Below are 72,089 nucleotides of genomic sequence, written 5' to 3'. Positions count from 1 at the left end.
CGGCCGGCGAGGAGGCCCCGAGGTAAGGGCTGCGGCGGTGGGGCGAGGCGAGCGGCAATGAGGCCCCGAGATTGGCAGGGTCGTCGGGTGTAGATTCCTGAACATTTTATGGATTCCGGACGACCCTGCTACCGATCGGGGATTCTGGAACATTCCGGGTTCCAGAACTTTGGATTCTTGACACTGCACCTGTAGAAATCATAAGAACATAAGAATTAGGAGCAGTAGTAGACCATTCGGCCTCCTGGGTCTGCTCCGCCATTCAATAAGACCATGGCTGATCTTCTACCTCAACTCTACTTTCCTGCACTATCCCCATATCCCTTATTTCCCTTAATATTCAAAAATCTATCGCTCTCGGTCTTGAATATACTGAACAACTGAGCATCCACAGCCCTCTGGAGTAGAGAATTCCAATGATTTACTACCCTTTGAGTGAAGAAATTTCTCCTCATCTCAGTCCTAAATGGTCGACCCCTTATTCTGGGACTGTGGTCCCTGGTTCTAGACTCCTCAGCCAGAGGAAACATCCTCCCTGCATCTACCCTGTCAAGCCCTGTAAGAATTTTGTATGTTTAAATGATATCACCTCTCATTCTTCCAAACTAGAGAGTATAGGCCTAGTCTACTTAATGTCTCCTCATAGGACAATCCTCCCATCCCAGGAATCAGTTTGGTGAACCTTCGTTGCACTCCCTTTATGCAAATATATCCTTCTTTACTTAAGGAGACCAAAACTATTATCAATACTCCAGGTGTGGTCTCACCATGGCCTTATATAATTGCAGTAAAACATCTTTACATTACACTCACATCCTCTTGTAATAAAGGGCAACATACCATTTGCTTTCTTAATTGCTTGCTGTACCTGCATGTTAACTTTCAGTGATTCATGTACAAGAACCCCCCAGATCCCTCTGAACACCAACATTTCCCAATCTCGCACAATTTAAAAAATACACTGTTTTTTTTATTTTTCCTACCAAAGTGGATAACTGCCCATTTCTCAACATTACATAGGTTGGACCTCTCTGGTCCGGCATCCTCGGGACCTTACCAGTGCTGGAACAGAGAATTTTCCGAACCATGCGAGGTCACACTTACCGGTACCTGTCGATAACGCCTGGGCTCCTGTATGTGTGTGTGCTGGCAGCCTGTGGGCGGCTCCCTCAGCCAATTGCCGAACACACTCACTGACTGAAAGCTGCTCCAGCCAATCACCTTACGCACTCACTGAATGACAGCCACTCCGGCCAATCGCCGAACACACTCACTGACTGACAGCCGCTCTAGCCAACCAGAACCTTTTTTTATAAAGCCGCCTCTCCCTCAGGCCCAACTAATGCTGAACCACGAATGTTTCCGGACCAGAGAGTCCCGGACCAGAGAGGTCCAACCTGTATTCTATGTGCCATGTTCTTGCCCACTCACTTAGCCTGTCTGTATATATATATATATATATATATATGCATTTAAGGGGAAGCTAGAAATGTACATGAGGGAGAAAGGAATATAAGGATATGCTGAAAGGAGGTTTGTGTGGAGCATAAACACCAGCATAGACCAGCTGGGCTTGAATGGCCTGTTTCTGTGCTGTACATTCTATATCATTCTATGTAAGAGAGTTTGAGGAATCTTCTTTACACAGAGCTGTTGCAGTATGGAATGCTTTGCCACAGTGAGTAACTGCATCTTTTAAGAGAAGAGTCGCTAAATGTTTGAAGTAGGGGAAGATACAGGATTAAGGGATGAGATTGAGACAGGGGATTAGTTTAAGAACTGGCATTGAAACAATGGATCATACGGTTTCCATCTATTCTGAAAACTTTTAGCGGTTCATAGTTTTTATAAAATAGATTTATTTTTGTAAAATAGAGTGTCAACCGTGGCTCAGTGGGTAACACTCTCGCTTCCTAGTCAGAAGGTTGTGGGTTCAAGTTCCACTCCAGGGACTTGAGCACATAAATCTAGGCTGACATTCCAGTACAGTGCACTATTGGAGGTATCGTCTTTCGGGTGAGACGTTAAACCAAGTGGATGTAAAAGCTCATCACCGCACAATGGTATGAGCTGCTGCTATTGTGACTTGTGAACAGATATTCCAGCTGTCTCATCTTGACTGCTACTGCATTAAACCAGATAGGAAAATATGACTTGTTAGTACCAAATATATGGGATAATTTTCCAAAGTTGTTCATCGGTAGAGCAGATGGAAAGTCACGTACGTCAAGAATGATTTTCTGACCATGAATTTAAATAGAAAGAGAAAGAACTTGTATTGTATTATGGCCTGAGGACAATCCAAATGCTTCACAATCAATACTCTTGTATTCATTGTTGTAAACCAGGGGAAAAAGGCAGCCAATTTGTACACAGCAAGGTCCCACAAACAGCAATGACCACATAATCTGTTTTTTAATGATGTTAGTTGAGCGATAAATGTTGTCCAGGATACTGGGAAAACTCCTCAACTCTCCTTTGAACAGGGGATCTTTTACGTCCATCTGAGAGGGCAAAATTGGGCTTCAGTTTAACATCTCACCTGAAAGAAGGCACCTCCGACAGTACAGCACACCCTTAACATTGCACTGAAGTGTCAACCTATTTTATGTCCTCAAGTCATTGGAATGTGGCTTGAACCCACAACCTCCTAATTCAGAGGTGAGAGTGCTACCATTGCGCCAAGGCTGACCATAAAATCATGCCCAGAATAACTGAATTTCAGACATATACTTCTGGCAGATGAGTCTTCCCACCAACGTGTTGTCAGAAAATTGCCTCGATATTGTAAGTATAGCACTTACCAGTATTGTCTGAGCAACATTTTGTCAATCTATAATATTTTTATGATGCCAAATATATTAGTTTTCGCTTAAAGTTAACTAGCAGACATGGAATAAGGGAGGCCTTGGTGATATGAAGTATCAACTGTTTATTAATGGAAGTTCCTATAGCTTTTAGACAATTGGGCTAGAATTTCCAGTGCTTCCCTCCCAGCTTCTCGGTTGTATTGGCCGTTTTGGGCAAGAACCGGGTCGGCGAAAAATTCCCCAGCTGAGTTCCACCGGCGGTTTTGACGGACAGCTGGGGAGCGGACCGCTGGCATACACCGTCCACAGATTGTCCATGACGCGATTTTTGGTTCAGCGGTGACCTGTAGGTAAGTTGAAAAAAATGCCCACGAGAATCAGCTGAGCTGGACGGTAGATAAGTAGCTCTGCAAAAAAAGGTAAGTAATTGTTTTTTTACTAATTATTTTAAAATTCTCTTGTAATGATTAAAGTGAAAATGGTCCTGAGAATGTTTTTATATATTTTTTGTGTTTTTTATCTCCTAGGCCCAATCTGCAGCCTTGGTGTAAATTTTTAGAAATTTAAGTAATTATCACCCTTTTTTTTAAGAACTGCCCAATAGGCCCAAGGTTCCATTTTTCGACGAGAATCGGGGTGCAACACCCATTTTTTTTGCTGGGCGGATTTTTTTCTTTTTTGGGGGAAATTTTTCGCCGGCGATAATTTTGGGAATCTTAGCGGTATTTTGGGTAGCAATCGGGTGCTGCCAGATTATTTGGAAATTCTAGCCCTATGGAAAAACTGCAGCAGTGGCTCAGCCTTTAGCAAGGTTGGTTCTCGTACAATGCACCCACCACTAGGCTTAGCTAAATAGACATTTGGAATAAAAACAGAAAATGCTGGAAATACTGAGCAGGTCAGGCAGCATCTGTGGAGAGAAAAACAAAGTTAACTTTTCAGGTTGATGACATTTCATCAGAACTGAAAAAAAAATAGAGATGTAACAGATTTTAAGTAAGTGCAGAGGCAGGGAAAGGGGGAGGGGAGGAAAGAACAAAAGGGAAGGTCTGTGATAGGGTGGAAGGCAGGAGAGATTCAATGACAAAAAGCATGATGGTGCGAGGCAAAAGGGGATGGTAATGGGACAATTAAAGAGCCAGAGACTGTTGCTGAGGAAGGAGATGTGGCTGTGAAAGCAAGCTTTGGATGCCTCAGCCTCCTACATCAAAGGGGAGGCATTTCAATAAGGTACCTTTGATTGACAGCTTTGCGATCCAATACAAGTAGAGAATGGGGTCCATGTACTCATAAACAGATTCAAAGAATCATAGAATCATACAGCACAGAAAGAGGCCATTCGGCCCATCATGCCTTTGCTGGCTCATTGAAAGAGCTATACAATTAGATCTACTCCCCTGCTCATTCCCCGTAGACCTGCAAATGTTTCTTTTTCAATATATATCCAATTCCGTTTTGAAAGTTACTATTGAATCTGTTTCTACCACCCTTTCAGGCATTTGGGATCATAACAACTCGATGTATGTAGAAATTTCTCCTTATCTCGCCTCTGGTTCTTTTGCCAATTAACTTAAATCTCTGTCCTCTGGTTACTGACCTTCCTGCCAGTGGAAACAGTTTCTCTCTATTTGCTCGACCAAAACACTTCAGAATTTTGAACACATCCATTAAATCTTCCCTTGATCAATTCACCTTCAATGATTTCAGCTGCTTGCTAGAGAAATCTAAACTGCACAATCACTGAAAGATGTCAAGGAGCAATGTTACCTCGAATTATTTTTTCCCTGTGCGGGCCCTTTAAATTTGCTGTGCGGCCATGCACGTGCGGTATCTCTTCCAGTGGCAGCACTGGTGAGCGGTCTGCGCTGGACCTTGTGATTGACGCATGGCTGCGTGCCTTTAGGGGAAATATAGGCAAGCTGTAAAAACAGAGGTCAGTTGTGCATTGACAGCAAGATGGACCACACTGGGTCCATTGAGATCATTGCCTCAGTGACCAAATACCTCTGTCCTGAAAGATGTCGAGCATCCTCGGAATTCACATTCTCGGAATTTCTGCTGTAATCATCATCATCATCATAGGCAGCCCCTCGGAATCGAGGAAGATTCCACTCTTAAAATGAGTTCTTAGGTGGCTGAACAGTCCAATACGAGAACCACAGACTCTGTCACAGGTGGAATAGATAGTCGTTGAGGGAAGGGGTGGGTGGGACTGGTTTGCCACACGCTCTTTCCGCTGCCTGCGCCTGGTTTCTGCATGGCTCTCGGCAATGAGACTCGAGGTGCTCAGCGCCCTCCAGGATGCACTTCCTCCACTTAGGGTGGCCTTTGGCCAGGGACTCCCAGGTGTCAGTGGGGATGTTGCACTTTATCAGGGAGGCTTTGAGGGTGTCCTTGTAACGTTTCCTCTGCCCACCTTTGGCTCGTTTGCCGTGAAAGAGTTCCGAGTAGAGCGCTTGCTTTGGGAGTCTCGTGTCTGGCATGCGGGCAATGTGATCTGCCCAGCGGAGCTGATCAAGTGTGGTCAGCGCTTCAATGCTGGGGATGTTGGCCTGGTCGAGGATGCTAATGTTGGTGCGTCTGTCCTCCCAGGGGATTTCTGGGATCTTGCGGAGACATCGTTGGTGGTATTTCTCCAGCGACTTGAGGTGTCTACTGTACATGGTCCATGTCTCTGAGCCATACAGGAGGGTGGGTATTACTACAGCCCTATAGATCATGAGCTTGGTGGCAGTTTTGAGGGCCTGGTCTTCAAACACTCTTTTCCTCAGGCGGCCAAAAGCTGCACTGGCGCACTGGAGGGGGTGTCGGATCTCGTCATCAATGTCTGCTCTTGTTGATAAGAGGCTCCCGAGGTATGGGAAATGATCCACATTGTCCAGGGCTGCGCCATGGATCTTGATGACTGGGGGGGGCAGTGCTGTGCGGCGAGGACAGGCTGGTGGAGGACCTTTGTCTTACCAATGTTTAGCGTAAGGCCCATGCTTTTGTACGCCTCGGTAAATACGTCGACTATGTCCTGGAGTTCAGCCTCTGTGTGTGTGCAGACGCAGGCGTTGTCTACGTACTGTAGCTCGACGACAGAGGTTGGGGTGGTCTTGGATTTGGCCTGGAGATGGCGAAGGTTGAACAGGTTCCCACTGGTTCTGTAGTTTAGTTCCACTACAGCGGGGAGCTTGTCGACTATGAGGTGGAGCATGGCAGCGAGGAAGATTGAGAAAAGGATTGGGGCGATGACGCAGCCCTGTTTGACCCCGGTCCGGATGTGGATTGGGTCTGTAATGGATCCGTTGGTAAGGATCACGGCCTGCATGTCATCGTGGAGCAGGCGAAGGATGGTGATGAACTTTTGAGGGCATCCGAAACGGAGGAGGATGCTCCATGGACCCTGGCGGTTGACAGCGTCAAAGGCTTTGTAAGGTCGAAAAAGGCCATGTATAAGGGCTGGCGCTGTTCACTGCATTTTTCCTGCAGCTGTCGTGCTGCAAAAATCATGTCTGTTTTGCCCCGTAGGGGATGAAATCCACACTGTGACTCCGGGAGGAGCTCCTCGGCCACAGGGAGAAGACAGTTGAGGAGGACTCTAGCGACGAGTTTCCCAGCGGCTGATAACAGGGAGATTCCTCTGTAGTTGCCGCAGTCGGACTTTTCCCCTTTTTAAACATGGTCACGATCACTGCATCTCTGAGGTCTCCCGGCATGCTCTCCTCCCTCCAGATGAGAGAGATGAGGTCATGTATTTGCGTCAACAGTGTCTCTCCGCCATACTTCAGTGCCTCAGCAGGGATTCCATCCGCTCCCATAGTCTTGTTGTTCTTAAACTGTCTTATGGCTTTTTCTACCTCATGCAGTGTTGGGGTTTTGCCGAGGTGGTGGCGGGTAGCATGCTGTGGGATGAAGTCGAGAACACTTGGGTCAAAGGCAGAGTCTCGATTGAGGAGATCTTCGAAGTGTTCCTTCCAGCAGGCCCTGAATGCCTTGGTGTCCTTGATGAGTGTTTCTCCGTTCTTGGCCAGCAATGGGGTGGGGCCTTGGATGTTTGGACCGTAGGTGGCCTTGACTGCGATGAAGAATCCTTGCACATCATGACTGTTGGCCAGCTGCTGTATCTCCTGTGCTTTCTCCATCTACCACCTGTTTGTTAGGTCCCGGGTTTTTTGTTAGACCTCAGCCTTGAGCCGTCTGAAATGCTACTTTGCTGCTCCCGAGTGCTGTAATACCCTACCAATGGAAAGCTGTCTGCTGAGAGTTAAATCATTCATATTAATTCCTGAAGTGACATTTGCCAGCAAATCCATAGCCGTGCGACACACCTTGTCACTACAATTTCTTCTAAAATAGTCCACGCTTGTAAAAATAATTTGCAGAAAAAAATTTGTGGATAATTGCCAGTTGCGGGTTCTCAATCAGACTTAACAAATACATTTCAGCAGTAATTTACAATCAGTATTTTCAAGTGGTATTGATCTGCAGCTACTAAAATCATTGAACCACATAAGCATCTGTCCACAGCTCTAATGATGAATATTGGAACCAGTTTAAGAGGTAATTGTTTGGTGCTAGTTTAAATATAGTCCTGGCTGGGGGTTTTGAGACTGGTTCAAATATCAGCTATCTCTAACCATTCTCTGCCAGCAAGGATTGATCTATTGGGGCAGAAATTCCGGCCTCCCCGGATCCGTACTGAGTGTCTACGGACCCGGGAATGCATCGCAAAAGGCAGTTTTCGATGCACAATACGCATGCGCTGAAAACCGGCTTTTCCGAGCTGTCAAGCTGGAGCTTGACAGATCTTCCGTATCTCGGGAGCGAGGACATTTGCAAGGGCAAGATTGCGGGATTTATCCATATCTTGCTCAGCAAATGTCCTCAAAACTCTTCCGCCTGATAAAAACAGGAGCATAGCCTACTTTTACAGGCGTAAGAGTTTTAAAATACACAAAAACATTTTCAAATAAAATTATAAAAACACTCCCCACTACGGTAAGTTTATTTTACAACATTATTAAAAAAACTATTTTTGAAATCGGCAAAATATAGATATTTTAATTACATAAATAACTTTAATTTAAATTAATAAAAATATGTTGTGTATTGTTTCTATTTTTTATTATTGTTTTTTTGTTTTTTGGGGGCTGTTTCTCATTCATAATAATGGGAACTCCAACTTACGGAGTTCCCATTATTATGAATGAGAACATATTATACCTGATTGGCTGCCCAGAGCCATGTGACTCCAGCTCCAGCTCTGTGCATGTCCTGATGTGCACGCGCTCTGACCGGGAACTCGCGTGGGTGCAGCAGGATAAGCTAAGTGCGCATTTTTAAAAAGTTTTTACCCGACCGCCTGCAGCAAGCAGCCGACTGAGATTTCTGGGCCAATATATTCCTCTCTAAGATTTTGTTAAGTCAATTTACCTCTTTCAGCCCCACGTACAGCACCGCCCCGTCCCACCCCTGACCTCTCCATTTCTGCAACTCGCCTCCTGTGAATTCTTCCCTACCTTCACCCACCATTGGCGGCCGGGCCTTCAGCTGTTTAAATTCCACGCTCTTGAACCCCTTCATCTCTCCATTTCTCTCTCCTCCTTTAAGATCCTCCTTAAAACCCACCTCTTTTACTAAGCTTTTGGTCACCCCGCCTGATATCTTCTTCTTTGACTCGGGCTCTGTTTTTGTCTGATTACACCACTGTGAAGTGCATTTTGACATTTACTCCAAAAGTGCAAGTTCATTAATGGTGCTATAAAAATGCAAGTTGTTGTTTTCTAAAAAGAACATATAAATGCGGAAATAAAACCCTTAAACAACAGTAAAGCTACATTTCATTTCGTATAACTACTCATAAAAAAAATTCTAAATGTGTATTATTAAAATGTCCTCAGGTTCTCAAAGCACTCGCTAAGTGCTTAATGGAAGTAATTATCTGTGATTATTTATGCTATGAATCTATTGTACTGAAGCCCTACCTGCCTTTCTCATCTTCAAAGATGCTTGTCGTAATTGCAATAAATGTATGTTCTGCTATCTCTGCATTAATGCTGTTGAGTTGCTATTTCACATTTTTACAGCTAAAACAGTCAGATCCAATCTAAGCAAATGCATTTTTTTAAATACTTGAACCTATGGGCTCAATTTTCCCCAGTTATCTGCACCGGTTTTTAGTTTTTTTTGGAGTAAATTAAAATATCCAAGTTTCCCCAAAGTTTCTGTGCCAGCGTAACTCAGTTAGTTACGATATTTTTGGGTTAGTATTTTCTTGCGACATAACCTGATGTCGGCGGCAGTTTTTCAGATTTAAGTTTGGCTAACTTACATTTTTCTGAGGACGGCGAATGTGACCACTCCCAAAAAACCTGGGCACTTAAGAAAAACCAGCGCACATTAAAAAAATTGGCGCAGAAAAACGCCATTGTTTTTAGACGAAGTTTTGGGGGGAGTCAAGAAGATTAAAAATATGCATTATGAAGCTTAGTTGTTTCAAAGTCAAAAGGGAGAAAATGGAAGTCTAATGCAATTCTTTAATTTTTGATTTTTTTCGAAGTACCACGCCACCATCGAACGTCTCCTCACCGGGCTCGAGGGTCGGAGTGTCGGCCGGCAGAATCATTCCCTTGCCCGCACACTGGGGCTCGGGGCTCGACTTCAAAAGAAGCCCCGGGGTGGGGGGAGTGGGGGGGGGGGGCGGGGAGCGGGGGGGTGGTGGGGTAGGGTGGAAGCCGAACTGAAGGGGTGGGAGCCTTATACATACAGTAGTTTCAAAGGAAGCTGGGGGAGCGGGGTGGGGTGGGGGGGCGGTGGGGAAGTGGGGGGTGTGACAGTGGATGGTGGTGGACGCTGAGCCCCTGTGTGTGAGCGAGGGAGTGATTCTGCCGGCCGACTCTCGAGCCCGGTGAGTAGACATTCGGTCGGTGGTGGGCGGGCTGGTACTTTGAAAAAAAGCTAAAATTCATGAATTGCATTAGACTTTGTTGCCCCAAATGTCTTCATTGAATGCCTAGCTTCCCGTTCTAAGCAAGCCTATTGTGCATGCGCAGACTAGGGTGTGGTCCAGACTAGGACGTCGACCTTGGGGAGAGAGAGAAAGGAAAGAAGGTCCTGAACCCCAGGAGTGCGCTGTCGAGCTCTCCTTCCCCTCCTCACCCTGGGTGTGGCTTGCTGCATCCCACTGGGACCCACAGCCTCAGACGGTGAGGCCCTGGGTGTGCCTCACTGCATCCCACTAGGACCCGCAGCCTCGGATGGTGAGGCCCTGGGTGTGCCTCACTGCATCCCACTAGGACCCGCAGCCTCGGATGGTGGGGCCCTGGTTGTGCCTTGCTGCACCCCACTGGAATCCTGGGCCTCGGACAGTGGGAAACCATGGAATGTCCCAGCAATCATACCACTCAGGAAAGGGGCTGTCACCTCAATGGGTGGCACCTGCACCGCCTCCAGAGTGAGTACAAGAGTGGGGGCTTCATCCTCCCCCTGCCTCTCCCCCTCCCCCTCACCCCATGGTCTTGGTCTGGAAGGTGGGATTGGAAGATGTTCTCCTCTTCAGGCTCGTCCGGGTCTGAATCTTCTTCTGCATCGGCTTCAGCCTCGTCAGGGTTGGCCTGAAGTTCTGCAAAATATAACAGAACAGACAAATGGCTAGCAGCAGAGGAGGGGGCAGGGTGGCATGAGTAGACTCACACAGTGCAGGCAGGAGGTTCATTTGAAGGACCACGATGAATGATAGCACATTGCATCAACCGAAGCGTAGCTGATGGAGACATCCCCATGAACCGAAGCATGGCTAGCCTGCGCAGTACTTAATATTTAACAAAGCCAGACTGTGGAATTTGCAGGACTTACCCTCTCCCTCGAGTGTGGGCCCATCTTGTGCAGTGGCGGGACCCATCAAAGCAGCGACCCTGTCTTCCAAGTGCAGATTTGCTGGGCCTCCTCCTATTCGAGTTCTTTCCCCTTTGTTGTGTGCCACCTTCCTCTAAAAAGGTGAAAATCTAACTGTTTAGAGTGGGTGTCTGGGTGGGACATACAGATGGTCACATTTACAATTGCAATTCCAGTGAATAAATGATCATATTACTTACACTAAGTACTTGACCAAGGTCCTACCACTTCTTTTTGCACTGGCCTCCAGACCTCGGGGTGGTCACCACTGCACAGTAATCTTCTGCAAATTGGTTCCAGCGTTTCGTCATTTGTTTTGGTGAGACCTTTATGTGACCTCTGCTGGTCCAGCTCATGCCATCTGGTCTCAATTACATTAACTAAAGCCTCCACATCATCCTGTGAGAAATTCTTGGTCCTTGAGCCGCGACGCATTTTGCAACTCCGGTTTTTGCGCTGAGAATTAAAGTTCTCACACACAATTGGTTCTTTAAAAATGGCTGAATGCAGATTGGGAGCTGTACTGGGCATACGCGCCCATAGCAGTCACATAAAAAATATAATCTTTTTTCGTGCATGCGCAGAAGGGGAGGCATCGTTTTTTTTGGCGCCGACATTAGGCCCCTGAAGCTAAAGGACAGGCTGCACAGTGCCAATTTCAAAAATTAGAATGGGGAAACTTGCAAGTTATTTTTTTGGAATAACCGGGGCCTAAAGAAAGAGGTGTAACTCTTGTAATACGCCAAAAAACAGCATTGGGGAAAATTGAGTCAAAAGAGAGGGATAGAAAGATGGGATTATGAGAAAGATAATAGAGACAATTATTCTCATTTTACATTTTTTGAAAATCTCCAACAATAATCAAATTTTGAAAGAATGAGACTGCACATTTGTAAAATTAAATTTTCTGTGCAGAGAGGTTGTTTGGCAGTATTTAAAACTTATCATGCCATTAAAAATTCACTTACACTTGAATAGACAAGCCCTAACTTTTTCTGGTGTGTTTAGTGGGTAATTAGTGGGTAATTACTGCCCACTGCATTCATATATGTGAATGTCTCTTGGCGAGATACCGGTGTAGTGAAGCTTGTGGAGGAGCAGGGTAAATCAAACAACAACTTCCTGATTTCGGCGCTTCACTGTGCAAGTGTGGACGCCGGAGGTTGTTGTCTGATTTACTCCTCAATAATGGTGAGCGATGGTAACCACACCGTTATTCCTACCACAAAATCTGGGTCAATATATATACATATACACACATACACAGCCATATGTCTGTAAGCCCATCTCACTAAAGCCAGATCTGAATCATGTTATCAGGCAAAGGAGCCAAGTACAGGCCAAGATACCTGGGAAAATCAGCAGGCTATTAATCTCAAGTAGCTCCTTTGTGGCATATTCAAGGCAGCTGTAGCTATAATACTGAGACAAAGGGAGGCTGCCTATCATCTTGGCTTGGAAATGATACACGAGCCCAGAAGGAAGAACAGTGCAGCACTGGACAGGACATGTAACATTAAACAAATCCATTGCATTACATTATTAATAAAAATACAATAAAACTTCAAACTACAACCAATCTATTAACTGATCTATCACACAATAATATTGTAATGTTAAAATTACTAGCTGGGGAGGGAAGAAAACCAAAATACAACAACCGGTTGTATTTATGAAAGTGCCTTTAATGTAGAAAAGCATCCCAAGATGCTTCACAGGAAAATGGACATGAAGAATTCCGGAAGGGTGACTGAAAATGTGGTAAAAGAGGTGGGTTTTAAGGAGGGTCTTAAAAGACGAGAGGGTGATGAAGAGGCAGAGAGATTTAGGGAGGGAATTCCAAACAGTGGAAACCAGGCAGCTGAAGGCAGCTGAATGGTGGGTCGAAGGGAGGGGGAAGGCAGAAGAGGCCAGAGTCAGAAGAATGGAGAGTTGCAAGAAGTTATGGAGATTGGGTGGGATTGGGGAGCAAGACCATAGAGGGATTTAAAGACAAGGGTAAGAATTTTTAATTGGCAATGTTGGGGCACAAGGAGCCAATATAGGTCACTGAATGCAGGGGTGATGGGCAAGTAGAGTTCGATGTGCGCTATGATAAGAGAAACAGAATTTTGAATGAGCTGAAGTTTATGGAAGGTGGAGGCAGGTCATAGGAGCATTGAAGTAATTGAGCCTAGAAGTGAAAAAGACATGAATAAGGGTTTCAGCGGCAAATGGGCTGAGGTAGGGCAGGGGTAGGTCATGTTACAGAGATGGAATTAGCTGTGGCCTTTGTTTTGCAGAGGATATTAGAAATTTAGCTTGGGATTGAACAGGAGGCAAAGTGGTTTATGTTATGTTCATACTAAAGTGGTGTAACTGAGTACTGTAGACATGAGTAAGTGTGACCTTAGTTTCTCTATTCCAACTCCAGAGTGCCGGTACAACATGGGAGACCTGCTTATATACAGTGCTCCCAAGGGATGCTGGGATGCCTTGGGACTCCAACAGGTATGCCCTCTGGTGGTGGTATAGTACTGATTACATAGGGTTACATACATAACAGGTTAGGTAGTGCATTGCAGAACATGGGTCCTAGGCAGCTGAAGTCTTGCCACTAATGGTGAGGTGAAGGGAGGAGGTGCACAAGTGGTCATGGTTAGAGGAACACAATATTTTGGGGGGCTTGTATGGCTGGAGTCTGTTGCAAATTTGGTGATTTGTTTGTGGAACACTTCCGTTCAGTCCACAAGTGTGACCCTGAGCTTCCGGTCGCCTATGATTTTAATTCTTCGCCCCACTCCCACTTTGACCTTTCTGTCCTTTCTCTCATACACTGGTCTCATGAAGCTTAACAGAAACTTGAGGAACAGCATCTCATCTTTTGATTGGGCACTTTACAGCCTTCCAGACTCAACATTGAGTTCAACAATTTCAGATCATAACCACTGCTCCCATTTTTTCGGACAGCAGCACTTGGTAATGATTCTGTTAAAGCCATTTACACCTCCTCTAGACCCATCTTTTGTTTCTTTACTCATCCCATTACCATCTCCTTCTGCCTGGCACCATAATCCCTTTTGTCATTTAATTTCTTCTGCCTTCCATCCTACACAGACCTTCCCTTTTGTCCTTTCCTCCCCTCCCCCTTTCCTTGCCTCTGTACTTGCTTAAAACCTGTTAAATCTCTAACTTTTTCCAGCTCTGATGAAAGGTCATCGACCTGAAATGTTCACTCTGTTTCTCTCTCCAGAGGTGCTGCCTGACCTGCTGAGTATTTCCAGCATTTTCTGTTTTATCTATCTATCTATCTATCTATCTATCTCTCTCTCTCTCTCTCTCTCTCTCTCTCTCTCTCTCTCTCTCTCTATCTATCTATCTATCTATCTATCTATCTATCTAACTATATCTATCTATCCGTTTATCTCTCTCTATATATCTGCCAATCTATCTATCTATCTAATACATTAAAGATCTTGCATATACTGTGAACTTTCAGCAGCACTTTTCTGTCACCCTTTCAGTCACTCAATCATAGTCCAATTTATTATAATTAAGGCTATTTTCTCTTACCACCATGATTGGGTATTATATTAACATAACTTACTTGACCAGGGTGATTCTTACAATTAGGATAGTGTGCACTTGGCTTTCTTTCTTACGGATGCGAAGAAATCTTAAATTACTGTGTGTTTATGCTCCTTTTTTCTCTAAGTACACACTATTACCACAATGTCTTCAATAATTTAATTGTCCTGTCAATCAAGCAAATCCAGGATTATCATCGGAAACCTGGCCTGTAAGTGAAGTCACCATTCATTTCAACAAATGCAGACAAATGACGTGTTCTAGTCTTATAGGAACACATGCGCGGACTTGTTCTGAGCAACACTAGAGAATTCATTAAAATATGTATTATATATTAAACCACTGCATTGCATGTCCATTTTCCCATCATATTATGTTATAGATGCAAAGCGAGCTTAACAAAAAAGAGAAAGCCAGTCATTTAATGCTGGGTGCTTCTGAAGTGAAGTTTGAAATTAGCAGGCATTTTCTAACTTCCACAGTGCCATCATCAAACAACAATTAAACTCTAATACAAAAGCAAAATACTGCGGGTGCTGGAATCTGAAATAAAAACAGAAAACGCTGGCGATCTCAGCGGGTCAGGCAGCATCTGTGGAAAGAAAAACAAAGTTAAGGTTTCAGGTCGATGACCCTTGGTCAGAACAATTAAACTCTGATTGAACTGAAGCTGCCTTTTATTTTACAATTATTAGACTCTGTGGCCTTAAAGGCTCACAGCCTCGTCATAGCAGAGGAATAATACATTTCACATTACACAGCATCCTTAAAGAACACCATGAGAGTTCCATCCTATATATATATATATATGTCTTGCATCAAGTCCTGTGTCCATCACACACCAGATGTCACAAAATGTCGCACTTTATTACAGATGCCCAACAATCATTGATTGTTATCATTGATCTGTAGCCTCGAGGCACAAGAAACTTCCAATCCGCAAATATTCTTCACTCAAGAAAGTGTGATGAATCTCACACTGTTCTTACTTAACAGCAATTAGACTTTGTGGTCACAGAGGGACACAGCTGTACCATAGTAGCAGAATGATACAGTTCACCCGACATGGGCTCAAAGTCGGCAGAGTGAACATGTCACCAGCCCGATGCTAGCGTCAGGAGAGCAGAAGCATTTTCGGATTCGGGCCTCTGTTGAATGCTGCTAGCAAGCTAGCGGGTGCCCCACTGCGGGTCGCTAGTTGGGGGGAGTGTGGGAAATCGGCCAGTACCCATGCTCAGCTGGCTGGCAGGTTCGGCTTGTGGGGAAGGGGGGTTGGATCCAAACCCAGATGGGGTCGAGCATGGGCTGACAGTGGCCCACAGTATTTTTGTGGAGCCATGAGGAACACTCCCACACATCCTGGCCCCACAAAAATTTGACCAAAGGACAGCTGGTTAGGCCACGCAACGCTGGGTACAAATGGGCGGAAGCTGTGCATGGTCCGCTCAATTTTAATCTGCAAATTGGAAATGGGATCCTACTGTCAGCGTAGAATCCTGAGTTGCATATTTATGCAGCCCCTCCCCCCCACCAGAAACAGTCAGGTATGCCACCCATTTAAAGACCCCCTCTATTAAAAAGCTGTATGGGACAAAGCTTTTACGTGGACTTATTAATCTATTTATTGGGCCAAAAATTGCGGTTCGCCAGGTCAGCACGAAGTGCACCCGCACCCGGCGAAGCCTCGCAAAAAACGGTTCTTGGGCCGCGATGTGCATGTGGCGAGAACCGGCTTTTCCAATCTGTCAAGATTTCTTCTGACAGAACCTACACATCCCCGGGAGAGGGACATCCACGCGGCAGAGATTGGGCTATTTGCCCAACTCATGCCCAGCGAATGTCCTTCAAACTTTTACGCCTGGTAAAAGCAGGTATATCGTCTACTTTTACCAGCTTAACACAAAAAAAACCGGGAAACTCTTGTAATACACCAAAAAACGGCATTGGGGAAAATTGAGCCCTTAGTCTCTAAATCACCTATCACTTTCCATCACAAATATGTTTCTCGTGTCATGTAAATCAAATCATTCTCTGTTGGAGAAATGTTTTAGCTGCAAAAGTTCTGGAAAGATCATTTAATAGGGAATCATCCCATTTTTGGAGTGTGTGGGTAATCTTTATCTTGTAAAGGTGATTCATGAAGCTTCCCTTTCGGGGATTGATTAATCTCTGCATTGAGAATGAGTTTGGGAAGATTAAGGACACGTTTTGGCAGTGATGTACAGTAATGGCTACCTATTCAAACTATAGCAATTGTGGATTGCTTTATTTAACAGAATATAGATTGTTATCCGATACACCGGCATTCATAGTGGCCAATTCCTCACTGACTACCTATCACAAACTGAGATTTTCTATTTTTCACAGCAGAATTGATCCCTTCTCCACTTAAGATTGGCATGGATGTATTCCTGGAGCTTTCATCACTTGACATCCCATCTTTAACCATCCCACCCAGCCAAACAGCAATTTCTTCCCATCTCCGATATTTGGTTTACAAATAAATAAAAGTGTTGAAAGAAAATGAAAAAAAAACACAATTTTTTTCATGCCCTATGATTATTCTCCCGGGCAGCAGTGTCCTGGAGATAAATCTTTAATTCCTGGAGACTCCTGGAATTCTGGGGGGTTGGCAGCCCTATCTCCACGGTGAGTTATAAGTAACTCTAACAAAGAATGGCCCATGATTACTTGTTCCGTTATTTACTGTATTTCTCTGTTTAATCTAGATTTTTAAAACACCGCATTCAATATGGGGATTATGTTTTCTTTTACAGTCCAACATATGCAGGGCACATTAAGGGCATTTACAGCACTGCAGTCACCCATTGGGTATGCAGTAGCTCCAGGAACACAGATGACCCTATGACTGAGGCTCTGAAGACAGTGGGGGCAAAATTGGTCCTCGTTTCATCTGTTTTTCGGACGCGGAACAGATCTAAGTGCTACCAATTTTTAGCACAGATTGCACACCTGAAGCACGTCGGTTGCCATATTAGTTTGGGCGTCCCAGGCACCTGTCTAAATTCACTCAGAGCCAATCCATGTATTATAGTGAGGATCCTTATGCTGATTGGGGACCCATTTCTGATTTGTCAGTTCTTAAGCCTGTCCAGTGAATCATGGTGTGATACAGTTGTGAAGCAGCCTTCCCAAGCACGAGTTAAAGGACTTCTGACCTCCAATAAGGTAAGTCTCTGGTTATTCATTTCCGGCCACGAGGATGCTTGTTGGAACAGTTTTGGTTGTAATAGAAGTGCTTCAAAATTTCTTTCATATACTTATTGGAGGTGCAGCAGGTTTTCTGTCTTTACAATTCTGCACAGTTGCTGCTGTCACGGTTGTTCGCCGTAGTGTGCCAGTGAGGCTTGAGGATGAGGAGCAACAGCACCAGCACTGCAGGGAGAGCCCACACACTCTGCAATTGCTGCAAGATGAGGGAGAAGGAGAAAGGCTGCAGTAGGCCCTACACCACACGGGTCTTCAGGAACCAACCGTCATACCTCACACTCACTGAGCAGTAAGTAGTGCATCTGTCCCCACCGCTTCAGAATGGAAGCAATTACAGAGCTGTGTCACCTGCTGCAGCACCAAATGGGCCTGGACAGCATTGCCTGTGGCTTTCCAGATCACCGTGGCCCTGACTGCCTGCACCAGAGGGTTGTTCCAGGTTCATGACATCAAACATTCCATGACATCAGTGACATAACCCAGAATCCTGTGGACTGCTACATCAGGGATGTCACCAAGGCTTTCTACTCCAGTAGGAAACACTTCATCTCCTTCTCCATGGAGCAAGCGAGGCAGGACAAAAGAGCTAGGGGCTTCATGAGGATTGCATTCTTCCCAAGAGTGCAAGGACTAATTAACTGCACTCACACTCTGTGACCACCCCAGAAAAAAACTCTCCCTGAAGTCGCTTTCAACTGCACTTTCAACCTCCAAACTGCTTAGCCTTTGGCTTTCCATTTTCCACGATACTTCTGCAGCCACTGAATTTCTCAGCTACTCTCGTATCTGCACCTTTGATGCAAAACTTTACCATGTCCTATCCTGTTTATTCCCCCGATATGAATCCTATCTTCGCTCCCTCCTCATCCTTCTCTTTCACACGGCCGGCCACAGTACCCTTCTCCCATGCCTCTCCTCCATTGTCTAGTTCAATGGGACTGCCATTGCTTGGTTCCACGCTTACATATTTGAACATGACCGGAGCATTCTTGGCAATGGCTTCTCTTTCCGCTCCCCTAGCATTACCCCTGGAGTCTATTAAGGATCTATCGGCTGAAAATTCGGGCAATAACATCTGCGAGGCGGGACTTCCTGCGCCAGGCACAGAAATCCCACCCCGTGAGCTATATTGGGCTTACTGCCCCCGAGAGGAAATGGGAGCACAAAATCTCACGTTCCACTTCCTCTCGGGGGCGGGACCGGGACGCAAATGGATGCGATTGTTCCAGCGCTAATAGGAGGGACATGTAGCGCTGGCAGGAAGACAGGGCCCTCCCCTTCCATTAAAGGGGAGGGCCAAGCTGCCAACTCTGCAGGAGGGAGAACGGGTCATCCATCGCTAGACCACCAGGGAGTGGGATGCCATGGCAGCGGCCTGGCACACAAGCGATGTGCTGGGCTACAAGATCTTTGCACAGGCCCCGCGATCTGCAGTGAAGGAGTTGGCCATTTAAAAATGTTTCACTGGTGCACCTCCCCTTTAATTTTTGCCCCGTGAGCAGCCTACAGACCGGTACGCGCCCTGCGAAGCTGTCACGGGCATCACCTGCAGCAGCTTCATGGGATGCTGCCGAATTTTCATTCTGGGGTGAAAATGGGTCGCTGCGCACAGTGATAACGTTGTCATCGCCGACACAGCAGCCCAGGGTGCTACCGGTTAGCGCCGCTGCTAAGGTCCCGTGGAATTTCGCTGGAGTCGGTAGAGGTGTTGCGCCCAGGCGAAAAGTCATTTGACCCCATTAGTGCCCCCGGGGGTGCTATCAGGAGGTGCAAACGACACAACTTTTTCCCCCCCATATTCCTTTTCATCTACATGCTTGCTCTTGGTCTAGTCATCCACATGTATGCTGACACCACCCAGCTCTACCTCTCCACCTCCTCCCTCAACCCCTCCACTTCCTCAGACTACTTGCCCGACATCCAGTCTTGGAGGACCCGCAATTTCCTCCAGTTAAACATTGGCAGAACCAACTCCATTTTCTGGCTCTCATGTGCAAATCACACGCAGTTTCCAAGCCGCAAGCAAATGCGGGTGCCAAACGGCATTGGGCCAGAAGAGGCCCACGTAAGTATTTCATTTTTGAGAGGTGCCTTGGGGTGCAGGACGCTTGGTCAATGAGGATTCTGGTGACTCAGCCAATCACTAATTTTTGCCCTGTGGATGTGTGATACGCTGAAGTGTGCCATTTGCAGGTGTGAAAAGAACCACTTGCATTCATATAGGACCTGTAAAACGTCCCAATTTGCTTCACAGGCGTGTGAGCAGACAGAAATTGACGCCGATCGATAAGTGACACACCAGTGCTAGGAAACATTGGCTTACCGCTTCCAATGTTGAGAAGAGCTTAAGATACAACTGAGTATAGAAAAAATAGATGATAACTACTGAAGTGGTTATTAAAAAATAATGCTTGAATAATCTGAAAGTGACGCACTAGATGGAAGGCACTTCAGCGGGAGCTGGGGCAGGGATTTCAGTTCCTGATCAATCTTTGCAATAACGTCATTGCATATCTTTAACCATTTTCACATGATTTATGTTCTTTGAGCTGTCTAATACTAAACACAGCCAGAAAAAACTGGAAAACATTACACCCAATGTTCTGAACAATAAATACTGCCTGTTTACTGTGTTATAAGTAGTTATTTATTATTCACATTTAATTATTATGAAAAGATACAGTCAGGCATAAAGCATCTGTAACAAACTGAAATTGAAAAGGTTACCTCTTCCCAGCCTGACTCCCCTGTTACTGAAGCTCGTTGCTTGATTAAATGCGGCGTTATTAGTGTAAATTAACTGTGAATAATAAATAACAAAGTAACACCAATCTTGCAATATTTCCAGGATTCATATTGATGTGAAGGGTTGCCTATCAGGTCAGTTTCTCCTGATGATCTGGAAGGCGGTGGGACTGGACGGGTTTGAGGCGCACAACAGAAGCTTTAAAGTGTGTCTGTATGGATGAGAACAGGATCAAACTTGGCAGAGGTGTGGTCAATAGCCTGTTGGCAGTCACTGTCAAAGCTCACACGTGAACAAGGGCACCTGTGGAATCAGGTAGCAGTTAGAAATCAACGGGGTAGAAATTGGTCTTCGTTTTAAGATGATTTTTCTTCTCCAACTTCTTTTCCTGGCACCTGGGGTCAGCGTGATAACTGGATGGGTAACAAATTTGTGTTTCTGGGCTCTTGCCTCAGAAGGTTGTTGGTTCAAGCCCCACTCCAGAGGTATGGGGGCCGAAATTCACTAGCGCATGAAAGCTGGTGCATCTATGAGATTTTTTCTGTTTTTACCGCAGGGATCCATGATGCGGCCGGATGATCGATTTTCAGGACTTTGACATTTTTTCAAAGTCCCAGCGGAAGTTGGTCTTTGTGGGGGTGGGAGATAGACAGGAAGGCAGGCTGAGAGCCTGAAGTTGGGTTGGGACTGGGACTCCGCCACTGTCGATCAGCGGTGGAGTAGTGGTGACGGCATAGCGTGTGTGCGTCACCATGCTCTCTCTCCTCTGTTAAAGGGAAGAGAATTGGGCATTTTAAATCTTTGGCCACTGGGCCACCAGCGAGGGTTTCAGCCGGGCCAGCGGCCTTGCACCCAGGAGGGGCTGCCAGGCTGCCCGTTGGTGGTCCGGCCGAACCCATGGGCACTATCTTGCCGGCCGATCGGGAAGTCGGCTGGCAAAAATAAATACATGGTGGCTGCGGCAGTGGGCCCTCCCCTTGAAGGGCCGCTGCGCTGCTGGGCTGCATACAGTGAGGAGAAGGTGCACTGACAGAAAAAGCTGTTGGGGGCACTGCGCGGCAGGGTTATGATTTTTCGACCTGAATTTCGGTCGGTGCATTTTTGAGGTAAGGGAAAGCTTGCGGCAGTCATCAGCATCATGATGGAATCGGGCCCAGACCGAAAAATCCCCGGCCTGAATCGGGTCGGGTCGGTCAGTTGACCACAAAGTGGCGGCCACGGGATTCCGATGCATGGCCGCTGCAAACGTGCAGTAACAGGTCTTTCTGAGACCCTAAATTTTGGCCCCATGAGCACAAAACCTGACAAGTCAGTGCAGTACTGAGGGAATGCTGCACTGTTGGATGTGGTGTCTTTTGCATGAGATATTAAACTGATGACCCATCTTTCTTCTTGGGTGGATGTAAACATTTCCCTTTGAAGAAGAGTAGGGGTGTTCTCCCGGTATTGTGGCCAACATTATCCCTCAACTAACACTAAAACAGATTATCTGGTCATGTATCTCATTGCTGTTTGTCAGACCGTGCTGTATGCAATTTGGTTGCTGCAGTTCCCTATATTACAACACTGACTACACTTCAAAAGTACTTCATTAGATCTGAAGCTCTTTAGGATATCCTGAGGACATGAAAGGTGCAGATATCAATTCAAGTTTGTCCGTTCTTTCCTTGAATGTAACTCTGCATTTTTTAATTACAATTTGAGTATGCTGTGGAGTTAAAGCATAAACATTGGGATAGATTTGATTAATTAATGGTTTTGGTGCCAAGCCTTGTGCAGCAAGAGTGCATATCGGAAACTTGGAGGCTGTCATTAGCATGCCACGCACTACTTTACATCCATTAAAATTAAAATGAACATTTTGCTGACCTTGGTGCCCAAATTCTCAAAACACACTCTCATTGCCCAAAGCTCTGTGCCTGGAGTGCCAGTTCGTAAAACCTGTCTCATAAAGCTCAGCATAAGTTAACATTAAATTCAAAATAAAGAAATTTGGACACATTCATACATGAAGGAAGCTTTTCCATCAGTGACACAAGCTAACATCTTTACTGGGTCTAGGCTTCAAGCCAATAATGAGAAGGAGAGGGGCACAAGTGACACAATGGACGTGAACCCATATTCCGTTACTTAAGAACATAAGAACATAATAAATCGGAGCTGGAGTAGACCATTTGGCCCTTTGAGCCTGATCTGCCATTCAACAAGATCTTGGCTGATCTTATACCTCAACTCCACCTTCCCACACTTTCCCCTAATTCCTTAATTCTCTGAGTTCCCAAAAATTTATCGACCTCTGTCTTGTTACTTGCTGGTAACTTTTCTCGTTGTGTCATTTAACATAAATATTAAGTAATACACACTTGGATTAACAAACTTTTGTGACCTTACTATCAACTAAATGGCTCATTGACAGCTGGGGATGCATTAAAGGCTCATTGTTACAGGTGTGTTGCGATTAGCTGCTAATTTTTTGTTCCTACTTCCAAAACCTTATTTTCATGAAGTGCACAATTTAAGATCAATCATTCCCATGATTTTATTTGCTGATCAAATGACAACTGCCATTTGTCCTATTTTATTTGAACAGAGGGAAACATGCAGCCTCTGCAGGAAGCAGCAGGACCTCAGAGTCTGCTACAGTTTCAGGCAGCTATTTTAACTTCTCTTTTCAATACGTGAAAACACAAATCCAGTGGGAGTCTTATCCAGCTCTTTGTATTGGTGCCAGCAACAATTTTCTGAGAAAATTCTGCTCACCCTATGCACAGCACCGAACAGAACAAGAAACAGAAGGAGGCTCTTAGGAATGAATGGCCAGAACAAATCTTTTCATATGAATTTAATCACTTTGTGAGCTGAAAAAATCATGAAGAATGTGTAGTGTGGATGTATTGTTTTTTATAAATGTCCTTTGTTAAAAATGAATAGTAATAGCAATGGACGTTTCATGTTGTAGATTCTATTTCTGCTGGAAAATGATTCTGCAGAAAAATTTTAATAGTTCCGATTTTTTTTAACATTGACGTGCATTTCCATGGAGATGGAGCATCACTCCTTAGTGATGTGGTTAGACTTCTGTGGTTGCTATGATACAACGCATGGGACTAGAGATTTGTTTGTGCCGGCCGGCAAACTGCAGACACCTGTTGGGTGTCCCCAGGCAACTCATCGGGGGCGATCAGGAGGGGGATGATTGGGAGGGAGGCGATTGGGAGGGGGGAGATCTTGAAGCAATGCGACCGGGAATGGCAACGATCTGCAGGACTGCAGGTGAGCTGGGAGAAGCACTCGTGTATCTCTTGGCTCCACATTCAAATAAGTATATTTGTAAAACTTATCCTTTTTGTGGTGGTCTGCAGTAGTACCTTTAAGGACCACTGGTTAGGCCACATATAGATCTGTAATTCCTGAATGCAAGCAGCCCTTATTTGCATCTGAAAAGGGGCTAATGCTTGATTCAGGCGTGGGTTTTGGACCCCTATTATTTTTCCTATACCAATATGGCGGGCAGCGCACTTCTCATAATCATCGCGTGCTTGTTTCCCACCATAATAGAGGCTTAGGCGCTTGTTTAGCGCCTGAAAAACAGGCAAGGTACCATCAAATTTCTAGCCTTGGTCCAGTTAGCCTTGGGATCGGAGGTGCTACTCACTGGGTTTTGATCCTAGCTTCTAGTTCTAATCACATCTTCAGGACTTCACAAACAATGATTTACAATATGCAGTAATTATGATTAAAGATACCAGTCAACCCATACGAGTCCGTACAAGGCTGTTTCTGTGAGCAGCTGAATGAAAGCTACCTTCTGTGAAGGGTTAATTTGGAAATCTCGATCAAAAGCAACTACCTGTACTGGCCTAGTGTTCTGCACTGTTCCCTTGTGCAGACTGCTATAGGTTTCAGGATATTATTGTACAGGTAATAGCAATATTGTGGAACTACCATCAATCCTTCACTATCGTCACAAACAATCATTCTGTGATAGAGGGCATCAGCATCACTTTGTCACTGGTTGGCATTTCAGAGCCAGCACTGCTTTTAATTGACCCCTTGATAGTATTGCTCGACAAACAAAGACAGCATTCCACTAGCATCAGCACCAACACCAGTCCCTTAGGCATGGTTTTGTTTCCTTATCAGGATTGTCTGCAGTCTTCAGAGGTGAAGGTGGGTCTTTGAATAGAGTTTAGAGAGACAACCCTGACAATCTGCAAGAAGCAAAGGGAATCTGCTCCAATAACTTCAATGCTCTGAATCCATCTGCTGCGCAAGTTGCAAAGACAAATATGGAGCCTGTGAATTCTGATAAAGTGTGAGAGATGAATATGTTGTGCTTTCTTACCTACTGCCTTCTAAGGTTAAATGAGCCTGAGTAGCTCTGCATTGTTGAGTATATTCAAGACAGATATTGATGGATTTTTGAATATTAAGGGAATAAAGGGATATGGGGATAGTGCAGGAAGTGAAGTTGAGGTAGATCAGCCATGATCTTATTGAATGGCGGAACAGGCTCGAGGGGCTGAATGGCCTACTCGTGCTCCTAATTCTTATGTTCTTACGTAAGTTATTCATAGATGCTTTCCTGATGTCCCCCATTTTAATATCCAATGGAAAATGCTCGATTTTACCATAGGACCATAGAAGTGTACAACACAGAAGGAGACTATTCTGCTCGTCATGTCTGTGCTGGCTGTTTGCTACATCAATCCAAAACTGATCCTACTGCCTGCTCTCTTCCCATAGCTCTGCACCTTCTTCTGCTTCAAATAGTCTTGAATTTTTCCTTAAAAGATACAATGGCCTCTGACTCAACCACTCCCTGTACAACACATTCCATGTTCCAACAACCATCTGTGTGAAGACATTTATCCTAATCTCTCCAAAGGTTCTCTTAGTGACACTTTGAAATTGATTATCCACTGTCACTCTCCATCTAGAGGAAATATTTGTTCCCTGTTCATCCCACTATAATTCTTAATTTGAAAAACTCTATTAAATCTCCCCTTAGCCTTCACTGTCCCAGTGGAAATAATACTAGTATCTTAAGTTTCTCATTGTAACTATAGTTTACCATCCCTGGCATCATCCTGGTGAATCTACGCTGTATGATCTCTGTGTCTTTAATGTCTTTTCTATAATAGGGCACCCAAAACTGCACACAGTACTCTAACTGTAGCCTAACCTATGTTTGTATAAATTTATCATTACTTTTTTACTCTTGTACTCTACATGCTGATTTATAAAACCCAAAATGCAGTTGTTCTTTTTTTATGGCGATATCTACCAGCACTTGCATTTTCAGGGAATTATGGGGGAATAATTTTGGTCTTTTGCGCCCTGTTAGCACTCCCAGACTTTTTGGCTGGGTGCGGCGCCACTACCGACTCCCGCAAAATTCGACAGGAGTTTAGCGGCGGTGCTAACCGGTAGTGCCCCGCTCCTACTAGTAGCACCCTGGGCTTCTGCGCCAGTGATGTCATCACTGTGCGCAGTGACCTGTTTTCGCCACGGAGTGGTAATTCGGTAGCGCCCCTTGAGGCTGCCGCGGGCGATGCCTGCGACAGCTTCGTGGGGCACGGACTGGGTTGTAGGCCTCGCGGGGCGAAAATTAAAGGGGAAATGCTGTCGTGAAGATGAAAAAAATGGCTGATTTACCAGACGTGGCCTTCTTCAGTGCAGATTGCGGGGTCCGTGCCGCAGCACCCCGCTCCCTGGTGGTCTAATGATGGCCTCTTCTCCCTACTGCAGAGTCGGCAGCTTGGCCCCCCGTTTAATGGAAGGGGAGGGCCCTGTCTTCCTGCCAACATTGTGGGCGACCCCGACCTGCGAGAGAACAACACTGCAGGTCGGGAGTATAAGAGCTGGAGCATGCCACTGCAGCTTCCAGCGCGAGCTGACACAAATGTGCGACGGCCTTGAGGTGGGCAACTGGGTGACATCATCAGGACCCAGGTTGCCGTTTGGAGTGTGGGCAGGAACATCGGCTGGGCCCAGATACAGCAGAAGAGCGGGAAGGTCATGGCGAACCTGCGACGAGTGATCGGGGCGGAGGAGTAATGAGGGATCGTGGCTGAGGTTTGGTGGGTGATCGTGGCGGAGGTGCGGCGAATGTTTGTGGCAGAGGAGTGGCGAGAATTTGTGGCGGAGGTGCGGCGAGAGATTGTGGCAGAGGTGCGACAAATGTTTGTGGCGGAGGAGCGGCGAAAGTTTGTGGTGGAGGTGCGGCGAGAGATTGTGGTGGAGGTGCGGCGAGAATTTGTGGCGGACGAGCGGCGAGAGTTCGTGGTGGAGGAGCGGCGAGAGATCGTGGCGGAGGTGCGGCGAATGAAGGTACGGGGCCCAGAAGAGCCAAGGGCCCAGGGGCAGCATGGGCCTACCTACACTGTGATATGTGTGCACTCGGTCCATGCAGCAGTGCAGGTCTCCAGTCATCCTGGTTAACCCTTGCCACTGGATAAAGGCCTAGCTCTGTCGAGCCCGTGTCGTGGCTAATGTGCAACAGTCGCCACACGTTAAAAAAATCCATGGACAGGCATCTTCCACCCTTCAATTGGAGTTCAGGACTGGAACATTGGGTCCTTCATTGAAACATCTGTGAACTCTCCTGGAAGCAAGTCAGCCTCGTTCGAGGGACCGCCTATGATGATCCTTTAGTTTCTTTTCATTGAGTTTATGTTCACATTCCTTGTTTTTCCACCCAAAATCTATTATCTCACGCTTAACCATATTCAACTGCATCCTGAAATTGTTTACTATCCATCCTCGCTATTTGTGAAACCAACTACTTACGAGTCCAAATCAACTTTATATTCTGAGAACAAATGTGGAGCCAGCATTGACTCCTGCGGTACACCACTTCGAACCATTCTCCAACCTGTGCAATACCTATTTGCCCAAACTTTTTGGGGGGCAAAATTGCCCCTTTTGTAGCCCCGTTAGCGCCTCCACAAGACAGTTTTCACCTGGGGGAGTGGGGGTGGGATCGGGGTGGGGGGGTTGGATACTACCGCTTCTCGGGAAATTGCCTGGGAATTTGCGGAGGCGATGACATGGCAGTGGCCGCCCTGCGGTTAGCGCCTGGGCTGCCACGCAACTGGCGATGACATCATCGCCATGCGCGGCCACCCCTCACTGCCCAGCCCCAACTCCTTACCAGCCCGCGGGGCTGGCTCGAGCGGATGTCAACAGCAGCTTCGCAGGTCGCGAAGTTGGCTGACATCCACTCTCGGGGCTGAGCTTAAAGGGGAGGGCGGCAGTGCCCTGGGCCACCATCTTTTTTTGTCATCTGACTCCTGGGTTGGTTTGACAATGGTGGCCCTAGCGTGGTCTGGGCCATCATCGTGCAGCCCAGCATTCCATCTAGGGTGCCGGGCTGCTGGCCCGGTCGTAAGCTGCCCTGGTGGCCCAGTGGAGGCCATCAGAGGCCGTGCAGAGTGCGCAGCGGCCCTTCCTTTAAGTGAAGAGGAGGGACGTTGAGGCACACCACCCCAGTAACACCCCAGTTACCGCCCCCAAAGGAAGTGGAGCTTCCATTCAGGGGTGGCCAGGGCAATTCTGCGGGGTGGGCAGGACCTCCGTGCTGGGCGCTAAAAGTCCCAGGTCTGGGAGATTACTGCCCTCAATCGGGGTGCAGGGCAATTTCACCCCCTTTGTTTCCTGTCCATGAACCAATTTTCTGTCTATGCTGTTACATTTCCTGTTATACCAGACACCTGATTTTTTTCTATCAAGTGCCTTGTGGGACACTGTATCAAATGCCTTCTGAAAACTCATATATACTACATCTACTGCATACCTTTTATGTATCCAATCAGTCACTTAAAAAAAAAACTGTTAAATTTGTCAAACTGTACTTGCCTTTAACAAATCTGTGCTGGTTGTCCTTGATTAATCCATGCCTTTCCAGTGGCTCATTAATTTTATCTCGAATCATGAATTCTAAGGGCTAGAAATTTGTTATAATCAAGAAATGGGCAGTGTTTAGACAAAAAATGGTTAAGTAGCGCCACCTGAAAATTATCTAGGCTGCACGCAAAATTCGTCCTCACTACTCATTAAAATGATTGCAGTCATGATTCGTGTCTAAAAATCCAAGCATTACACTGAAAGGATGGACCAATAGTCTAAATGCAAGTAATGATTGCCACAGGCTTTTTTCACTACTTAAAGGGAAGGTTCATTGATGCTGCAGCACCTCATTCTCAGCATTGTTGTATGTACAGCTGCCTCAACAACCATGAGAAGAAGGATATGGAGAAGTAGCACTTAATTACAAATCCCGATGACATATTGCCACCCCAGGGAGAGAGTGCAGTGGTTTTCCAATCAAGTTTGTGAGGCATTGGTTCTGGCAATGGAGAGAAGGTGGTTGGTCCTGTACCCGGCAACTGGCAGGAGGCCCTCACCACAAGTCTGCTGGACTATGTGGAGGGAGGTTGCACACCACATCATGGGCAGCAGTGTGTTCCCCAGGACCCACACTCAGTGCTGGAGGAAGTTTAATGACCTCACATGGGTGGTCAGGGTGAGTGAATGCTTCAACAAATGCTACATACCATCTGCACTACAAGCTTCACACACTGCTCCATAGTCCCAATTTTGCCCAGCATTGGGTGCCGTTTTTTCGGCGCCCAGCAATTTTTCTGGCACTGAAGATTAGTTTAAATATTCCACAATGTTGGGGCGCCAGCATCGATTACCAGCGCCAGAATGTTTGGCGGCATACATTCTGGCGCTGGTGTACGTTGAAAAGTACCATATGCTCCATTTTGGGACATAAGGCCAATCGAGACTCTAGGATGGTATGTTGCCTCCCTGGTGCAAGAGTCAAGGATGTCTTGGAGCGGCTGCAGGACATTTTGGAGGAGGAGGATGAAGAGCCAATTGTCGTGGTGCATATAGGTACCAACGATATAGGTAAAAAACGGGATGAGATCCTACAAAGTGAATTTAGGGAGCTAGGAGTTAAAAAGCAGGACCTCAAAGATAGTAATCTCAGGATTGCTACAAGTGCCACATGCTAGTCAGAGTAGGAATTGCAGGATAGTTAAGATGAATACGTGGCTTGAGCAGTGGTGCAAGAGGGAGGGATTCAAATACCTGGGACATTGGAACTGGTTCTGGGGGAGGTGGGACCAGTACAAACCGGATGGTCTGCACCTGGGCAGGACCGGAATCAATGTCTTAGGGGGAGTGTTTGCTAGTGCTATTGGGGAGGGGTTAAACTAATATGGCAGGGGGATGGGAACTTATGCAGGGAGACAGAGGGAAGTAAAATGGGGGCAGAAGCAAAAGATAGAAAGAAGAAAAGTAAAAGTGGAGGGCAGAGAAACCCAAGGCAAAAATCAAAAAGGGCCACATTGCAGCAAAAGTCTAAAGGGACAAAGTGTGTTAAAAAGACAAGCCTGAAGGCTCTGTGCCTCAATGCGAGGAGTGTTAGTAATCATGTGGACGAATTAACTGCGCAGGCAGCTATTAACGAATATGATATAATTGGGATTACGGAGACATGGCTCCAGGATGACCAAGGCTGGGAACTCAATATCCAGGGGTATTCAACATTCAGGAAGAATAGACAGAAAGGAAAAGGAGCTGGGGTAACGTTGCTGGTTAGAGAAGAAATTAACGCAATAGTAAGGAAGGACATTAGCTTGGATGATGTGAAATCTGTATGGGTAGAGCTGCGGAATACCAAAGGACAGAAAACACTAGTGGGAGTTGTGTACAGACCACCAAACAGTAGCAGTGAGGTTGGGGACAGCATCAAACAAGAAATTAGGGATGTGTGCAATAAAGGTACAGCAGTTATCATGGGCGACTTTAATCTACATATAGATTGGGCTAACCAAACTGGTAGCAGTACAGTGGTGGAGGATTTCCTGGAGTGTTTTAGGGATGGTTTTCAAGACCAATATGTCGAGGAACCAACTAGAGGGCTGGCCATCCTAGACTGGGTGATGTGTAACGAGAAAGGACTAATTAGCAATCTTGTTGTGCGAGGCCCCTTGGGGAAGATTGACCATAATATGGTAGAGTTCTTTATTAAGATGGAGAGTGACATAGTTAATTCAGAGACTTGGGTCCTGAACTTAAGGAAAGGTAACTTCGATGGTATGAAATGTGAATTAGCTAGAATAGACTGGCGAATGATTCTTCAAGGGTTGACGGTGGATAGGCAATGGCAAACATTTAAAGAGCACATGGATGAACTTCAACAATTGTACATCCCTGTCTGGAGTTAAAAAAAAATGGGGAAGGTGGCTCAACCGTGGTTAGCAAGGGAAATTAGGGATGGTGTTAAATCCAAGGAGAGGCATATAAATTGGCCAGAAAAAGAAGCCAACCTGAGGACTGGGAGAAATTTAGAATTCAGCAGAGGAGGATAAAGAGTTTCATTAGGAGGGGAAAAACAGAGTATGAGAGGAAGCTTGCTGGGGACATAAAAACTGACTGCAAAAGCTTCTATAGATATGTGAAGAAAAAAAGATTAGTGAAGACAAATGTAGGTCCCTTGCAGTCTGAATCAGGTGAATTTATAATGGAGAACAAAGAAATGGCAGACCAATTGAACAAATACTTTGGTTCTGTCTTCACGAAGGAAGACACAAATAATGTTCCAGAAATACGAGGGGACCGAGGGTCTAGTGAGAAGGAGGAACTGAAGGAAATCCTAATTAATCAGGAAATTGTGTTAGGGAAATTGATGGGATTGCAGGTCGATAAATCCCCAGGGCCTGATAGTCTGCATCACAGAGTACTTAAGGAAGTGGCCCTAGAAATAGTGGATGCATTGGTGATCATTTTCCAACAGTCTATCGACTCTGGACCAGTTCCTATGGACTGGAGGGTAGCTAATGTAACACCACTTTTTAAAAGAGGAGGAGAGAGAAAACGGGGAATTATAGACTGGTTAGCCTGACATCAGTAGTGGGGAAAATGTTGGAATCAATTATTAAAGATGAAATAGCAGCGCATTTGGAAAGCAGTGACAGGATCGGTCCAAATCAGCATGGATTTATGAAAGGGAAATCATGCTTGAAAAATCTTCTAGAATTTTTTGGGATGATGTAACTAGTAGAGTGGATAAGGGAAAACCAGTGGATGTGGTGTATTTGGACTTTCAAAAGGCTTTTGACAAGGTCCCACACAAGAGATTGCTGTGCAAAATTAAAGCACATGGTATTGGGGGTAATGTATTGACGTGGATAGAGAACTGGTTGGCAGACAGGAAGCAGAGAGTCGGGATAAACGAGTCCTTTTCAGAATGGCAGGCAGTGACCAGAGGGGTGCCATTGGGCTCAGTGCTGGGACCCCAGCTATTTACAATATACATCAATGATTTAGATGAAGGAATTGAGAGTAATATCTCAAAGTTTGCAGATGACACTAAGCTGGGTGGCGGTGTGAGCTGTGAGGAGGAAGCTAAGAGGCTGCAGGGTGACTTGGACAGGTTAGGTGAGTGGGCAAATGTATGGCAGATGCAGTATAATGTGGATAAATGTGATCCACTTTGGTGCAAAAACACGAAGGCAGACTATTATCTGAATGGCGGCAGATTAGGAAAAGGGGATGTGGAACTAGACCTGGGTGTCATGGTATATCAGTCATTGAAGGTTGACATGCAGGTGCAGCAGGCGGTGAAGAAGGCAAATGGCATGTTGGCCTTCATAGCTAGGGGATTTGAGTATAGGAGCAGGGAGGTCTTGCTGCAGCTGTACAGGGCCTTGGTGAGGCCTCACCTGGAATATTGTGTTCAGTTTTGGTCTCCTAATCTGAGGAAGGATGTTCTTGCTATTGAGGGAGTGCAGCGAAGGTTCACCAGACTGATTCCCGGATGGCAGGACTGACAGATGAGGAGAGACTGGATCGATTGGACCTGTATCCACTGGAGTTTAGAAGAATGAGAGGGGATCTCATAGAAACATATAAAATTCTGATGGGTCTGGACAGGTTAGATGCAGGAAGAATGTTCCCGATGTTGGGGGAGTCCTGAACAGGGGTCACAGTCTAAGGATAAGGGGTAAGCCATTTAGGACTGAGATGAGGAGAAACCTCTTCACTCAGAGAGTTGTTAACCTATGGAATTCCCTGCCGCAGAGAGTAGTTGATGCCAGTTCGTTAGATATATTCAAGGGGGAGTTGGATATGGCCGTTACGGCTAAAGGGATCAAGGGGTATGGAGAAAAAGCAGGAAAGGGGTACTGAGGTGAATGATCAGCCATGATCTTATTGAATGGTGGTGCAGACTCGAAGGGCCGAATGGCCTACACCTGCATCTATTTTCTATGTTTCTATGTTTCTATGTTGCCTAATAAGCAACATTTTTTAAATCTGCATACAGTCACTAGGAAAAAGCCTTACCTGCAGTTAAAGAAAGCTGCGCTGGCCTGCTCCTTTCCCCGGCCGAAGGGACTCCTGGCCATTTTAGATAAACTTTATGGACCTTTAAAAATAAAATATCAACTTTACATCAAAGATAGAAGAAAACTTACCATTAATGCTGCTCATTTCGATGATAGAACTGTAAGCATTCAAATGAAAAATTAATCTTCATCACCTTTTCCATCGATGTCCCACATGGCCCAAAATTTTTTAAGATGTTCCTGAAGTCCTGGGAACCCTTCTAAATCCACACTGCAGGCCAAATCATCAGATAAATAGAAGTCTTCAATCGAAAAGCATCAAGGGGAGCCTTCTCCCAAGTCAGCAGCTGACTTGACCCGCTGTTATCCCCGGCCGAAGGTCCTCCACGCACGCAGTGCTTTTTTTTCTTCTGCGCATGCACGTTGCCCATGCGCAATGAGTTGGTCAGTTTAAAAAGAAAACGTTATTATTGAGCAAATGTGCTGTGCGTTTTGGGCGCACACTCTAAGCACAGCCCCCTGAGATCAATTTGGTTCATGCCGGCGCGACAGGATGCATATGTTTGCAGAAAACGTGGGATTTTTTTTCAAGTGCAGGTGGTCCACAACGAAATGTGCATACATGTCAGTGTACGGCTTTATTTTTTTCTTGGGGAAAATTGGGGCCAATTTACCACCTCCTCAGCACTCACCCACCAACAATCTCTGTCTAGCAACACTCACACGCACATCTCACACCTTGCACACAATAACAGCTAGTCAACTATGGCAGCTACAAGGATCATTAGTTATTAAACTAGAGGTGAAGGAGAAGAAAAGAAGAAGGTGATACAAAACTCGGCTGCCCGTGTCCTAACTCGAAGCAAGTCCTGCTCACCCATCATCCTGTGTTCGCTGACCCACATTGGTTTCTGGTTAAATAATGCCTAGATTTAAAAATTCTCATCCTTATTTTCAAGTCCCTCCAGGGCCTTGCCCCTCCCTATCTCTGTAATCTCCTCCAGCCCTACAACCCCCTGAAATATCTGCGCTCCTCTAATTCTGCCCTCCTGAGCAACCCTGATTGTAATCTCTCAACCATTGGTGGCCATGCCTTCTGCTGCCTAGGCCTCAAATTCTGGAACTCCCTGCCTAACCCTCACCGCCTCTCTACCTCTCTTTCCTCCTTCAAGGCGCTCCTTAAAATATACCATTTGACCAAGCTTTTGGACACCTGTCCTAATTTCTACTTATGCGGCTTGGTGTCAAATTCTTATCACGTAATACTCCTATGAAGCGTCTTGGAACGTTTCACTACATTAAAGGCACTATATAATACAAGTTGTTGTTGTTGTTATTAGAATTCATGTGATATGTGTGGTATATTTATACATACAATTATTAACTGTGTTTGGAATATTTTATAGTCTCTCTCATTTCACCTTTGTGCCTAGGAGAACACTGTGATATGGCATGAAACAGGGATTGTATCATGGGATGTGTTAAGCTATGTGGATCTGGGGTTTAATTCATACAAAGCGGAGTCTGATGAGCCAGTCAGGAACAACCCGTCCGCAAGGCCAATTGTCCCAGTGCCTCCACTCCGTCCGCGTAGATTCTGGAGGGTGAGGCCCACTGCCAGTACAGCCCCCATGACTTTTAGCAAGTGTTGTAGGTTGAAGCTTTTCAGAACTAATTGTGGAGTTTTGTACTTGTCACAACCTCCCTGATACCAAAGAAACTTGAAATTAATAAAGAAAACTCTTCTAGTAGCAGGAAGTTGCACACAGCCACTCAAACTTCAAAAACCTGTCAGGTCCAAGTGATTGATGATGATTCCTGTAAAGTCCTGTCCCCTCAGTACAGATTCACACGAGGCATGGAGTGAAGTCAAGGTCACTCTGGACCTGCACCTTTATTACACAGCTCTGGAGTGCTGCACTTGCCTGAGACCTGTCCTTATATACCTGTCTGGGACAGGTATCCAGTGTCTCCTGCAAGTGCACCCCTGGTGGTAAGGTATGCTGGTGGTTACAGGTCATATCTTATTACAGTCATGTATAGCATGTTAGGATGCAGTTATATATAATAATGTAAGATACATGACATCACCCTCCCCCAAAGTCTTATTGTCTTTGTAGGTTCAGTCTCTCAGGTGGTCTACGCTCTCGCGTGACACGTCTGAGTTGTGGATCAGTTGTTTGCCTTGGTGTCTGTTTTTCTTTGGGTGTGGTTGCTGGTATTTCGCCTGGGCTGTCTGTTTTGATTGGTGTGATTGTTGTTGACTCGCCTGGGCTGTCTGTTGGGATTGCCCTTTCCTCAGGTTGTTCCCTCTGTCTGTCCACCAGGTGTGATGTGAGTTCCACATTGTAGTCTGCCTCTGGTTCCGCAGTGTTGTTGGTAAATCTGCTTTTGACTTGGTCTACATGCCTCCGGCAGGTTTGGCCATTGTCCATTTGTACTACCAGTAGCCTGTTTCCTTCCTTGCCCGTTACTGTCCCTGCAAGTCATTTGGGACCCCTGCCATAGTTTAGTACAAACACTTTGACCCCTATCTCATTCCATCTCCCCCTTGAATTTCTGTCATGGTACTCAGTCAGCTTATGGCGCTTTGCCTCAACGATTTTGTGCATGTCTGGGAGGATTAATGAGAGCCTTGTTTTTAAAGTCCTTTTCATCAACAGTTGCGCGGGGGGGATCCCAGTCAATGAGTGCGGACGAGATCTGTATGCCAGCAGCAGTCGTGACAGGTGACCCTGCAGTGTGGGACCTTGGATTTTAAGCATGCCTTGTTTAATGATTTGCACTGCTCTCTCCGCCTGGCCGTTGGAGGCCGGCTTGAACGGTGCCGTCTTGATGTGATTTATGCCGTGATCAATTATAAAATCTTGGAATTCTGCGCTGGTGAAGCACGGACCATTGTCACTGACCAATATGTCAGGGATTCTGTGCATTGCAAACATGGTTGCGAGGCTCTCCACAGTGGTGGAGGTTGTGCTCGAGTTTAAACTGGTGCATTTGATCCACTTTGAAAATGCATCTACAACTACGAGGAACATTTTGTCCATGAATGGGCCCGCATAGTCTACGTGCACCCGCAACCATGGTTTGGTAGGCCAGGGCCAGGGGCTCAGGAGAGCCTCCCTGGGGGCAGTGCTGAGTTGGGCACAAATGGTGCACCGTTGGACGCAGAGCTCCAAGTCCGCGTCAATGCGAGGCCACCAGACGTGGGATCTGGCTATGGCCTTCATGAGAATGATCCCCGGGTGCTCGCGATGGTGCTCCCGGACAAATGCCTCTCTGCCTCGCAGAGGCATGACTTCTCGGCTGCCCCACATCAGGCAGTCCGCTTGTAGTGATAGCTCATGCATGCGCCTGTGAAAGGGTTTGAATTCCTCGGGGCAGGCATCGCGAGCCTCTGCCCAGTCACCGGTTAGGACACATCTTTTTACTAAGGATAACGTGGGGTCGCTGGCCGTCCGGTCTCTGATTTGGCGAGCCGTCATAGGCGAACCTGTGGACTCAAAGGCATTGATTGCCATGACTATCTCACAGTCCTGTTCGTCAGACCCTTCCGTGGTCACCAGGGGTAGCCTGCTGAGCGCGTCGGCACAGTTGTCTGTGCCTTACGGTATAGTTGTAGGACGCCAGCATGAGTGCCCACCGTTGAATTTGCACTGAGGCGTTGGCGTTTATTGCCTTGCTCTCAGATAGGAGGGACGTGAGGGGCTTGTGGTCAGTTTCTAACGTGAACTTGGCCCCGAAAAGGTATTGGTGCATCTTTGTGACACCATACACGCACGCGAGCGCTTCCTTCTCCACCATTCCGTACCCGCGCTCCGCCCGCGAAAGTGACTTGGAGGCATAAGCTATGGGTTGTAATTTGCCCGCACTATTGACATGTTGTAAAACGCACCGGACCCCATACGCTGACGTATCACATGTGAGAACTAGCTTTTTACCTGGGTCAAAGAAAGTCAAAACACTGTTGGAACACAGAAGATTGCGTGCCTTGTTGAAGGCGTGTTCCTGGGCGTCCCCCCAAAACCAATCGCACCCCTTTCTGAGTAGCACGTGGAGAGGCTCCAGCAGCGTGCTTAAATTCTGCATAAAATTCCCAAAGTAATTGAGTAGCCCGAGAAAGGTGCGCAGTTCTGAGACACTCCGGGGCCTGGGTGCCAGGCGAATTGCTTTTGTTTTGGATTCTGTTGGGCGGATTCCATCAGCGGCAATCCTTCTGCCCAAAAATTCAACCTCGGGTGCGAGAAACAGGCACTTGGATTTCTTAATTTGTAGGCCTACCTGTTCAAACCGCTTTAGTACTTCCTCCAAATTATGGAGATGGGAGTCGGTGTCCCTGCCCGTGATAAGTATGTCGTCTTGAAATACAACCATCCCTGGGATGGACTTGAGCAGACTCTCCATGTTGCGCTGGAATATGGCAGCTGCCGACCTGATGCCAAATGGGCATCGATTGTACATGAAAAGGCCTCGATGTGTGTTGATGGTGGTGAGTGGCTTGGATTTCTCGGTCAATTCTTGCGTCATATACGCAGATGTGAGGTCTAGTTTTGAGAAAAGCCAATGTGGCAAATAAGTCCTCCGCTCTGGGCAGCGGGTACTGGTCCTGTAGGGAGACTCTGTTTATGGTAGATTTGTAGTCCCCACAGATTCGTACGGATCCATCAGGCTTCATGACTGGGACGATGGGACTTGACCAATCGCTAAATTCCACAGATGAAATAATGCCTTCCCGCAGAAGCCTGTCTAGTTCATCTTCAATCTTTTCCCTCATCACATAGGGTACAGCTCTAGCCTTGTGATGGACCGGTCTAGCATCCTGTGTGATGTAGATTTTGACTTTGGCCCCTTTGAAAGTGCCCATACCTGGCTGAAAGAGATGTTCAAATTGCTTTATAACTGTTGAGCAGGAGGTCCGTTCCTCTAATGACATGGCATGAACATCATCCCATTTCCAGTTTAGTTCTGCCAGCCAGCTTCTCCCCAGCAGTGCTGGGGGGTCTCCGGGGACAATCCACAGGGGAAGTCGGTTCACTGTCCCTTTGTGTGTGACGGAGAGCATGGCGCTGCCGAGGACTGGTACGATTTCTTTGGTATAGGTCCTTAGTTTGGTGTCGACCCTTGTGAGTTTTGGTCTGTCTCTTTTATGCGGCCACAGTTGTTCAAATTGTTGAGCGCCCATGAGAGATTGACTCACTCCCATATCCAGCTCCATGTTGACAGGAATCCCGTTGAGTAGGACCCTCATCATTATAGGAGGCGTCTTGTTGAAGGAGCAGCGGCCATTGATCGTGTTGACCCGCTGTACATCGGTGTCCCGGGTACTGTCCCCACCGTCTTCTGGTCCGCTTTCCGACCCATCTGATTCATATACCAGCCGAGCTGCCGTTTTTTTGCACATGTGGGCCAGATGCCCTGTATATTCACAGTTCCTGCAAACGGCCTGCTGAAATTGACATCCTCTTGATGAGTGCCCACCCCCACACCTCCAGCACAGACCGCTTCCATTGTTCCCAAAGAATGAGCTGCGTTTGGCTGATCTCTCTTGAGCGTCTCTCAGTTTGTAGTTGATTGCTCACATTGTGGGTTGATGAGGTGTGAACGGCCATACCTGTGGCCCTTGATGGCTTCTGGCACCACTGCCTGCTGTCGAGGGCCTGCTCTCCCGCTTTTGTCTGTGTGTGGGGGTAGCAGCTTGTTTCACGCTGTGAACTCCTTGTTCCGATATTTCGTTAGTTGTCATACCTGCATTGTAAATCATCCTCGTTTCTTCTTCCCCTGCCACGAATGTCTGTGCAACCAATGCTTCTGCCTCTAAGGTCAGGTTCTTGGTCTCTATGAGCCGTCGGAATATGCCTGCGTGGCCTATTCCTTCAATAAAAAAGCCTCTCAGTATTTCTCTCCTCAGTTTATCGGAGAACTCACATAAACTAGCCAACCTCCGAAGTTCTGCCACGAAGTCAGGTATGCTCTGGCCCACACAGCGTCTGTAGTTGTAGAACCTGTGTCTGGCCATGTGTAGGCTGCTCGCTGGCTTCAGGTGGTCTCTTACCAGTGTGCTCAATTCTTCAAACGACTTGCTTGCTGGTTTCTCGGGTGCCAACAGATCCTTCATTAAAGCATATGTTTTTGAGCCACAGCTAGTCAAGAGATGGGCTCTTCTCTTGTCTGCTTTGTCGTCTCCTAACCAGTCTTTGGTTACAAAGCTTTGCTGGAGCCTTTCTATAAAGTCCTCCCAATTGTCTCCAGCATTGTACTTTTCATCTGGTCTGTTGTTTGCCATTCTGTGGATTCTGTAATCTCGTAACTTGTCGCCACTGTAAAGTTCTGCCCCTCAGTACAGATTCACACGAAGCATGTAGTGAAGTCAAGGTCACTCTGGACCTGCACCTTTATTACACAGCTCTGGAATGCTGCACTTGCCTGAGACCTGTCCTTATATAACTGTCTGGGACAGGTATCCAGTGTCTCCTGCAAGTGCACCCCTGGTGGTAAGGTATGCTGGTGGTTACAGGTCATATCTTATTATAGTCATGTATAGCATGTTAGGATACAGTTGTATATAATAATGTAAGATACATGACAATTCCTTTAAATAGTGTCACTGGAGCCGGCTTCCTGCTGCTGCACGCCATCTGAAGCTGTTGTTATTTTCTCCAGCAAGTAAGTTCATTGGCTGTAATGAAGTTGGGAGATTGGGGGTTAAGTGAGCGTTGCACACTCAGTGATGTCAGATCTCCACGACGGTGAAGTCCCCAGTGATCCAGTTCAGCGACAGGGCTACCAGCAACATCGATGTGGCTTGTGGCGCTGGAACCGACATCAGGTTGTGTTAAAGCTGTCAACGGCGCTATCTTGTGAAGCTAATGTATGGCACAAACCATACGAATATCTCCACAATGGAGTTCTTGCTGGTGTCCTGGCTAATATTTATACCTCAGCCAACATCAATAAAACAGATTGTCTGGTCATTATCACATTGCTGTTTGTAGGTTGTGGCTTTGTGCAAGTTGACTGTCGTGTTTCCTACATTACAACAATAACTACACTTCAAAAGAACTTCATTTGCTGTAAAGCACTGCGGGATGTTATGAAAGGCATTATAGAAATGCATGTCTTTGGGACGGATTTTCGGTCCTTTGCGCTCTGTTTTTCGCCCCGGAGCGGTGGCAATGGCAGCGGTGAGGTCTTCTGGTAGGGCGGTCAGCCTCCAGTGCTCCGAGGGGGTTTTCGGGGCTGGTTTTGGGCGGCAAAGAGCAGTACCACCCGAAAGAGCTGCCCCTGGTTGCGACTCCGACACGGTTTTTGACTTCCGCCCGACCCGTACGCCCTGCAGAGCACCCCGCAGTGAATGCCTGGGAAATCACACGGTCCAACCTATACTGACTGCAGAGAGGTAAGTAATGCAGTTCTAAGGTAAGTGTCGTTGTTTTTTCTTTTAATTTTTTTGCGATTTATGCTGTGGTGGCGTGGGCTATGTATTGGGCATGTTTTTGTGGGGGCCTTTTTCAGGTTTTTTTTTCTCCCTAGGTGTCTCTCAGAGCGCTCCCGGCTCGATCCTTTAGCTCGGGATTTTCCTATGCTAACACCCAAGAGAGGTGTACAACACCTCCCTTAACACTGCACCCCAGACTCAGGGTCCAGCTGCCCAATTTTGATCACTGAAGCGCAAACTGTTCCCGGGCACAACATTTATCACCCGCCGCCATTATTGCCCTGAAATCATCAAAGCCAAAAATCCAATCCTATACTTTCTTAATAGAGATTGAGAATGGGTAAAGGGCTATGGAAGGCAGATGCCTATGGATTAACATAGCTTAGAAACAGTATAAATGACGTGAGATCATAATCATAGGTTGGGAGATAAAAAAGCGAGGGTTGAGCTGCAATGTGTGTATCTTCTATGATCGATGTGATCTCAGTTTTAATCCGTGAGTATGTTCAGGTTAAGTTAACCTGAATAAACCTTCATGTGTTTGACTGCATGTTGAATACATTCTTGCCATACATGCACAGGTCTGTAGCCTCAGGGCTTAATTTTCCCCAGTTATCTGTGCCATTTTTTTGGCGTGCATTGTTTGTTTTGGAGTAAATAAAAATCTCTAAGTTTCCCCAAAGTTTCTGTGCCAGCGTAATTCACTTAGGATTTTTTTATGTTACGATTTTTCTGCATCGCCCCACCGTCAAACGGGGGGGTTGGAAGCCGAGTCCCGAGCCTCTGTGTCTGGGCGAGGGAGTGATTCTGCCGGCCGATGCTCCGACTCTCGAGCCCGGTGAGGAGACATTTGGTGGTGGAGTGGTACTTTGATAAAAAATCAAAAATTCAAGAATTGCATTAGACTTTGTTGCCCCAAATATCTTCATTGAATGCCTCACTTCCCGTTCTAAGCAAGCCTATTGCGCATTCGCAGACCAGGTTGTGGTCCATAATAGTGTGTGCACCTTGGAGAAAGAGAGGAAAGAAGAGATGTGAGTGCTTTGTCCTGCTGTTTTGAGGTTGTTGCAAAGCTACAATTTAATTATGGGGGCAAGATTGACAATGCCATACCTCGTGCAAGCCTTCTGCATGATGGTGTTGCGGAGGAGAAGATTGATTAGACAGCATCATCTGAGGAACCTCAGAGCACGTAGGATGATGGGCAGGAGGTCTTACCCACGTCAGGTGTATCGAGGCAGGCATTCATACCTGCACCTGAGTGAGGCAGACTGTGTGAGACGGCTACAATTCCACAAAGAAGTTGTAACCAAGATCTGTGAGTTAGTAAAAGCAGACCCGCAAGCTAGAAGTGTCAGGAGGACTGCTTTGTCAGTTGAAGTAAAGATAACAGCTGCACTTTCATTTTATGCATCTGGATCATTCCAGGCCACAACTGGGGATGTGTGCGCCATTTCTCAACATGCAACACATATCTGCATTCGGCAGGTGACTGCTGCACTATATGTCGGAGGAATGACTACATAAAGGTCCCCATGACCGCCCAGGCAATGCGTGACAGGGCAGTGGGCTTCTCCAGGATTGCTGGCTTCCCCAAAGTACAGGGCTGCATTGATTGTATCCACATCACCTTGTGAGCACCTTTGGAAGATTCCGAGATGTACAGGAATAGAAAAGGCTTCCACTCGATGAATGTGCAGCTCATGTGTGACGACATGCATCGCATCATGTCAATTGATGCGTGATACCCTGGGAGCACCCATGATGCATTCATGCTATGCGAGAGCGCTATATCTGCCATGTTTTAGCAGCAGCCAGAAGGGTAGAGCTGGCTGCTGGGGGACAAAGGGTATGGCCTCGCCACCTGGCTCCTGATGCCCCTACGCATAACCTGGACAGAAGCTGAGCGGGAATACAACATGTCGCACATTACGACGCGCAGAATAATAGAGAGGACCATTAGCATCTTGAAGCAGCGTTTCTGTTGCCTGGACCGTTCCGGAGGCTATTTGCAATACTTCCCTGAGATTGTCGGTCAGTTCACTGTTGTGTGCTGCATGCTGCACAATGTAGCCATCATGAGGCAGAAGCAGCTGGTAGTAAAAGACCCACCTGAGGTGAGAGTGGCTGATGATGATGAGGAAGATGCAGATGATGATGAGGAGGAGGAGGACGAGGACGAGGACGAGGAAGCCTGCAACTATCTGAACCCGGAGCACGACGGTGGAGGAGGGCAGGTCGTGATGCCCCTTTATCGATTGCTCGAGCCTTGCGCCAGCAGCTCATGTGTGAACGCTTTGCTGCCTGAAGGCTCAGCGACAACTATTCCAAATGGACCATGTTTACTGTTTGGATCTGTTCTGTAATGTTGTGTTGTGTTAATGGAACAAATAATGGAAATGATTCAGTTAAAATTTAAAATATATATTTTATTTAAAATTTTAACACTTGTTTGTACTTAACTTAACTTTAATAAAAAATATCCTTGTATCAAACTTTAAAGTATTCAGTTAAGTTCACTTACAAACTTTAAAACTCATACATTTTCATCACTTACAAAAAACTTTTAATTTGAGAACAGTTACAACAGTAACAACAATAACAACAACAACAGCAGCAAACAAAGGCTGCACCTATCTTGCTTCCACTTTATTCTAAGATCGCCCGCTGTGTTTGAGTTGGTGACCCCTGCCCGCTGGCAGTGGCACAGTGTTTTTCGGGTTGGTACCAAGCTTATTCTTTCGAGCATCTCGGGTAATATGCGCTTCTTCTTGGGGGGCGTGGGCAGGCGTTAATGTGGAAGGCCCGGTTTAGGCCTATTCAGAGGTTGGTCTGGGGATTGGAGTGGGAGTGGCAGTTGATTCCATCAATGGGTACGGGGTCTGGGTGTGTTCCCTTATTGCAGCAGCTAACTGACATTCCCTCCCTCATGTTCCCGGACAGTGTTCCCATTTCTCGCGAGAGTATTGTTACTTCTCCTGACAGTCCCGATACCTCATCACCCATCCCACCGATGGTGTCCAGGAGTGATCGTGTATGGTCAATGCGCTCCCCACTCACTGCCATCATCTGAATCACATCTGTTATTGTTGTGTATGGAGAAAGAGTCAGACTGAAGACTGTGAGCTCAAAGTAAAGTGTGACCTTAGTCTTTTATTACCTTTCCAACCTCTGAAGCCTCCTTAAATACCTATGCTCCCAAGGGATTATGGGATCCCTTGGGACTCCAGGGGATGAGCCCTCTGGTGGCTGTACAGAGTAAATTCAAGTATACATATATAACAACACTCCCCCTGCAAAAGTCAATAGTGTAACTATTTTCTATATGAGTCGATCTGGGGCCCTTCTTGCTCTGGTCGATTGTCTCGGTGTGAAAGCTGATGTTGTTGAATCATTTGTTGGGTCCTCGCTGGGCTGCTATGCAGCTGGCCTTGCTGGGCTGCCTTGTGTGTTGGGCCCTGCTGGGCTGCTGTGGATGATGGGTCTGCTTCGTGGTCAGCCATGGTGCCGGTTGCCACTGGTGTGTATGTTGGGGGATCAAAAAAGGGAGGGTCCAAGATGGGTTGCTCAGAATAGTCCGTGAATCTGAGTTTGATTTGGTCCAAGTATTTCTGGTGAATGAGTCCATTTGAAAGTTTGACCCAAAACACCCTGCTCCCCTCTTTGGCCGTGACAGTGCCGGGAAGCCACTTGGGACCTTGTCCACAGTTTAACACAAATACAGGATCATTGATTTCAATCTCGTGTGACCCATTTGCGCTATCATGGTATGCACTTTGTTGAAGCCGCCTGCTCTCTACCTGTTCATGTAGATCAGGGTGAACTAACGAGAGCCTTGTCTTAAGTGCTCTTTTCATGAGCAGTTCAACAGGTGGGATCTCAGTGAGTGAGTGGGGTCTCGTGCGGTAGCTAAGCAGGACTCGGGATAGGCAAGTCTGTAGTGAGCCTTCAGTTACCCTCTTCAAGCCTTGCTTGATGGTTTGCACTGCTCTCTCTGCCTGACCATTGGACGCTGGTTTAAACGGGGCAGATGTGACATGTTTGATCCCATTACGGGTCATGAATTCTTTGAACTCAGCACTGGTAGAACATGGCCCATTGTTGCTCACCAGGACATTGGGTAAGCCATGTGTGGCAAACATGGCCCGCAGGCTTTCAGTAGTGTCAGTGGACGTGCTAGCTGACATTACCTCACATTCAATCCACTTGGAGTATGTGTCTACAACCACAAGGAACATTTAACCCAAGAACGGGCCTGCATAGTCGACGTGTACCCTAGACCATAAACTTACTGGCGTCTCCCTGGCTACATATCTTAACTGCGAGCATGTATTACATCTGTGGATGCAGGACTCTAAGTCCGCATTGATACCGGGGCACCACACGTGGGATCTGGCTATCACTTTCATCATTATGATGCCTGGGTGGGTACTGTGGAGGTCATTGATGAAGGTGTCTCTGCTTTCTCGATTGCCCCACAGAAGACAGTCTGCCTGTATGGACATTTCATCTTTGCGCCACTGGAACGGCTTTATCTCTTCCTGCATTTCCACTGGGACACTGGACCACCTCCCGTGAAGCACACAGCTTTTGACTTGAGATAATTAGGGGTCCTGGCTTGTCCAGGTTTTGATCTGCCAGGCAGTGACGGGTGATTGCTTACTCTCAAATGTTTCCATAACCATGGCTAGATCTGCAGGCTGCGCTATTTCCACCCCCGTGGTGGGCAATGGCAGCCTACTGAGAGCATCGGCGCAGTTTTCTGTGCCTGGCCTGTGGTGGATGGCTTAGTTGTATGCGGACAACGTGAGCGCCCATCTCTAGATGTGGGCTGATGCGTTGGTATTTATCCCTTTACTCTAGGAGAACAGGCTTATGGTCAGTTTCCAATTCGAATTTTAGCCCAAACACGTATTGATGCATTTTCTTTACCCCATAGACACACACTAACGCTTCTTTCTCAAACATGCTGTAGGCTCTCTCAGCCTTAGACAGACTCCTAGATGCATAAGCAACCAGTTGCAGTTTCCCGAAATCATTAAATTGTTGCAATACACACCCGACCCCATATGACGACGCATCACATGCGAGTACCAAACGCTTACATACAAACATAGAAACATAGAAAATAGGTGCAGGAGTAGGCCATTCGGCCCTTCGAGCCTGCACCACCATTCAATAAGATCATGGCTGATCATTCACCTCAGTAGCCCTTTCCTGCTTTCTCTGCATACTCCTTGATCCTTTAGCCATAAGAGCCATATCTAATTCCGTCTTGAATATATCCAATGAACTGGCATCAACAACTCTCTGCGGTAGGGAATTCCACAGGTTAACAACTCTCTGAGTGAAGAAGTTTCTCCTCATCTCAGTCCTAAATGGCTTACTCCTTAGCTTAGACTATGTCCCCTGGTTCTGCACTTCCCCAACATCGAGAACATTCTTCCTGCATCTAACCTGTCCAGTCCCATCAGAATGTTATATGTTTCTATGAGATCCCCTCTCATCCTTCTAAACTCCAGTGAATACAGGCCCAGTCGATCCAGACTCTACTCATATGTCAATTGTGCCATCCCGGGAATCAGTCTGGTGAACTTCGCTGCAGTCTCTCAATAGCAAGAACATCCTTCCTCAGATTAGGAGACCAAAACCGAACACAATATTCCAGGTGAAGCCTCACCAAGGCCCTGTACAATTGCAGTAAGACCTCTCTGCTCCTATACTCAAATCCCCTAGCTATGAAGGCCAACATGCCATTTGCCTTCTTCACCGCCTGCTGTACCTGCATGCCAACCTTCAATGACTGATGTACCATGACACCCAGGTCTCGTTGCACCTGCCCTTTTCCTAATCTGCCGCCATTCAGATAATATTCTGCCTTCATGTTTTTGCCACCAAAGTGGATAACCTCACATTTATCCATATTACACTGCATCTGCCATGCATTTGCCCACTCACCTAACCTGTCGAAGTCAACCTGCAGCCTTTTGCATCCTCCTCACAGCTCACACCGCCACCCAGCTTAGTGTCATCTGCAAACTTGGAGATATTATACTCAATTCCTTCATCTAAATCATTAATGTATATTGTAAATAGCTGGGGTCCCAGCACTGAGCCCTGCGGCACCCCATTAGTCACTGCCTGCCATTCTGAAAAGGACTCGTTTATCCCGACTCTTTGCTTCCTGTCTGCCAACCAGTTCTCTATCCATATCAGTACATTACTCCCAATACCATGTGCTTTAACTTTGCACACCAATCTCTTGTGTGGGACCTTGTCAAAAGCCTTTTGAAAGTCCAAATGCACCACATCCACTGGTTCTCCCTTGTCCACTCTACCAGTTACATCCTCAAAAAATTCTAGAAGATTTGTCAAGCATGATTTCCCTTTCACAAATCCATGCTGACTGTTACTGCTTTCCAAATGCGTTGCTATTTCATCTTTAATAATTGATTCCAACATTTTCCCCACTACTGATGTCAGGCTAACCGATCTATAATTACCTGTTTTCTCTCTCCCTTCTTTTTTAAAAAGTGGTGTTACATTAGCTACCCTCCAGTCCATAGGAACTGATCCAGAGTCGATAGACTGTTGGAAAATGATCACCAATGCATCCACTATTTCGAGGGCCACTTCCTTAAGTACTCTGTGATGCAGACTATCAGGCCGCAGGGATTTTTGGGCCTTCAATCCCATCAATTTCTGTAATGCAATTTCCCAAAAAATAAGGATTTCCTTCAGTTCCTCCTTCTCACTAGACCCTCGGTCCCCTAGTAAATACGGAAGGTTATTTGTGTCTTCCTTCGTGAAGACAGAACCAAAGTATTTGTTTAACTGGTCCGCCATTTCTTTGTTCCCCATTATAAATTCACCTGAATCTGACTGCAAGATTCTCTTCAAGTTTGTCTTCACTAATCTTTTTCTCTTCAGGTATCTATAGAAGCTTTTGCAGTCAGTTTTTATGATCCTGGCAAGCTTCCTCTCATACTCTATTTTCCCCCTCCTAATTAAACCCTTTGTCCTCCTCTACTGAAGTATAAAATTCTCCCAGTCCTCAGGTTTGCTGCTTTTTCTGACCAATTTATATGCCTCTTCCTTGGATTTAACACGATCCTTAAATTCCCTTGTTAGTCATGGTTGAGCAACCTTCCCCGTTTTATTTTTACTCCAGACAGGGATGTACAATTGTTGAAGTTCATCCATGTGATCTTTAAATGTTTGCCATTGCCTATCCACGGTCAACCCTTTACGTATCACTCGCCAGTCTATTCTAGCCAATTCATGTCTCATACCATCGAAGTTACCTTTCTTTAAGTTCAGGACCCTAGTCTCTGAATTAACTGTATCACTCTCCATCTTAATAAAGAATTCTACCATATTATGGTCACTCTTCCCCAAGGGGCTTCGCTCAACAAGATTGTTAATTAGTCCTTTCTCATTACACATCACCCAGTCTAGGATGTCCAGCCCTCTAGTTGGTTCCTCGACATATTGGTCTAGAAAACCATCCCTAATAACCTCCAGGAAATCTCCTCCACCGCATTGCTACCAGTTTGGTTAGCCCAATCAATATGTAGATTAAAGTCGCCCATGATAACTGCTGTACCTTTATTGCAAGCATCCCTAATTTCTTGTTTGATGCTGTCCCCAACCTCACTACAACTGTTTGGTGGTCTGTACACGAATGTTTTCTGCCCTTTGGTATTCCGTAGCTCTACCCATACCGATTCCACATCATCCAAGCTAATGTCCTTCCTTACTATTGCGTTAATTTCCTCTTTCACCAGCAACGCCACCCCACCTCCTATTCCTTCCTGTCTATCCTTCCTGAATGTTGAATACCCCTGGATGTTGAGTTCCCAGCCTTGGTCACCCTGGAGCCATGTCTCTGTGATATTAATTGCATCATATCTGTTAACAGCTATCTGCGCAGTTAATTTGTCCACCTTATTACGAATACCCCTTGCATTGAGGCACAGAGTCTTCAGGCTTGTCTTTTTAACCCACTTGGCCCCTTTAGAATTTTGCTGTAACATGGCCCTTTTTGCTTTTTGCCTTGGGTTTCTCTGCCCTACACTTTTACTTTTCTTCTTACTATCTTTTGCTTCTGGCCCCATTCTACTTCCCTCTGTCTCCCTGCATAGGTTCCCATCCCCGCCATAATAGTTTAACCCCTCCCCAACAGCACCAGCAAATACTCTCCCTAGGACACTGGTTCTGGCCCTGCCCAGGTGTAGAATGTCCGGTTTGTACTGGTCCTACCTCCCCCAGAACTGGTTCCAGTGTCCTTGGAATTTGAATCCCTCCCTTCTGCACCACTCCTGAAGCCACATATTCATCTGAGCTATCCTGCGATTCCTACTCTGAATAGCACGTGGCACTGGTAGCAATCCTGAGATTACTACTTTTGAGGTGCTACTTTTAAATTTAGCTCCTAGCTCCCTAATTCGTTTTGTAGGACCTCATCCCGTTTTTTATCTACATCGTTGGTACTTCTATGCACCACGACAACTGGCTGTTCACCCTCCCCCTTCAAAATGTCCTGTAGCCGCTCTGAGACATCCTTGACCCTTGCACCAGGGAGGCAACATACCATCCTGGAGTCTCAGTTGCGGCCGCAGAAAAGTCTATCTATTCCTCTTACAATAGAATCCCCTACCACTATAGCTCTCCCACTCTTTTTCCTGCCCTCCTGTGCAGCAGAGCCACCCACGGTGCCATGAACTTGGCTGCTGCTGCTCTTCCCTGATGAGTCATCCCCCTCAACAGTACCCAAAGCAGTGTATCTGTTTTGCAGGGGGATGACCGCAGGGGACCCCTGCACTACCTTCCTTCTACTGCTGTTCCTGTTGGTCACCCATCCCCTATCTGGCTGTGTACCATTTACCTGCAGTGTGGCCAGCTCTCTAAACGTGCTATTCACGACATGGATCATACAACACAAGCAATTTGTTTGAGTATAACAGTTTTCTCGCTTTTGCAAAGGCATTTTCTTGGCTCTTGCCCCAAACCCATTTGTCCCTTTTTCATAGTAACACATGCAGTGGTTCTAACAGTCTGCTGAGACCCGGTAAGAAGTTACCAAAGTAGTTCAGGAATCCCAGAAACGACCGCAGCTCCGTCACGTTCTGTGGCCTTGGTGGGGTCTCGATTGCCTCCGTCTTCGCGTTGGTGGGCCTGATGCCATCCGCCGCAATCCTCCTTGCCAGGAACTCCACTTCAGGCACCAGGAAAATGCACTTCGAGCATTTTAACCTGAGCCCCACGCGGTTGAGTCGACTAAGAACCTCCTCCAGGTTCTGCAGATGCTCCACTGTGTTCCGACCTGTGACCAAGATGTCATCCTGGAAGACCACGATGTGCGGGACCGATTTCAGTAAGCTTTCCTTATTTCTCAGGAATATCGCCACCGCCGATCGGATTCCAAACGGGCATCTGTTATAAACAAAAAGACCTTTGTGCGTGTTGATGCAGGTGAGGGCCTTCGATGATTCCTCCAGTTCCTGCGTAATTTAGGCTGAAGTCAGATCCAGCTTCGTGAACGTCTTTCCTCCCACCATCATTACAAAGAGGTCGTCAGCCTTTTGTAGTAGGTATTGATCCTGCAGGGAGAAACGTTTGATAGTTACTTAGTAATCGCCACAGATTCTGACAGTGCTGTCTCCCTTGAGGACTGGAACGATCGGACTGGCCCACTCATTGAACTCGATCGGGGAAATGATGTCCTCTCTTTGCAGCCGTTCTAGCTCGATCTCTACCCTTTCTCTCATCATGTACGGTACTGCTCTCGCCTTGTGATGGATGGGTTGCGCCCTGGAATTAGATGGATCTGCACTTTTGCTCCTTGGAATTTCCCGATGCCTCGTTCGAACAACGAAGGAAATTTGTTTAAGACCTGGGCACACGAAGTGTCGTCAGCGGGCGATAGCACTCGGAGGTTGTCCCAGTTCCAGCATATCATTCCTAGCCAGCTCCTGCCGAGCAGCGTGGGACCATCGCCCGGTACCACCCAGAGTGGCAGCTTGTGCACCGCTCCATCGTAGGAGACCTTTGCGGTAGAACTGCCGATTACAGGAATCACTTCTTTCGTGTAAGTTCTTAGTTTTGTGCGAACTGGAGTTAAGACTGGCCTTGAGGCCTTGTTGCACCGCAACCTTTCGAAAGTCTTTTTGCCCACTGATGGACTGGCTCGCCCCCGTGTCCAGCTCCATTGACACCGGGAGTCCATTTAGTTCAACATTCAGCATTATCGGGGGACAATTCGTGGTGAATGTGTGCACCCCATATACCTCTGCCTCCTCAATCTGAGGCTCTGGTTCATCGTGATCCTCCGTGGATCTGTCCTCCTCTGCAACATGGTGGTTTGCAGGTTTAACAGGCTTTGCAGCTTGCCTGCACACGCGTTGCAGGTGTCCCATTGTTCCACAGCCCTTGCTAACGTACTCTTTGAATCGGCATGAATGGAAATGATGAGCAGCAGTGCCAACAAGGTGTTAATGGCCTTACATTCATCACCCTGGATGGTGGACTCTGAGACATCTGCGAACGTGCAGCTGCAGGTATGTGTGACCTGCCCTGTACGTTACAATTCGAAAACAACATCACTTTGTTCACAGTACTTGTAGCAACACTTGTGTGCCGAGAGATTTGCTTCGTATTGTCACTGGTGGCTATGAACTCCTGGGCTATCGCTATGGCTTTACTCAAGGTTGGAGTCTCTACAGTCAAAAGTTTGCGAAGTATGGTTTCGTGGCCAATGCCAAGTACGAAAAAGTCTCTGAGCATGTGCTCCAAATGTCCTTCAAATTTGCAATGTCCTCCAAGGCGTCTCAGCTCGGCGACATAACTCGCCACTTCCTGGCCTTCAGACCTATGTTAGGTGTAGAACCGGTACCTCGCCATCAGAACGCTTTCCTTCAGGTTCAAATGCTCTTGGACCAGTGTGCACAAATCGTCGTATGATTTCTCCGTGGATTTCGCTGGAGTGAGCAGATTTTTCATGAGGCCATACATTGGTGCCCCACAGACGGCGAGGAGGATCACCCTTCGTTTGGCAGTGCTCTCTTCCCCATCTAACTCGTTGGCCACGAAGTATTATTCGAGTCGCTCCACAAAAGTTTCCCAATCTTCTCCCGCCGAGAATTTCTCCAGGATGCCCACTGTTCTCTGTTGGGTTCGCTATCTGTATCTCATCGCCAGTTGTTGTGTATGAAGAAAGAGTCAGAATGAACACTGAGCTCAAAGTAAAGTGTGACCTTAGTCTTTTATTGCAGGTCTCCAGAGTGTCACTCCAACCTGCGAAGCCTCCTTAAATACTTGTGCTCCCAAGGGATTATGGGATCCCTTGGGACTCCAGGGGATGAGCCCTCTGGTGGTTGTATAGAGTAAATACAAGTATACATATATAACAGTTACATCCTGCATCTTAGGAGAATGTTGTCGAGCTCTCCTTCCCCTCCTCACCCTGGGTGTGGCTCGTTGCATCCCACTGAGACCCGCAGCCTCGGACGGTGGGGCCCTGGGTGTGGCTTGCTGCAGCCCACTGGGAACCGCAGCCTCGGACAGTGTGAAACCATGAAATGTCCCAACTCTCATATCACTCAGGAAAGGGGCTGGCACCTCAATGGGCAGCACCAGCACCTCCTCCAGAGTGAGTACAAGAGTGGGGGCTTCATCCTCCCTCTCCCCCTCACCCCCACGCTCTCAGTCTGGAAGGTGGGATTGGATGATGTTCTCCTCTTCAGGCTGGTCCGCGTCTGAATCTTCTGCATCGGCTTCAGCCTCGTCAGGGTTGGCCTCAAGTTCTGCAAAATATAACAGAACAGACAAATGGTTAGCAGCAGAGGAGGGGGCAGGATGACATGAGTAGGCTCACACAGCGCAGGCAGCAGGCTGATTTGAAGGGCCACGATGAATGATAGCACATTGCATCAACCGAAGCATAGCTGACGGAGACATCCCCATGAACCGAAGCATGGCTAGCCCACGTAGTACTTAACATTTAGCAAAATGAGACTGTGGAATTTGCAGGACTTACCCTCTCTCTCGAGTGTGAGCCCAGCTTGTGCAGTGGTAGTTGCTTTTCTCCAGGCAGGGCCCATCAAAGCAGCGACCCTCTCTTCCACGAGTGTCAGTGGGTGCAGATTTGCCGGGCCTCCTCCTGTTTGAGTTCTCTCTCTTTTGTTGTGTGCCACCTTCCTCTGCAAAGATGAAAATATAACTTTTTAGAGAGGGTGTCTTTCTGCTGGGTGGGACATACACATGGTCACATTTACAACTGCAATTACCGTGAAAATGAAAATATTACTTACACTAACTGCTTGACCAAGGTCCTGCCACTTCTTTTTACATTGGTCTCCGGATCGCAGGATGGTCACCATTGCACAGTAATCTTGTGAAATTTGGTTCCAGCGTTTCTTCATTTCTTTTGGTGAAAGTTTTATTTAACCTCTGCTGGTGTCCAGCTCGTGCCATCTGGCCTCAATTACTGTAATGAGGGCCTCCACTGCATCCTGTGAGAAATTCTTGGTCCTTGAGCCGTGTTGCATCTTGTAGCTCTGATTTTTTCCACTCAGAATTAAAATTCGCACATACAATTGGCTCTTTAAAAATAGCTGAATGCAGACCGGGAGGTGTACTGGGCATACACGCCCAGAGCAGTGACGTAAAAAACGTCCTTTTTCTTCGCGCATGTGCTTAAGAGGGGCATCCTTTTTTCGGCACAGACATTAGGCTTCACCCTCCAAAGCTAAAGGACAGGCTGCGCAGTGTCAATTTCAAAAATTGGAACAGGGAAACTTTCAAGTTTTTTTTTGGCATAGTCGGGCCCCCCAAAAATGGGCATAACTCTTGAAATATGCTAAAAATGGCATTGGGGAAAATTGAGCCCATTGTCTGTAATATTATAAAAATACACTTCATAACAGTACAATGTGATAATTACAGAGATTCTAGGCAGGGCTTGACCGGGTCCTCTTGGCTGAGGAGTGACACATGGCAAGGGAGAAGTGAAAAAAGAACTTTGTAAAAGAAAAGCAGAAAATAAAGACAAAAGAAACCTTGAATTGGTAACACAGAGAGTCTTTGTTAATGGATAAGTGATGAGCAGCAGACTCCCACAGGAGTTAAGTTGCTTGCTGCAGCTTCCACAGTGATCTGATTAAATGACTATGGTTTTATATTATTTCAGGATTTTTGAAGTCAAATAAGGAGCAGAGATATTGGTACAACATACAAAAACAGAGAGTTATGTTCGATGACAGTAAATACTTCCTTTCACAGAGTGTTCCCAAGCTGGAAAAGATTTCCAGAGCTTGCGGTAATTATGGATTCGCTATGTAAGATTCGGTGAAAACATCGACAGCAAAAAGCTTAAAGTTTTGGGACATTGCTTGGACACATTTTCTGTTACTGTAGAGAGCAGACAGCACTGACATGGGGCAGGTCCAAACATGTCCCACAGGAATACACATCAGGTGGACAAGGAATCAATGGCAGGAATGGTTGATGGACAGGCCTTTTGTCTTGCAATCAGTGAGACATTAAGTAAAGTGGCCGGGGTTTCAGGCCATCGAAAGACAAAGGAAAGCTATTCGACCACAGACTTGTCCGAGCCACACATCGAGGTACAGCCCTGTCGACAAAGGAACAGGCCAGAGACTTGATTTTGCTTTTCAGTTGCACAGCCTCAGGGGAAGGACAGTTGGACTTTTGGCGTGAGAAGAAGCATTTTTGCAAGTATAAGAGAGGCAGTTTTGGCTGCCTTCTCTCTCTCTCTCCCCTCTTCTACACCTGCTTGCTTCATTCAATGCGCAAGGACTGAGCACTCTGTCTGGGACAGAGAGAAGAAACACCAGAGAGCCTTGCTACTTTGACTGGGAAGCTAACCTTGAGACAGGACTTGAAGACCCAGAAGATACGCCTCATCGGGAGAAGCAGCGAGTAAGCCAGAGGGGTAATTGGTAAGCCTTTATCCCAGCCCACACATCTTTAAGACCACCGCATAGTGCGAAAGGGTGTTGTCTGTCCCAACCAAGCCTTAGGGGTTTTAGTGGGGAGGTTTTTGCAAGGATCATAAGTGCACGGACAGATTTCAGTGGTACAAGTTTGAATCCGAGCAGGGGTGTTTTAGACGCAGGTACTTCGCGTTATGGGCCTGTTTAGACAGGCCAGACTGTGTGTTGTACTGTGTTTCTTTTATTACACTACCATGGTGTGTTTTTACTGGGTGCAGCTGTGTGCTTTAACTTGAATAAAAGCATTGTGACGGTTGAGACCGAAAAGACCTGTCTATGACTGTATATTACTGTTCACAACTATAATTCCGGTGTCTAGAACTGTTGTAAGAGGGGTGATTCGAAACCACCAGGGTCTAAACCACTTACAGCTGCGGGCCTTCAAAAGGGAGCTGAATGATTTATATAAGGTAGGTAGGGCCAGCAGTGACCAGTATTATCAATTACTGCAGCCTTCTAGAGCTTAATCTCCTTCGAGGGTCAGAGAGGAATTTCCCAGTTTCCTCCTAAATTGGCCTGAGGTTTATTTCTTTTTTTGTCTCTTCCGGAATGTTGTGTAACTGGAGGAGATGGGAAGGGTGGGGGAGCGGATTGATGGTACATAGACTGCACCATATCTGGATCGAACAGGTTGTATGGGCCAGTCCGTCTTGTCTTTTTACAAAATGTCGTGGTTTCAAATCCTACTCTAGAATTTGAACAAATTACTTAAGCTTGCACTTAGAACATAAGAACATAAGAAGATAAGAAATAGGAGCAGGAGAAGGCCATAGGGCACCTCGAGCCTGCTCCTCCATTTAATAAGATCATAGCTGATCTGATCAAGGACTCAGTTCCACTTCCCTGCCCGCTCTCCATAACCCCTTATTCTCTTATCGTTCAAGAAACTGTCTATTTCTGTCTTAAATGTATTCAATGTCCCAGCTTCCACAGCTCTCTGAGGCAGCGAATTCCACAGATCCACAACCCTCAGAGAAGAAATTTCTCCTCATCAGTTTTAAATGGGCGGCCCCTATTCTAAGATTATGCCCTCTAGTTCTACTCTCCCCTATCAACGGAATCACCCTCTCTGCATCCACCTTGTCAAGCCCCCTCATAATCTTATACATTTCGATAAAATCACCTCTCATTCTCCGGAATTCCAATGAGTAGAGGCCCAACCTACTCAAATTTCCTCATAAGTCAACACCCTTATCTCTGGAATCAACCTTGTGAACCTTCTCTGAACTGCCTCCAAAGCAAGTATATCCTTTCATAAATATGGAAACCAAAACTGTACGCAGTATTCCAGATGTGGCCTCACCAATATCCTGTACAACTGTAGCAAGACTTCCCTGCTTTTATACTCCATCCCCTTGGCAATAAAGGCCAAGATTCCATTGGCCTTCCTGATCACTTGCTGTACCTGCATACTATCCTTCTGTGTTTCATGCACAAGTACCCCCAGGTCCCGCTGTACTGCAGCACTTTGCAATCTTTCTCCATTTAATTAATAACTTTCTCTTTGATTTTTTTTCTGCTAAAGTGCATGACCTCACACTTTCCAACATTATACTCCTTTTTCCAAATTTTTGCCCACTCACTTAGCCTGTCTATGTCCTTTTGCAGATTTTGTATGTCCTCCTCACACATTGCTTTTCCTCCCATCTTTGTATTGTCGGTAAATTTGCTTCCAAATCGTCAATATAGATTGTAAATAGTTGGGTTCCCAGCACTGATCCCTGTGGCACCCCACTGGTTACTGATTGCCAACCCGAGAATGAACCATTTATCCCTACTCTCTTTTTTCTGTTTGTTAGCCAATCCTCTATCCATGCTAATATATTACCCCCAATCCCGTGATCTTTTATCTTGTGCAGTAACCTTTTAAGCAGGAATGGGGTACTGAAGTTGCATGATCAACCATGATCATATTGAATGGTGGTGCAGGCTCAAAGGGCCGAATGGCCTACTCCTGCACGTATTTTCTATGTTTCTATGTTTATGTGGCACTTTGTCAAATGCCTTCTGGAAGTCCAAATACATTACATCCACTGGTTCCCCTTTATCCACCCTGTTCGTTACATCCTCAAAGAATTCTAGCAAATTTGTCAAACATGACTTCCCCTTCATAAATCCATGCTGACTCTGCCTGACCGAATTTTGCTTTTCCAAATGTCCTGCTACAGCTTCTTTAATAATGGACCCCAACATCTTTCCAACCACAGATGTTAGGCTAACTGGTCTATACTTTCCTGCTTTTGGTCTGCCTCCTTTTTTAAATAGGGGTGTTACATTTGCAGTTTTCCAATCTGCTGGGACCTCCCAGAGTCCAAGGAATTTTGGTAAATTACAACCAATGCATCCACAATCCCTGCCGCTACTTCTCTTAAGACCCTAGGATGCAAGCCATCAGGTCCAGGGGATTTATCTGCCTTTAGTCCCATTATCTTACTGAGTACACCTCCTTAGTGATTGTGATTATGTTAGTTTCCTCCCCAGCATAGTCCCTTGACTATCTACTGTTGGGATATTGTTAGTGTCCTCTACTGTAAAGACTGATACAAAACATTTGTTGTGAGTTTCTGCCATCTCCATGTTCCCCATTACTAATTCCCTGGTCTCGTCCTCTAAGGGACCAACATTTACCTTAGCCACCCTTTTCCTTTTTATATACCGAGAGAAACTCTTGATATCTGTTTTTATATTTTGTGCTAGTTTACTTTCATAGTCTATCTTCCCTTTCTTAATCATTTTTTTAGTCATTCTTCGCTGGCTTTCAAAAGCTTCCCAATCTTCTGTCCTCCCACTAGTTTTGGCCACTTTGTATGCCCTTGTTTTTAATTGGATACCGTCCTTTATTTATTTAATTAGCCATGGATGGCTATCTTTTCTCTTACGCCCTTTCCTCCTCACTGGAATATATTTTTCTTGAGAGTTGTGAAATATCTCCTTAAATGTACACCACTGATAATCAACTGTCCTACACTGTAATCTATTTTCCCAGTCCACTTTACCAAACTCTGCCCTCATACCTTCATAGTCTCCTTTATTTAAGCTTAGTACGCTGGTTAGCGATCCAACTTTCTCACCCTCCATCTGAATTTGAAATTCAATCATGCTATGATCACTCATTCCAAGGGGATCCTTTACTAGGAGATTGTTTATTAATCCTGTCTCATCACACAGGACCAGATCCAAGATAGCCTGCCCCCTGGTTGGCTCCGTTACATACTGCTCAAGGAACCCATCCCTAATGCACTCTATGAACTCTTCCTCAAGGTTACCCTGACCAATTTGATTTGTCCAATCAATATGGAGGTTAAAATCACCCATGATTATTGCTGTTCCCTTTTTACAAGCCCCCACTATTTCCTGGTTTATGCTCCGACTAACAGAATTGCTACTGTTAGGGGACCTATAGACTACACCCACCTGTGACTTTTTCCCTTCATTATTCCTTATCTCCACCCAAACTGTTTCAACATCCTGATCATTTGAGCCAATATTGTTTCTCACTATTACAGTGATTCCGTCCTTTATCAATAGAGCTACCCCACCCCCTTTTCCTTTCTGTCTGTCCTTCCGGATTGTCAAATACCCCATAATATTTAATTCCCAGTCCTGGTCACCTTGCAACCACGTCTCTGTAATGGATGGGAACATATGCAGGGAGACAGAGGGAAGTAAAATGGGGGCACAAGCAAAAGATAGAAAGAAGAAAAGTAAAAGTGGAGGGCAGAGAAACCCAAGGCAAAAATCAAAAAGGGCCAAATTACAGCAAAAGTCTAAAGGGACAAAGTGTGTTAAAAAGACAAGCCTGAAGGTTCTGTGTCTCAATGCGAGGAGTATTCGTAATAAGGTGGACAAATTAACTGCACAGGCAGCTATTAACGAATATGATAAAATTGGGATTACGGAGACATGGCTCCAGGGTGACCAAGGCTGGGAACAACATCCAGGGTATTCAACATTCAGGAGTGATAGACAGAAAGGAAAAGGAGGTGGGGTAGCATTGCTGGTTAAAGAGAAAATTAACGCAATAGTAAGGAAGGACATTAGCTTGGATGATGTGGAATCTGTATGGGTAGAGCTGCGAAATACCAAAGGGCAGAAAACGCTAGTGGGAGTTCTGTACAGACCAGGAAACATTAGTAGTGAGGTTGGGGACAGCATCAAACAAGAAATTAGGGATGTGTGTAATAAAGGTACAGCAGTTATCATGGGTGACTTTAATCTACGGATAGATTGGGCTAACCAACCTGGTAGCAATACGGTAGAGGAGGATTTCCTGGAGTGTATTAGGGATGGTTTTCTAGACCAATATGTCGAGGAACCAACTAGAGGGCTGGCCATCCTAGACTGGGTGATGTGTAATGAGAAAGGACTAAATAGCTATCTTTTGCGAGGCCCCTTGGGGAAGAGTGACCATAACATGGTAGAATTCTTTATTAAGATGGAGAGTGACACAGTTAATTCAGAAACTAGGGTCCTGAACTTAAGGAAAGGTAAATTCGATGGTATGAGACGTAAATTGGCTAGAATAGACTGACGAATGATACTTAAAGGGTTGTTTAAAGGTGGATAGGCAATGGCAAACATTTAAACATCGCATGGATGAACTTCAACAATTGTACATCCCTGTCTGGAGTAAAAATAAAATGAGGAAGGTGGCTCAACCGTGCCTAACAAGGGAAATTAGGGATTGTGTTAAATCCAAGGAAGAGGCATATAAATTGGCCAGAAAAAGCAGCAAACCTGAGGACTGGGAGAAATTTAGAATTCAGCAGAGGAGGACAAAGGCTTTAATTAGGTGGGGGAAAATAGAATATGAGAGGAAGCTTGCTGTGAACATAAAAACTGACTGCAAAAGCTTCTATAGATATGTGAAGAGAAAAAGATTAGTGAAGACAAACGTAGGTCCCTTGCAGTCAGAATCAGGTGAATTTATAATGGGGAACAAAGAAATGGCAGACCAATTGTGTAAAGTCCTTATTCAATAGTATAAAACCATATGAGGCACATCCTGGGGACAAGGTCACACACAGACCTTAACTCTTTATTTACAGCACTAAGACAACCCAACCCTGCGTGGGACCTTCCTTTATATACCTGGGTGCCCAGGTGTGGGGCAGTCTCTCACAAGTGCACCTCTTGTGGTCAAGCTGTGCATCAAGGTCAAGTGTGTACAGTAATACAGTGGTGTTACATACATGACATCACCTCCCCCCCAAAGTCTTATTGGGATCATAGATTTAGTCTTTCAGGTGGTCTACGCTCCCTCGTGGAGCGCCGCAGTTGGGGTTCTGGTTGTTGGACGCTAACGTGAGTGTCTGTCACCTGTGGTGATTCCAGCCTGTCCGGGCTGACCGCAGGGACTGTGCATTCTGCTGATTGCTCTTGTTGCTCGTTCACTGGCGGCGGTGTGAGTTCGAACTCGTGGTCTTCTTCAGGTTCCTCCGTGTCGATGCTGAAACTTTTTTTTACTTGGTCCAGATGCTTACGGCATATCTGACCATTGTTGAGTTTTACCACAATGACCCTATTCCCTCTTTGTCAATTATGGTACCTTCAAGCCATTTAGGCCCTATGGCGTGATTGAGGACAGATCATTTATTTCTATACACCTCCTCCTTGAATTGCGGTCATGGTACTCGTTTTGGAACTGGCGCTTGCCCTCAACAATGTCGGTCAGGACTGGGTGAATGAGGGACAACCGAGTTTTGAGTGTTCGTTTCATAACTAACTCAGCGGCGGGACCCCCGTGAGCGAGTGCGGTCAGGACCTATAGGCCAGCAGGAGGCGCGATAGGCAGCATTGAAGGGAGGGTCCTTGAATCCTGAGCATGCCTTGTTTAATGATTTGGACCGCACGTTCTGCCTGGCCATTGGAGGCCGGTTTGAACGGCGCTGTCCTGACGTGTTTGATGCCATTACCCGACATGAACTCCCGGAATTTGTAGCTTGTGAAACATGGGCCATTATCACTAACCAGGATGTCCGGCAAGCCATGGATTGCGAAGATCGCACGTAGGCTTTCCATGGTATTGGATGTCATGCATGAATTCAAAATGATGCACACGACCCATTTCGAGTACGCGTCCACCACGATGAGAAATATCTTTCCCATGAACGGGCAAGCGTAGTCTACATGAATTGCTGACCATGGCCTGGTGGGCCAGGGCCACGGGCTGAGCGGGGCCTCCCTGGGGGCATTACCCAGTTGGGCACACGTCGTGCACCTGCGAACACAGAGTTCCAGGTCTGAATCAATCCCAGGCCACCAAACGTGTGACCGGGCAATGGCCTTCATCAGTACGATGCATGGGTGCTCGCTGTGGAGTTCCCTGATGAATGCCTCCCTCCCCTTCTGGGGCATAACTACCCGGCTGCCCCATAGTAGGCAGTCGGCTTGGATGGAGAGCTCATCCATCCGCCTGTGGAAGGGTCTGACCTCCTCAGGGCATGCTCCGTGTGCGGGCATCCAATCCCCAGTCAGACACATTTCTTAATCAGGGATAGGAGGGGATCTCTGTTTGTCCAGATTTTGATCTGGCGGGCTGTGATGAGGGAGCCTGCACTGTCGAAGGCATCGACAGCCATGACCATCTCACCACTTTGCTCCGCTGCCCCCTCAGTGGTGGCCAGCGGAAGCCTGCTGAGCGCGTCTGCGCAATTTTCGTTGCCGGACATAAGGGCCCATCGTTGTATGCGAGCTGATGCATTGGCATTGACAACCTTGCTGTCTGACAACAGGGACGTTAGTGGCTTGTGGTCTGTCTCTAATTCAAATTTCCTACCAAAGAGGTACTGATGCATTTTTTTCACACCATAGACACATGCAAGCGCTTCTTTCTCAACCATGCCATATCACCATTCAGCTTGAGAGAGTGACCTGGAGGCATAAGCCACAGGTTGCAGTTCACCCTCAGCATTGCCCTGCTGCAACACGCACCCAAAACCATAGGACGATGCATCACATGTCAGAACCAATTTTTTACAGGGGTCGTACAGTGTCGTCAACAATTTGTTCGAACAAAGTAAGTTCCGCGCCCGATCGAAAGCCCGTTCCTGACAGTCCCCCCAAAACCAATTGCACCCTTTTGCAGGAGCACGTGTAGTGGCTCCAGCAACGTGCTCAAGTTCAGCAGAAAGTTCCTGAAATAGTTCAACAGTCCCAGGAATGAATGCAACTCTGATGTGTTGCAGGGCCTGGGTGCTCGTCGAATCGCCTCTGTTTTGCATTCGGTGGGCCGAGTCCAATCTGCAGCAACCCTCCTGCCCAGAAACTCAACCTCAGGAGCTAAAAGCACACATTTAGACTTCTTGAGTCAGCGTTGCACCTCCTCCAGGTTGTGGAGGTGTTCCTGGGTGTCTTGACCCGTGATGAGGATGTCGCCCTGAAATACGATTGTTCCAGGTTTGGTTTTGAGCAGGCTTTCCATGTTTCTTTGAAAAATCGCGGCCGCTGACCGAATGCCAAATGGGCACCTGTTATAAACGAACAGTCCCTTGTGCGTGGTGATGGTGGTCAGTAGTTTAGATTCATCGGCCAGTTCCTGAGTCATATAGGCTGACATGAGGTCCAACTTGGTGAACAGCTTGCCACCTGCCAGCCTGGCGAAAAGGTCCTCCGCTCTTGGGAGAGGGTATTGGTCTTGTAGGGACACCCGATTGATGGTGGCCTTGTAGTCACCACAGATCCTGACAGAACCATCCACTTTTAGGACGGGAACGATGGGGCTCGCCCAGTCGCTGAATTCAACAGGCGAGATGATGCCCTCCAACTCGGTCCAACTCGCTCTCGATTTTTTCACGCATCACATACGGCACCGCTCTGGCCTTGTGACCTGGCGTTCGGGCTGATGTGTATCGCTACTTTCATGCCTTTGAAAGTCCCGACGCCAGGTTGAAATAGTGAATCGAATTGTTGTAGGACTTGTGAGCACGAACTTCGCTCCACAGACGACATTGCGTGAACATCCCCCCATTTCCAGTTCATCTCGGCTAACCAGCTCCTCCCCAACAGTGCGGGACCCTTGCCCGGGACAATCCAGAGTGGCAGCCGATTCACTAGTCCATTGTGTGTGACCGCCAACATTGCTCTGCCTAGCACCGGAATAATCTCTTTAGTGTATGTCCGTAATTGTGTCTCAATACGTTCTAGTTTGGGTCTACTGGCTTTGATGGGCCATAGTTTCTCGAATTGCTGAACGCCCATGAGTGACTGGCTGGCCCCCATGTCCAGCTCCATGCGTACTGGGATGCCGCTTAGTAAAACCTTCATCATCATTGGTGGCGTTCTGGTATATGCACTGTGAGTATTTATCACATGGACCCGCTGAACCTCGGCATCCATCGATTTGCCCCAAAAGTCATCCTGCCTTAAAGAACCCTCTTCTGGTTGCAGGCTTCCTGCACATGTGAGCTAAGTGGCCAGAGAGATTGCAGTTCCTGCAGACGAACTTTTGGAATCTGCAAGATCTGGCTGAGTTTTTACCCCCACACCTCCAGCATGAGTTAAAGTTTCCATTGTTGGGAATGAAAGGGCTATGGCGAGGCATTCCACGCTGAATGTCCCTTTGACTGCTCTTAAGTACCCTATTATTGGGTATCAATGGCCCCATCCCGGGCCGTATTGTCCACTGTGATGGCGTAAATGTCCGTTCAGCCTGCTATTGTCTCTATGGAAAACCTACGCTGGTGTCTATGTGGGGGGTGTCGGACTGCCTCTACCTGCCTGCAGGGCTCTGAGTCGCATTAATAATATTGACTCCCTGATCCGTCGCCGTATTGGAGACAGAATTGTGCGTGCATATCGTTTTAGTTTCTTCCTCCCCCGCCATGAAAGTTTGAGCCATCAACGCCGCCGCTTCCAAGGTCAAATCCTTGGTCTCAATTAATTTATGCAAAATTCCCGCATGACCGATGCCCTCGATAAAGAAGTCCCTTAGCATCTCCCCCCTACAGGCGTCTGTGAACTTACAGAGGCTGGCCAACCGCCGAAGGTCCGCTACAAAGTCCGGTATGCTCTGTCCTTCATGACGTCGGTGGGTGTAGAATCTGCGTTGGGCCATGTGTATGCTGCTCACCGGTTTGAGGTGCTCCCCGATTAACTTGCTGTGCTCCTCAAAGGTTTTATCTGCCGGCTTTTTGGGTGTCAGTAAGTCCTTCATGAGTGCGTAAGTCTTTGGTCCACAGCTGGTCAAGAGGTGAGCCCCGCACTTGTCGGCCACTGCATCCCCCAGCCATTCCTTCGTAACAAAACTCTGCTGAAGCCTTTCAACAAAATCATCCCAATCTTCCCCAACACAGTACCGTTCTTCTGTGCTACCGGTGACCATTCTCGTGGGTCGTGAATTCCCGTTTCTCGTCGCCTCTGTAAAGTCCTTAATCAATAGTATAAAACCACACGAGTCACATCCTGGGGACAAGGTCACACACAGACCTTAACTCTTTATTTACAGCACTAAGACAACCCAACCCTGCGTGGGACCTCCCTTTATATACCTGGGTGCACAGGTATGGGGCAGTCTCCCACAAGTGCACCTCTTGTTGTCAAGGTGTGCATCAAGGCCAAGTGTGTACAGTGATACAGTGGTGTTACATACATGACAAATTGAACAAATACTTTTGTTCTGTCTTCACGAAGGAAGGCACAAATAACGTTCCATAAATACTAGGGGACCGAGGGTCTAGCGAGAAGGAGGAACTGAAGGAAATCCTTATTAGTCAGAAAAGTATGCGAGGGAAATTGATGGGATTGAAGGCCGATAAATCCCCGGGGCCTGATAGTCTGCATCCCAGAGTACTTAAGCAAGTGGCCCTAGAAATAGTGGATGCATTAGTGATCATTTTCCAACAGTCTATCGACTCAGGATCAGTTCCTATGGACTGGAGGGTAGCTAATGTAACATCACGTTTTAAAAAAGGAGGGAGAGAGAAAAGGGGTAATTATAGACCGGTTAGCCTGACATCAGTAGTGGGGAAAATGTTGGAATCAATTATTAAGGATGAAATAACAGCACATTTGGAAAGCAGTGACAGGATTGGTCCAAGTCAATATGGATTTATGAAAGGGAAATCATACTTGACAAATCTTCTAGAATTTTTTGAGGATGTAACTAGTAGAGTGGACAAGGGAGAACCAGAGGATGTGATATATTTGGACTTTCAAAAGGCTTTTGACAAGGTCCCACACAAGAGATTGGTGTGCAAAATTAAAAGCACCTGGTATTGGGGGTAATGTACTGACGTGGATAGAGAACTGGTTGGCAGACAGGAAGCAGAGAGTCGGGATAACTGGTCCTTTTCATAATGGAAGGCAATGACTAGTGGGGTGCCACAAGGCTCAGAGCTGGGACCCCAGCTCTTTACAATATACATCAATGATTTAGATGAAGGAATTGAGTGTAATATCTCCAGGTTTGCAGATGACACTAAACTGGGTGGCGGTGTGAGCTGTGAGGGGGATGCTAAGAGACTGCAAGGTGACTTGGACAGGTTAGGTGCGTGGGCAAATGCATGGCAGATGCAGTATAATGTGGATAAATGTGAAGTTATCTACTTTGGTGGCAAAAACACGAAGGCAGAATATTATGTGAATGGCGGCAGATTAGGAAAAGGAGAGGTGCAACGAGACCTGGGTGTCATGGTACATCAGTCATTGAAAGTTGGCATGCAGGTACAGCGGTGAAGAAGTCATTCATAGCTAGGGGTTTTGAGTATAGGAGCAGGGAAGTCTTACTGCAATTGTACAGGACCTTGGTGAGGCCTCACCTGCAATATTGTGTTCAGTTTTGGTCTCCTAATCTGAGGAAGGAAGTTCTTGCTATTGAGGGAGTGCAGTGAAGGTTCACCAGACTAATTCCCGGGATGGCTGGACTGACATATGAGGAGAGACTGGATCGACTGGGCCTTTATTCACTGGAGTTTAGAAGGATGAGAGGGGATCTCATAGAAACATATAAAATTTTGACTGGACAGGCTAGATGCAGGAAGAATGTTCCCGATGTTGGAGAAGTCCAGAACCAGGGGACACAGTCTAAGGATAAAGGGTAAGCCATTTAGGACTAAGATGAGGAGAAACCTCTTCACTCAGAGAGTTGTTAACCTGTGGAATTCCCTACCACAGAGAATTGTTGATGCCAGTTCATTGGATATATTCAAGAAGGAGTTAGATATGGCCCTTATGGCTAAAGGGATCAAGAGGTATGGAGAGAAAGCAGGAAACGGGTATGAGGTGAGTGATCAGCCATGATCTTATTGAAAGGTGATGCAGGCTCGAAGGGCCGAATGGCCTACTCCTGCACCTATTTTCTATGTTTCTATGTTTCTAATAGATTTCCAATCACAAAAACACATGTCGACCATTACCCTTTAGTTCCTGCCACTGAGCCAATTTTGGAACCAACCTGCCAATTTAATTTGGATCACATGGGCTTTTACTTTTCTGACCAGTCTGCCATGTGGAACCTTGTCAAAAGCCTTGCTAAAATCCATGTAGACTACATCAAACGTGCTACCCTCATTGACCCTCCTCGTTACCTCCTCAAAACATTCAAACAAGTTAGTCAGACATCACCTTCCCTTAACAATCCATGCTGACTGTTCTTGATTAATCTGTGCCCTTTCTAAGTGTCCTTGTACACAAGTCACTGAAAGTTAACATGCAGGTGCAGCAAGCAATTATGAAAGCAAATGGCATGTTAGCCTTTATTACAAAAGGATTGGTGTATAAGAGTAAAGAAGTCTTACTGCAATTATATAGGGCCTTGGTGAGACCTCACCTGAAGTACAGTGTACAGTCTTGGGGGCTGAAATTGGCCTTTTGTGCGCCTCCCGTTTTTGCGTCCAGGTGGAGGGGAGGCGCTAACGCGACACAAATCTGTTTTCGCCCGGGCGATCATCCCAGTGAATTGGCCTCAATTTTTGCGGCAGCACTACCAGGTCGCGCCCCGCTCCTGTTAGTAGTGCCCCGCTCCTGTTAGTAGTGCCCCGCTCCTGTTAGTAGTGCCCCGCTCGGGAGAGAGTCTGTTGCAAAGATTGCAGCTGTTTTGTCCTCAAGGACTGTTCTGGCTCTTAAGCATTGCTTTGTTTAATTCAAGGCAGATTTGAGTCGCCAACATTTTTCTCGTTTCATGGGGGCTGTGTTGGCACTTGACCTCCTGCTGCAACGTCACCGGCGGAGGTTACTTAGGCAGAGACAAAGGCAGAGAGAAAGAGAGGCAGCAAATCAAGGAGAAAGGCAAAGAGAGAGAGAGGGAGAAAGACAAGGAAAAAGGCAAAAAGAGAGGGAGAAAGACAGGTTCAAGGACAGCAAGATGTGGCCAGAGGGAGAAAGCACAACAGGCCTGGCAACAGGAAACCTTACCCTCCCAGAATGTTCTGGAGGCAGTTCTCATACATCAATTTCACTGAGGAGCAGTGTGTCCGAAGACTATGCTTCAGCAAGGATGTGGTCACAGAGCTCTGCCATCTCCTGCAACCAGACCTCAAGCCTCAGACCAGGGTGAGGACGGCTCTCTCAGTGGTAGTCAAGGTCATCATCGCGTTCAATTTCTACGCTAATGGATCCTTCCAGGGTGCAAATGGAGACATCTCCAACATCTCCCAGTTTGCTGTCCATCGCCTCTTCCTTGAGGTCATAGATGCTCTGTATAGAAGGAGAAAGGACTACATTTTCTAACCAATGACCAGAGAGAAGCAGCATAAGCGTACATATGGATGCATCAGGATAGAGGGCTTCCCCATGGTGCAAGACGCCATTGACTGCACTCATGTCGCTTTGAGGGCACCACATCACAATCCTGAGATCTTCCGTAACCGCAAAGGCTTCCACTCACTGAATGTACAGTTGGTGAGTGATCACATAAGCAGAATCCTCACCGTCAATGCCCGCTATCCTGGCAGCAGCCACGATGCCTTCATCCTGCACCAGCTCTCTTCCAGCCGCCACATCAAGCTCGCGGATGGCTACTCGGAGACAAGGGCTATCCACTCTCCACCTGGCTCATGAGTTCCCTCTGCAACCCCACTCCTCCAGGCCAGGTCATTCAATGAGAGCCAGGTCAACACCAGGAACATCATTGAGCAGATCATCGGAGTGCTCAAGTAATGGTTCGACTGCCTTGCTCGCTCGGGAGGAGTCCTCCAGTACTTGGCTGAGCAGGTGTCCCTATTCGTCGTCGTCTGCTGCATGTTGCACAACCTGGCCTTCATGAGGGCACAGGCATTGCCAGCAGGCTTAGTCGCACCACCTCAGGAGGAGGAGGATCACCAGGAGGAGCAGGAGGAGGAGCAACAGCAGGAGTACGAGGAGGAGCAGGAGCAGCAACAGCTGCGATAAAGGAGGCAGCGACTCCAGCGTGATCCTGCAAGGGAGGCCATTTGGGCTCGTTTCCACTGATTTCCATCCCACTTCCTGGTTCCTCTGAACGTCCCCATCACCACATCAATTTGCCCTTCTATACCAAAGCCCCAAAACTGAAATAAGAGAGAACAGCAAACATTAAACATTCCAATCAAAATTTATAAAACAGCAATAAAATGTATAATTGTATATTTAGCAATAATACTTGTTAATTTTGTTTACCTCTTCTACTACTCCTCCGCAGTGAGTCTCCTGTGGATGAAGCATGGCTGGTGGAAGGTTGCTGTGTGTCAGGGTCGGAGACCACAGATGGCCTTGCAAGACGCCCTCAACCAGCTCTGGGCCTGGACGGCCTGGTTGTAGATTGCACCACTTCAGGCTGGGCGGCAGCAGTTTGGGCTGGCTGGGTGACAGACAGCGACAAGCGCAATGGCGGAGTGGCAGTGGTGGGATCAGGAACGCTGTCCTCGTAAGACAGGACAACAGGTTCCTGCTCCACTAACCCAGTGCCACACCCCCAGGACAGCACCTCAGCATTCCCACCAATCTGCTGGAGCACAGGTTGCTGGGCTGCTGCAACACCGTGAGATCCCTGGTAGACTGTGGTGGACCCAGCGTCGACAGCAGCAGTCAGAGCTTGTGTGACATCCAGCTGAGACTGCATGAGAGCAGTCTGAGACTCAATGCCAGCAGTCATTGACTGCATGACAGCACCAAGATGTTGCATGGCATCAGGTGGAGACAGCATGAGCGCAGTCTGAGCTTCCATGCGAACAACCATTGACTCCATTACAGCACCAAGACATTGCGTTGCTTCCGCCTGTGCCGCAATGGAAGCTGCCACATCACCCATGACACGTGTCATGAGGTCTGGATCCGCACGGTCTCTCTGGGAGTCGACCATTGTCTGCACACGGGCAATGATGGGCTCCATGGTATGCGCAGATCTCTGTGCAATGCTGGAGGAGGGCTCCTCCATGTTCCTTACCACTGCCGAGAGCTCTTGGGCACCCTTGCCATTGCACCTGTTATGTCGGAGTGTATGACCATCACCCTTTGCTTGAGCGCCTACCCATCGAGATCCTCATCTGAGTCCTGTTTCTCCCGAGGTTCTCTTTCCTCTTGACCATGCTGCAGCCTGCTAGTCCCCGGTGCATCACCCAATGCAGAGCCCTCTACTAACCTAATCTCTAAGGACTGCATAGTGCCAGTATCTGAGCTGGTGCCTGCAGGTGAGAGAAGCAGTGATGCATTGCTTGGCTCCTCCTCCTCCCCCCTCCTCCTCCTCTTCCTCCTCGACCCTCTCTTCTTCTCCCTCATGACTCTATTGGGGGAGGGGGGGTGTGGCTCATGGACAGGCTCGTCATCTGCATGCTGATTATCTGAAAGCATAAATGGCACAAGAGTCGCGTTAAGGTGAGGGCAGGAATGTAGCAAGGAAGGCAGACAGAATGAGGAGCTGGAAAGTGATAAGGCTTTGTGGTTTAATGGGGAAGTGGGATGAGAAGAGGGGTTAAAGATACCATTGTTGCCCCCAGCAGACTCGACTTCTTCGCCAGCCATAGCGCCCACCACCTGCCGGCCAATGAGCTGCAGCACTGCAGCACTCACTTCTCCAGGTCATTCAGGTCGCGCAGTTCAGCTTTCCACCTCCAGTCCACTGCTGCTCCCGCCTGTTATGTGCCACCTTGGCCTGCAAAAGAAAGGAACTTGTGTGAATAAGAATCCAGCTATGTATGTGGATGATGTGCCAGCTGTGGTTGAATAGCTATGAATGTAGGCAAGGCGTGAAATGAGCATGTGACTGTGAGTAGGTACAGATGCTTGGTGGTTGTCTGGTGGGTGAAGTTTTGATTTGCAGAGTGTGCATAGACAGAGGCTCAGAGGCTGGTATGCAAGAGTTGTGGAAGCATGTACTCACCTTGACCATCCGACTGAGGTCATTGAAATTTTTCTGGCACCATGTTGTACTTCTGTCAACCACGGTGCTGGCTAACACCTCTGTAGCCACCTATCCCCACATAGCCCCTAAAAACCTGTGGCATTGCCCTTCTCCCAGATGGAGGGAACAGTGCATCGCTCCTTCTCTCCACTGCCCCGACCAATGTGTCCAATGTCACTTCATTGAAGCGAGTGGCCCTTGTAGCAAGATTTGGAGCAGTCTTGTCTTAAGTTGCTTCCAGTTCTGAGTGAAGTCCAGTAATTAAGAAAATGAACAGGTGCTGCCTGAAATGACATCCCCTTTAAGAATTGGAATGAACAATGGCTGCTGATTGCTGAATGAAAGTCATCTGAAATTGGGTAGAACTCTGGCAATAGTGTTGCAGCAGAGTCCCACTGAGGCCATTAGTGCCTCAGATACCGCCCCCTTTCTTCCTTAGGCAAAAACACCCAATTTTCTACAATTCGGCAGCCCATCTCTCCGGGCGTTTTCTTTTCAAAAAGTTAAAACCTAGCGCCCCAATTAGGTTGCGACCAAATTTTGCCCTGCAAAACTCGAAGTTTTCTCCAAATTAAAAGATTTCCCCTCTGTGTGAAGAAACCCTAAGGAAGGATCATTTTGGACTCGCTTAAAATGAACTTTGGGATTTTAAAAGATGCATGGGCCTGCAAGGAAAAAGGGCTGCAAACCAGGGGACCATTAACCTCTAAAAAAACAGTTTTTGGGTATTGGAGCTGTCTGGGATATTGGAGCTAAACAAATTGTCTGGGGAATTGTGTAAACTCCAAAACTCTGCTTCCCAGGCGATATTAACATAGCAACAATGGACCCAGAGATAGCCAGCCATAGCTCTAAGCATGGAACCCATCCAGCACATGCATAATGTTAATCACGTATCCGGCCTGCATGGAAAACCCAGGCCTAGGCAAACAACGTAAACACCAAAACTGATTTTTACAATTGCAACTTGAATTCAACAGATCGACACATCCTAAACAAGTTACCATTAACGAGCCTGCCAAAATCCAACAAAGAATTACCAAGCCCGCCAAAACTAAGACAAACAATCGGGTTTGATTTGGTGCGCAGATTAGAAAGGCTCTCAAAGTATAATTGAGGCCCTGTTTTATGGGTTAATAAGCCTTCTACAGAGCTTGCTACACAGCATTCTATGCAGGCTTCTAGAGCCTTCTAAGCAGCCCTGCTTTACAGTCAAGAAGGTGCACTTTGCTCTACACCAGCTTCGTATGTTTCAGACCTGGCAGACTTCGAGATCAGCACATCAACTTTCGTTAACCTGGTTCTTCAGAACATCAACCAAGACAAAATCGCAAACGACCAGGACGCCAGGCATGCCGCGGCAGCAAGAGGCTCATGAAACAACCACCAAGATATTACCAGCAACCAAATTGGTAATATTGAGCCACCGCGACCAACGATTTCCAAACCGAAGTCAACTCGACGAAAACCCGAAGATTTGCAAGCTGTTTCCACTCTACAAGCTATCCTTGAGCTACCAACCTTTAAAACATTACCTAAAGAACTTTAAAACCTACTGCTGAAAGAATAAAGTGGGTACTCACCCCATAAATCCAATACGCGCCCTACCGCATCAGTGGACACCATCCAACTGAAGACTACGCAGTAAGAAGTCTTCCACGACGTTCGGGGTATGGCAAACCGAACCTACAGAGCCCAGTGAACCCCGAAACCGCGAACCACCGCTAACTGTCAATAAGAGGATTGGTGAGCATTATCCCTGTTGCCCTAGAGTTTAACCTAGTCAGATTTAGGCATTGGGAGGTGGGAGGTGTATTATTAGAAAGCAGTGAAAGGATCGGTCCAAGTCAGCATGGATTTATGAAAGGGAAATCATGCTTGACGAATCTTCTGGAATTTTTTGAGGATGTAACTAGTAGAGTGGACAAGGGAGAACCAGTGGATGTGGTCTATTTGGACTTTCAAAAGGCTTTTGACAAGGTCCCACACAAGAGATTGGTGTGCAAAATCAAAGCACATGGTATTGGGGGTAATATACTGACGTGGATAGAGAACTGTTTGGCAGACAGGAAGCAGAGAGTCGGGATAAAAAGAATGGCAGGCAGTGACTAGTGGAGTGCCGCAGGACTCAGTGCTGGGACCCCAGCTCTTTACAATATACATCAATGATTTAGATGAAGGAATTAAGTGTAATATCTCCAGGTTTGCAGATGACACTAAACTGGGTGGCAGTGTGAGCTGTGAGGGGGCGCTAAGAGGCTGCAAGGTGACTTGGACAGGTTAGGTGAGTGGGCAAATGCATGGCAGATGCAGTATAAGGTGGATAAATGTGAGGTTATCCACTTTGGGGGCAAAAACACAAAGGCAGAATATTATCTGAATGGCGGCAGATTAGGAAAAGGGGAGGTGCAACGAGACCTGGGTGTCATGGTTCATCAGTTATTGAAAGTTGGCATACAGGTACAGCAGGCGGTGAAGAAGGCAAATGGTTTGTTGGCCTTCATAGCTAGGGGATTTGAGTATAGTAGCAGGGAGGTCTTACTGCAGTTGTACATGGCCTTGGTGAGGCCTCACCTGCAATATTGTGTTCAGTTTTGGCCTCCTAATCTGAGGAAGGAAGTTCTTGCTATTGAGGGAGTGCAGCGAAGGTTCACCAGACTGATTCCCGGGATGGTTGGACTGACATATGAGGAGAGACTGGATCAACTGGGCTTTTATACATTGGAGTTTAGAAGGATGAGAGGGGATCT

Source organism: Pristiophorus japonicus, chromosome 1, assembly GCF_044704955.1.
Source record: "Pristiophorus japonicus isolate sPriJap1 chromosome 1, sPriJap1.hap1, whole genome shotgun sequence".
Taxonomy (NCBI): Eukaryota; Metazoa; Chordata; class Chondrichthyes; family Pristiophoridae; genus Pristiophorus; species Pristiophorus japonicus.
This window is presented reverse-complemented; position numbering follows the sequence as displayed.